This window comes from Vicia villosa, unplaced genomic scaffold (assembly GCF_029867415.1).
Source record: "Vicia villosa cultivar HV-30 ecotype Madison, WI unplaced genomic scaffold, Vvil1.0 ctg.000415F_1_1, whole genome shotgun sequence".
NCBI lineage: Eukaryota > Viridiplantae > Streptophyta > Magnoliopsida > Fabales > Fabaceae > Vicia > Vicia villosa.
The window spans coordinates 819,729-891,817 of NW_026705190.1; the positions used below are offsets into that span (position 1 = coordinate 819,729).

General features: G+C 38.1%; 1 protein-coding gene across 1 annotated transcript; it reads left to right on the forward strand.

Annotated features, from left to right (window-relative positions):
- Window positions 1-30,404: 30,404 nt before the first annotated feature.
- Window positions 30,405-57,683, forward strand: LOC131627928 (uncharacterized). The gene is made up of 2 exons (XM_058898788.1): window positions 30,405-31,736; window positions 41,336-57,683. The coding sequence occupies exon 2, from the start codon at window positions 41,405-41,407 to the stop codon at window positions 42,851-42,853; it is 1,449 nt and encodes a 482-aa protein (XP_058754771.1). The 5' UTR covers window positions 30,405-31,736; window positions 41,336-41,404; the 3' UTR covers window positions 42,854-57,683.
- The last annotated feature ends 14,406 nt before the right edge of the window (window positions 57,684-72,089 follow it).

Consider the following 72,089-nt stretch of genomic DNA (forward strand, 5'->3'; position numbering starts at 1 on the left):
AACGCCAAAACACAATTAAACATCCAGAAACCATCTATGTGTCACGACAAACATGTATATATGATTCAAACATGAAAAAGATGCATGGATTTATGTAATCGAAACAATTTACGAATAGACTAAGAACGACTTACAGTGGAGTGTTCTTGAGGTATTGAGGCAAGGGAACGATCCAAACACCTTCAGTGATCTTTGAGGAACGTTTTGGAATAGCTAGAACACCTTGAATTGGCCTGGAATTCAGAATTGTGGTTTGAGATTTTCTTGAACTTTTGTACTCGGATTTGGTTCTTTGGAGGCAGCCAATTCGTCTGTTAGGGGTCTGCAATTGTTTGCTACTTATATGTGATGGATTAGGGCAACAGAAATTGAATCAAATCCCCTTCAATCTTTGATTTGCATATTGAGAAAATTTGATTGAAATTTTCTTCTTTTTCTTTCCAATTTTGGCTCAATTTCAATCTTCAATGAATCAATCTCTTTTGAACGAAATTTTATTGAATATATGATTTAATTGGTGATTGGAATTGGTTAAAAATAGAATCAAATCAAATTTTTGCAATTATATGATTTAATTTTATTTTTAATTTCCTTTAATATGAATAAAAATTCATAATAAATCACCTAATTCAAGTAAATTCGTGGAAATTTATTTATGGGCTCTCAATGTCATAAGGAACAAGTTTGGATTTAAAAAAAGTAGGCCCATTAGCAAAAATATTTGAGTTTCTTCACATTTTTTCTTTCTAAAATAGCCTAACTTTGACAAGGTCTATCTCCTTCAAGTTTTGGGGTATGGAGGTGTTCTAAGACTTTTTAGAAGCCTTAGAGAGTCTTCTAACCAATGTCTTTGGTCCCATATCAAAATTCTTTTCCATTCTCATTTTATGACCTTTTGAAAAACATGTCTTTTTGTTGACTTTTGAAAAGGACTTGTAATGTATGAGGCCATAATTCTTAAACCATTGACCTGTGAGCTTTGATTCCTGGACCATTGGATAGAGGAATGAATTCTCTTCAAAATAAGCTTTGGTGGGAATTTTTCTGATGAAGTATGAATATTTGGTGAATTTTCAAAGTTTGGTTGACTTTTTTAGTTCATGCCCAAAATAGTAACTCTTGACTTTTGACTTCTCTGATCTTTCCTTGCATCATCATGATCAACCCTTGATCAAATGATGATTTTAGGGTTATGAGGATGTTGTTGACCAAATATCTTGAGTTTTGACTATATATTGACTTGAAATGACTGTTTTGCCCTTGAGAGTCGACTGTTGACCTAATCAGGATTTGAGGGACTAAATTTGCTCTGTTTGACTTGAAATTTTATATGGAGATACTTTGGGATGTTAGTGACCCCATGGAACCACCTTGAGCCATTGATTCAATGATTTTCCATCGAATTAATCAAACCCTAGTTCAGAACTTTTGTATAGGAGAGTGTGTTTTGGAGCTTTGTCTTTTGTTCTGATTTTATGTGTGAAAAATAACATGGGCAAATTTTGGGGTATGACAGCTGCCCCTGTTCAATTATCTTAAACCTGAAGATGTAGAGTGGTCTGTATGCCAGTCGGTATCTGAAGGTGGAAGATGATTGAACACTAGAATACCAAGAAATTTGCCCTATATGAAGCAGGGACTTTTGTCGGGGATGGGCTTGTAGATGCCATCTGGTAGTTGTTGGAGTATGGATTGTTGCAAAATTTCTGCTTTTGTTGTCTTCCCTTTTTTGAATGTTGAGGAACCGTCAAAGGTATCGACTCAAATCTGTGTTGGGTTATTTAAGGAACCGTCAAAGGTATCGACTTAAATTTGAAACATATCATTGAGGCACCGTCAAAGGTATCGACTCAGATATGTAGATAGATTGTATAAGGATCCGTCAAAGGCGTCGACTTATATCTGAAGTGTGTCGTTAAGGAACCGTCAAAGGTGTCGACTTAACTCTTGATGTGGGTTGTTAAGGAACCGTCAAAGGTGTCGACTTAACTTTGAAGCATATCATTGAGGCACCGTCAAAGGTATCGACTCAGATATGCAGATAGATTGTATAAGGATCCGTCAAAGGCGTCGACTTATATCTGAAGTGTGTCGTTAAGGAACCGTCAAAGGTGTCGACTTAACTCTTGATGTGGGTTGTTAAGGAACCGTCAAAGGTGTCGACTTAACTTTGAAGCATATCATTGAGGCACCGTCAAAGGTATCGACTCAGATATGCAGATAGATTGTATAAGGAACCGTCAAAGGTGTCGACTTATATATGAAGTGTGTCGTTAAGGAACCGTCAAAGGTGTCGACTTAACTCCTGATGTATTAAGGAACCGTCAAAGGTGTCGACTTAATACTTGAGAATAGATTGTTAAGGAACCGTCAAAGGTGTCGACTTAACTCTTGTAAATGGAGATAGTGGTATCCTGAAAAGTAGAGGTTAGTTTTCTTTATGCCATGTCATGATGCATGCAATGTGTTTGTGTGACGGGATTCTCAAAATAAATGAGGACCTCGTATGTTATGTATGCAATTGTCGCGCTGTTTTATGTATTATGTATGAACGTGTATGCAATTGTATGAATATGTTTATGACATGTGATATGTGAATATGATTCATGTTGTCTTGATTGAGAAAATAAATCTCTGTATCTTTGAAGATGTTCAGCTGGAGATTTATGATTTCTGCTTGGGGGATGATCAGTAACTTGATATTCCCTGATTGGGATACAGAGAAAATAGGGATGTAAACCGTGTTGGGGAGCCATGCCTTTATTGTGGGAAGATATCTTCTTAGTGATTGCTCTGTGGGGATATGTCAATTGATTTGCGGGAGGACTTTTGATTACCTCGGACATTGTCTCTTTGCCTTTCCTACTAATAGACTATTAGATATTTTATGAAAAAGGAGAAAATGATAATCACATTCATATGCATATGTTCATTCAAAATTATCATTGGACGTTTGCGTATTCGAAAAGTAAAAAAGAAGAAAATGAATTTGGAAGAAAGAAGTAAATTGTATTGAGAAGAGCCATAAATAGGCAAGATAAAACATATTGTGTGTTTCTGAAAAGGTACAAAAGACAAAGGAAAAGTAGCTATGTAAAAATAATCCTATTGAGTTTCCACTCTGCTATTGCTATTATGTCTTCGAGCATCTCATCCCATGCTTGTTGGAGAAAGATGACTAAGTTGATTGTTGTCGTAGACGCATCTGATTGATGGATGATGTGAACGGGACATAGTCGTACGCTTGATCCTTAACTTTTGCCTAGACCGCCCTTTCAGGTTTTCAGTCTAGCAGGATACCCTTTTTTGCCCAAGTCGCCCTTTCGGGTTTTCAACTAGACGGGTGTACATATTTTTTATATATATATCCCTAATTTTTGCCCAAACCCTTTTGGTTTGCCGGGATGCCCTTACTTTTGCCTAGGCACGTCGACCTAGCGGGTCATGTTTATGCGTAGTATTTTTTGACTATGTCTGCGTTCACAGGTTGTGGGAAGTCCTCTCCATCCATAGTAGTGAGTATCATTGCTCCTCCAGAGAAGATTTTCTTGATGACGAATGGTCCTTCGTAGGTGGGAGTCCACTTGCCCCTAGGATCACCTTGTGGCAGAATGATTCTCTTTATGACCAAGTCACCAACTTGATAAACTTGTTGTTTAACTCTCTTGTTAAATGCCTTGATCATACGTTTCTGATACAGTTGTCCATGACAAACAGCCGCGAGCCTCTTTTCGTCAATCAAGTTTATCTGATCTAGTCGAGTCTGGATCCATTCATTTTCATCTAGCTCTGCTTCTTTCATGATCCTTAATGACGGTATCTGAACTTCAATTGGTAATACAGCTTCCATACCATAGACTAACGAGAACGGGGTTGCCCCAGTTGATGTACGTGTGGAGGTACGGTAACCATGAAGAGCAAATGGTAACATTTCATGCCAATCCTTGTAAGTCACAGTCATTTTCTGCACAATCTTCTTGATGTTTTTGTTAGCGGCCTCCACAGCGCCATTCATCTTTGGTCTATAAGGTGAAGAATTGTGATGTTTGATATTGAATTGTGTGCAGAGCTCAGTGATCATCTTATTGTTCATATTGGTACCATTATCAGTGATGATTCTTTCGGGAATGCCATACCGACAGATGAGATTGTGTTTAATGAATCGAGCCACCACATTTTTGGTTACGGAGGCAAATGAAGCAGCTTCTACCCATTTAGTGAAATAGTCGATGGCTACCAGAATGAAACGATGTCCATTGGAAGCAGTAGGCTTAATTTCTCCAATCATATCAATGCCCCACATTGCAAAAGGCCAAGGAGCAGTTAGTACGTTCAGAGGAACAGGAGGCACATGTACTTTGTCGGCGTATATCTGGCACTTGTGACAAGTTCTTGAATGGTGGTGACAGTCAGTTTCCATTGTAGACCAGTAGTAACCTGCTCTTAGAATCTTCTTAGCCATAGTATGTCCACTAGAGTGGGTCCCAAAAGTACCATCGTGCATGTCTTCCATGATCTTTTCAGCTTCCTTCTTGTTCACACAACGAAGCAGGGTTGAATCATGGTTGCGCTTGTATAAAGTCCCATTGCTCAGAAAGAACTTGGATGCGAATCTTCTTAGGAACTTTTTGTCATTAATGGATGCCCCTTCAGGGTATTCTTGAGTCTCGAGGTACCTTTTTACTTCGTAAAACCATGGTTTCTCTTCAGCCTCGTCGTCAACTATCTCATAACAATATGCGGGTTCGTCATGTCTTTCAATGATAACTATGGGAGCCTCATTATCCCATCTGACTTTGAACATGGACGACATAGTAGCTAACGCATCTGCCAGTTGATTCTCTTCTCGGGGAATATGTTCGAAAGTAAACTCTTCAAAATATGGAATTAGAGATAGTACAAACTCTTTATAGGGTATGAGATTAGGATGTTTTGTATCCCATTCCCCTCTGATTTGACTGATTACTAGGGCTGAATCCCCATACACTTCCAAGAATTTGATCCTTAAATCGATAGCAGCTCTGAGCCCCAAGATACACGCTTCATACTCAGCCATATTGTTGGTGCAGTCGAAACATAATCTTGCGGTGAATGGGGTGTGTCCACCAGCAGGAGAGACAATTATGGCGCCAATGCCATTACCAAGTGCGTTTGAAGCTCCATCGAAAACCATAGTCCATCGGGATCCTGGTTCAGGTCCTTCATCCGGGCCAGGTTGTTCATAGTCGGTAACAAGCATCACATCTTCATCTGGAAATTCGAAATTCATCGACTGGTAGTCATCTACCGCTTGTTGTGCCAAATGATCTGCTACCACACTCCCTTTGATCGCTTTCTGTGTTGTGTATTGGATGTCATATTCTGTTAGTATCATTTGCCATCTTGCTATTCGTCCAGAGAGAGCAGGTTTCTCGAATACGTACTTGATGGGATCCATTCGGGAAATCAACAAGGTGGTATGGTTCAACATATACTGTCTCAGTCGGCGAGCAGCCCAAGCCAAAGCACAGCAAGTTTTCTCGAGCAGTGAGTATCTTGTTTCACAGTCGGTAAACTTTTTGCTAAGGTAGTATATTGCATGCTCTTTTCGACCAGACTCGTCATGTTGCCCCAGTACGCACCCCATTGAGTTGTCTAACACTGTTAAGTACATAATTAGAGGTCTTCCTTCTGCAGGTGGTATCATGATCGGAGGTTCTTGTAGGTACTTCTTTATTTTGTCAAAGGCCTCTTGACATTGGTCATTCCATTTTACTACTTGATCTTTCTTCAGTAACTTGAAGATTGGCTCACAAGTAGCGGTCAGATGGGAGATAAATCTAGCAATGTAATTTAGTCGACCCAGGAATCCTCTAACTTCTTTCTCGTTTCGCGGAGCGGGCATTTCTTGTATGGCTTTTACCTTTGCAGGATCAACTTCGATACCTTTGCTACTAACAACAAAACCCAACAGCTTGCCAGACCTTACGCCAAAGGTGCACTTGTTTGGATTCAATCTCAACTTGTACTTCTTCAACCTATCAAACAACTTCTGTAAATGGACCAGATGTTCTTCTTCAGTGTTGGACTTTGCAATCATATCATCAACATAGACCTTTATTTCTTTGTGGATCATGTCGTGGAATAAGGCTATCATTGCACGTTGGTAGGTTGCCCCAGCATTCTTCAACCCAAATGGCATAACTTTGTAACAGAAAGTGCCCCAAGGCGTAGTGAATGTTGTCTTCTCCATATCTTCGGGTGCCATCTTAATCTGATTGTAGCCTGAGAAACCATCCATAAAAGAAAAAACCTTGCATTGTGCAGTACTATCAACCAGGATGTCAATATGTGGTAACGGGAAATCATCTTTAGGACTTGCTCGATTCAAATCTCTATAGTCTACACACATTCTGACTTTTCCATCTTTCTTCGGTACGGGCACTATATTGGCGATCCATGGAGGATAACTCACTACCTTTAGGAACCCAGCATTGAATTGTTTCTCGACCTCTTCTTTGATTTTCTGAGCCATGTCTGGTCTGCTTCTTCGCAACTTCTGTTTAACTGGAGGACTATTCTCTTTGATAGGTAAACGATGAACCACAATATCAGTATCGAGCCCAGGCATGTCTTCGTATGACCAAGCGAAGATCTCAACATTGTCTCGTAACATCTGAATCAACCTTTGCTTGACAGCATCCTCTAATTCAGCTCCTATCTTGATTTCTTTCTTTTCTTCATCGGTACCTATGTTCACAACTTCAATTGGCTCTTCGTGCGGCTGTATAGTCTTTTCTTCTTGCTCTAGTAAACGGGCAAGTTCTCTAGGCACTTCACAACCTTCCTCACCTTCATCCTCAGCTTGATAGATCGGATTTTCAAAGTCATATTTAGCAATAGCAGAATCGTTATCAACAGGATCCAGAGTGAATGTGGATCTGCAGTGCATTACGTGGGTGTGTGTGAGAACGCATAGCTATAAAAAGTAAATAAAAGAAAAATAGAGGCAAACACACAATTCGAATACGAAACGTCCAATGTTTTATTGAATGAAAATATGCTTATGAAATGACAAGCCCTAACAAATGGACCATTGTGCCTCGGGCAGGACACATGGCTTTAGAGTTTATTGTCTTTATTGAAGTACAAGAATTAAAATTGGAGAATAAAAGAAAAGCAGGAAATAAACTAAGAATGGCAATTACTCCTGACTATAGGAGATAGAAACAATGTCCTCGGCCTTCCAGTTGTCTAGCCCTTTGTCTGATGTAGGGGAGATCCACTTGTCCAGGTTGTGATTATCTTCGTCTTCTTCAATGGCATTAACTCCCTTGCTGATGAAGTGATGTTTCAAGTCTTCTGAACGAGGAGGTGGTGTTCCCTTCTGATCCTTAGCAGTGCAGCCTAAACCCCATTTGTTGGATTTATACGGAATGTCAGGTAATTGCCCCCAGATAGTGCAACCACCTTCTTCTACCACAGCCCTAGCGTCTTTCAGGGAAGCCATTGTAGGAATATCTCCAGTAATTTTAGGAGGAGTGTAGACATGTTTAGTCTCTGGGACCGGTTCAAGCTTCCATTCATGTGCTATGCGGGGTGATTCAAATGTCTCTCCAGTGAACTCAAGATACTTGGTCTCATCTACGAAACTTACCAAATATTCATCTTCACCATGCACAGTGACAATCTTGCCTTCCATTGGGTATCGCAACTTCTGATGGAGAGTTGAAGTCACGGCATTTGCTTTATGTATCCAGGGACGCCCAAGTAGGCAGGAATAGGCGGGACGAATATCCATCACGTAGAACACAGTATTAAAAGTTTGGGCGCCTACTCTGATGGGGAGCTCAACTTCGCCATACACAGTACTCATAGTGCCATCATAAGCTTTGACTATCACATTACTAGATTTCAGCTCAATTCCATCGACCTTGAGTCTGTCCAACACCACCTTGGGTAACACATTCAGAGACGAGCCATCATCAACTAGTACATGAGCCAGGGTAGTACCACCACATTCAATGGAGATATGCAGTGCCTTGTTATGATTCCTTCCACTAGGACTTAGATCAGCATCAGAAAACCCAAGGTAGTTATCAGTTGTCAAGTTTGCAATACAGTTCTCGAGTTGAGTGACAGAAATCTCTTGTGGCACATGGGCAGCCTCTAGAAATTTCATCATAGCCTTGGCATGGGTCTTTGAACAACTCAGGAGCGACAGCATAGAGATCTTGGAAGGAGTATGCCCCATTTGTTCAACAATATCATAATCACTCTTGCGGATGTATTTCAGGAACTCATTTGTTTCTTCAGATGGCGCATTCCTAGTGACAGTTTCAGGTTCAGGCAGCGGTCCTTTACCATGAGCGTCAGCATTCGGGGTGATAGTAATGGTAGGTGAAGTAACATTTGGGGAAATCTCTGGAGAAAATACCCTTCCGCTTCTCGTCACCTTACTAGTTCCAGCAATGTTTCCTATACCAGGGTTGACATCTTCAGAAACTTTATCATATTCAAGCTCTTGCTTGACTCCTTGAACAAAAACCTCAGCACCATAATTCCAAGGGATAGCCTTATCGGAAGAATATGGTATTGGACCAGGTTGGGTGATAACAATCGGAGCTACACGGGGTTCAGCAGAAATCTTGAGAGGGGCCTTGGTAGGGATCTTTAGTGGTACTTTAGAGATCACAGATACATCTTCGAACTTCAAACCACGGGAGAAGCCCTCACACAACTCTTCAACAGTGGGAGTCTTCTCAAATCTGATAGTGCCACGATCCATCCAGCCTTGGATGCCTCTTTTCAGGTTCTCACAACCCTCGGGTATGAGTGCACAGTAATAACAGTCAGGGTCGCAACCTGGAAATAAACCAGCTCGCAACAACTTTCTCTTGATATCGGGTGAGGGTGAGGGTGAGGGTGCATGGCATCTCGTGCGTCTTAATCCACCAGATCCATCTGCTTCCCTTTTGAAAACGCGCGCGCATGGCCACCAATGGGAGAGCGACGCGTCATCGTCTTCTTCCTTGAAATCTCTGAAACAGACCTTTTACAGCGCATATTGCTCAAAGCGCTGTGAAATTTCTAGCCTTTTGTACCTGAAAATAACGAATACGGCCAAACGGCCACAAAAATTTGGCGCGAGGCCATAGACAGATTCGCCTCAACCTCGCGAATCCGATAGTACCCGTCCTAAGGTCTGATTTTGCATGGTTAAAGGAACCCCAATTTAAAGGACATAAACCCTAACATGGCATCTCCTTCGTCTCAACGCCAAAACACAATTAAACATCCAGAAACCATCTATGTGTCACGACAAACATGTATATATGATTCAAACATGAAAAAGATGCATGGATTTATGTAATCGAAACAATTTACGAATAGACTAAGAACGACTTACAGTGGAGTGTTCTTGAGGTATTGAGGCAAGGGAACGATCCAAACACCTTCAGTGATCTTTGAGGAACGTTTTGGAATAGCTAGAACACCTTGAATTGGCCTGGAATTCAGAATTGTGGTTTGAGATTTTCTTGAACTTTTGTACTCGGATTTGGTTCTTTGGAGGCAGCCAATTCGTCTGTTAGGGGTCTGCAATTGTTTGCTACTTATATGTGATGGATTAGGGCAACAGAAATTGAATCAAATCCCCTTCAATCTTTGATTTGCATATTGAGAAAATTTGATTGAAATTTTCTTCTTTTTCTTTCCAATTTTGGCTCAATTTCAATCTTCAATGAATCAATCTCTTTTGAACGAAATTTTATTGAATATATGATTTAATTGGTGATTGGAATTGGTTAAAAATAGAATCAAATCAAATTTTTGCAATTATATGATTTAATTTTATTTTTAATTTCCTTTAATATGAATAAAAATTCATAATAAATCACCTAATTCAAGTAAATTCGTGGAAATTTATTTATGGGCTCTCAATGTCATAAGGAACAAGTTTGGATTTAAAAAAAGTAGGCCCATTAGCAAAAATATTTGAGTTTCTTCACATTTTTTCTTTCTAAAATAGCCTAACTTTGACAAGGTCTATCTCCTTCAAGTTTTGGGGTATGGAGGTGTTCTAAGACTTTTTAGAAGCCTTAGAGAGTCTTCTAACCAATGTCTTTGGTCCCATATCAAAATTCTTTTCCATTCTCATTTTATGACCTTTTGAAAAACATGTCTTTTTGTTGACTTTTGAAAAGGACCTGTAATGTATGAGGCCATAATTCTTAAACCATTGACCTGTGAGCTTTGATTCCTGGACCATTGGATAGAGGAATGAATTCTCTTCAAAATAAGCTTTGGTGGGAATTTTTCTGATGAAGTATGAATATTTGGTGAATTTTCAAAGTTTGGTTGACTTTTTTAGTTCATGCCCAAAATAGTAACTCTTGACTTTTGACTTCTCTGATCTTTCCTTGCATCATCATGATCAACCCTTGATCCAATGATGATTTTAGGGTTATGAGGATGTTGTTGACCAAATATCTTGAGTTTTGACTATATATTGACTTGAAATGACTGTTTTGCCCTTGAGAGTCGACTGTTGACCTAATCAGGATTTGAGGGACTAAATTTGCTCTGTTTGACTTGAAATTTTATATGGAGATACTTTGGGATGTTAGTGACCCCATGGAACCACCTTGATCCATTGATTCAATGATTTTCCATCGAATTAATCAAACCCTAGTTCAGAACTTTTGTATAGGAGAGTGTGTTTTGGAGCTTTGTCTTTTGTTCTGATTTTATGTGTGAAAAATAACATGGGCAAATTTTGGGGTATGACACTGACCCTTTCCAGGGGTTTTGACTCTTTTGGGGAAATTATCTCCTAAGAGAATGAATCTTTATTTATTTGACATTGACTTTGGAAGCTAACCCTTTCCAGGGATTTTATTGAAATGATGGATTGATTTTAATTGACTTTGGAGGCTAACCCTTTCCAGGGGTTTTATTGAAAATGAAAGAATGTGTGGAAGCTAACCCTTTCCAGGGAATTTGTTGAAATGAATGGCAGAAAGATTATCTAATGGAGACTTCTTGTTTAAAGCCCAAGATGAAGGCTGACACATGCTGAGGAGAAGTAAACATGGATCCTAGACTCTGCTAAGGAAGATTGATGAAGATAAGGGTGACAGAGACTGTCCATGTCTCTCATTCCAAAAATGTACTCAATGTAGAATTGAGACAAACTTAGCTTGTTTAAAGTCTGGTTTAAATTGGAAGAAACTCACCAGGGTAGGCTAAAAGGTGACTAAAGACCTGTTCCTATGTTTATAAGAAACCTGATGGGTCCTTGTATACAAGCTCAAGAGGAAGCTGGAAATGCTTTTAAGAAGCCTGTGGGTCCTTGTACAAAGCCCAAGAGGAGGCTAATCGAGGGTCCTTGTTATAGCACAAGAGAAAGCTATGTAGTTTTGAACTTATTTTGGCTCTAAGCAAATGGGTAAGAGGTTTCACCGGGAATAATTCCTCTTTGGGTGGATGTGTCCTATTATTTAGATTCTAAGGTTTTTACCAAGATGTTTCACCGGGAATAATTCATCTTGGGGGTTTGAACTACAGATCTCTAATTAGGAAAGAGCCTTCACCGGGAAGACATTCTCAATCCTAGGTCATATTCCTATAATATATATATAGTTTAACTGTCCTAAGGTTTATACTCAAACGTAGTTCTAAACTAATATATATGCACAATTTATATTTGACAGTAATTTAAATAAAGACTGTAAATTGAAAGCTTGTAAAGCCTAACCTGGATGGAGTGGAGGCCATTGAAGAAGTATGTACAGAGCCTCAACAGTAATTTTATTGTTTTGTTGATAACAGTTGAATATTTATTATAAACAGTTAATGGTTTTTGAAAACAGAAGAAGTGAAGATGGACAAAGGTCACATAGGTATCTGAAGAGTTTCACCGGGAATAATGCCCTTCAAATACCAGAAGAATGTTTTGAAAACAGAAAGAAGATTTTGAAAATACAGTTTTGAAAACAAGCTAAGAAGAGAAGGTTTTTGGGACTTACACTCTATTAGAGGCCCAGTACTTTACAGTACTGGTTATGAGAGCAATTTGAAAATGATTTTTAATGATACAAGGTTTTGTTATTTGAAAACCCTAATCATTTGATTTATTCAGAGATTGAAAACAGTTTTGAAAATTGACAAAAGTCAACTTAATTAAGGTAAAAATAAAGATCTTTACCTAATTAAGACCTAAACAATTAGGGTTTTATCATAAAATTATTTACAAAGTGATTAGGTTAAAATAAAGTGACAATATATATTTAAAGTATTTAAGAAAACACTTAAAAACATACTATTTTAAACCTAATAAAAATATATGAAATAAATAATATTTTTATGATTTTTTTTATTATTCACAAAATAGATATATTAAATGACAAGTGTGTGAAAAATGAAGTGAAAATAAATTAATTTGATAGGTTAAATAATTGGTTAAAGTTGTGAAGAAATTAAATGGGAAAAAGTGGTAAAAAATAGGGTTTTGTCACCAACCAGGTTTGAACCCACGCCCTTTGTATTACCAGCCCAAAACAACACCACTGAGCCAACGCGCGCTTGGTGTCATATGCATGGTTCCATTGCAATTCATATATTACTCAAATGCATAGAAGTGAAAAAAGAAATAAAATCAAAAGGTCTGGGGCGAGGGGGATTCGAACCCCAGACCTTGGGCACGCGCAACACACAAACACTCTTTACCACTGGGCTATCACATTTTAGTCGTTAATGAAACAGGTATCAATCAAAATAAAATAAACTTAGACCTGAGTTTGGAAATTGCGCGCCACCACCATCTTCGTCTTCAACCTCAAGCTCTCAAATTTCAAATTTATGAACTTGCTCTTTTCTCAACCATTTGCAAAGATGTAAAGACCAAACTTGCTCTAAATTCACTCACGATTCTAAATATGTAACTATCATAAATTTATATCAACTATATCTAACTAATTTACCAGAAATCGTGAAGAACCCTAAATTTTGAAAATCAAATTAAATGACTATACTGAAAGATAAATGAATGATGATAGAGGGTTTTTAATCCTCTGATGATGATGAACAAGATAGAATCGAGCTTTATCACAAAGAGTGCTTAAATTAAAGAGGTGAGGTTCAGAAACTTACCTCTGAAAATGGAGGTCGTGAGGATGATAGAGAGCACCTGGGCTTGAATGAATGATCTCAATAGCTTCCCTGAGACTCAATGATGCTAACTGAATGCTTATTGGAGCTTGAATCCTCCTGAATTGCTCTATGGACCTCCCTCGATTTCAGCTTCAAGTGAACATGGAGGGTGATGATTTTGGAGTTACAGATGAGCTGTAGCCACCTGGTTAGCTTCACTATGACCTGAGGAGTGTGCCTGGATGATTGGCTTGGCTTGAAACCTCCTGAATTGTTCTGTGGTCCTCCAACTGCAAGTGCTCCAAATGAGAGGTGGAGATGATGATTCTCCACGCCCAGCAGTGTTCCAGAGGTTTGGATCACCTCCAAATGCCTCCCTCAATGTGTTTGAATACTTATTTTCAAAGAGAGAGCTTTGGTTTGAAGAATCCGAGTCTTCTTGCCAAAGGACCTTTGAAAAAACTAAGTATGAAGAAAGAAAAGAGAAAGCAAGAATTTTGTTGCTTTGGTGTGTTTTTTGAATGAGAATGAGGCCTCTATTTATAGGCAATTGGTTCAGTATAGTTGCAGAAGAGTGAGCTTGCTTAATGAAAGAAGTTTGGTTTCTTAAGCATGAAGGAAGTTTGCAAATATCTCTTATGCAATGATGAGAATTTTGATTCCATTTGATCAATCCCTTAGCCCTCGATTTTGCTTGATCTTAGGGGACAATTCTTAGCCAGAAATGAGCTCTAATTGGTTGGTGAGAAGATTCCTTGGGTGATTCATCAATTTGCCATAAATTCACAAATGTAATCATTACATAATCACATGTTCTTGTTTTTAGAATCTTCTTCAATCCTTATGGCATGGTGAAAATGAATGCATGGCATTGTTTCAGATATGTTATGGGTCGTGTAGCATCCATAATTGAGGTCATGTGCACAAAATTTCAAAGTTTAAAAATGATGCATGACCTATAATTTTACTTCATGAGGCCAACTTTGAACAAGCATAACTCTTAGCTCAAATTGAATTTGGAGAAGGTTGAGCACAATTTGGAAAGCCCTAAACATCTACTTCAAATCATTAGTTTATGTCTTCTTCAGAATCATTTGGGAAATTTGTGAAAAATGAGCCCAAAGTTGGATGAAAACTAGGTTAAAACACTTAGAAAATTTTCTAAGTGTTTATGACCTAAAACTTCAAAATTTTCAAAACCCTTAAATGGTTGATCTTTTGAAAAAAGTTATTATGTGAGATGTTGTTTTATTTTGCAAGATCTACAACTTTCATGTTGGAAGTTTTTTGAGTTGTGTAGGTGAAATTTTGAGTTCTCACCATGCCTTAAAAAACCCTAATTCCCGACTTTTTGCTCCTTGATGAATTTCTTTGAATTTCTTTGGTCAAATGACTTTGACATCCATATATTGATGATATTGATCTTTGAAAGTCATTTTTTGACCAAAAACCTTAAAAGTCAATGATGATCCCACACAGTTGACTTTTCCTGACAAAGTGAATTTTTGGGCTTTTGTGTAGAAACAAGATCTTTTCCTCAAATGAATGATGTAAATGGATTATATTGAGGTAGTAGAGATTATTGAATCATGTCTTGAGTTTTGGATCCATGCCCTGATTAAAAGTCAACTATCTTGGTGAATTAGGTCAAAAACCCTAATTGTCGACCAGAGGACAATGATGAGTGTAGACTTTGAATTGAGGTGTAATGTCCAGTGGATCTTGTCATAAGAGTTATTTGAAGATGATTGATGTCTTTGAATGGTCCCTTAGGGCTTTTTAGGGTTTCCCAAAGGTGATCCCTGATTTTAGTCCTTGATAGGCTCCAAACCCTAGTCTGTTGATCTGAGTAATCCTGTACTTAGATGACTGGGTGTCTTAATCAATCATAGGTGAAATAATGAGGCTTTTGAGTCTTATGATTGTATTAGAGACTAATCCCTCTATTGATTGATCCTTTGCCTGAGTTTTCTTGCCTTTGAACACCCTCGATTGAATGTCAGACTGCTCTGGGTACTTACTTTGACTTGATGAAAATTCTGAAGATATGTCATCTCAGGGGGGTCAAAAATTAGGGTATGACACCATGTAGATTGAAAAGGTATGTTTTGGGGTCTTGTTTCGAGGGCAGATAGGCAGGTAAACCCGAAAGACCAGACCTTGAGGGTAGCTCCCGACAAAAGGTTGGCAGGTAAACCCGGAAGACCTATTCTGGAGGAAACATGTACCTAATATCCGAACATGTGATATGTTCTCAGAATATCTAATCGGATGGTCAGTGGACATTCAATCGTGGTGCTACGAGTTGACATGCTTTCCTGTACTGGATAGTGAGGAAACCTTAGGATCTAACATGGATCTGTAGTTGATGTATGTACCCTGTAGAGCCGAGAGAACCCATAAGATAGGGGAACTCACTGAGATTTAGTAATCTCACCCCATTCATCTTATTATTTTTTCAGGTACCGTGCAAGATCGAGTTTTGCTAGATGCTTGGATCAAGAGCTTTTGACCGGATGCCGTGAAGACTGTACCTGATCTTTTCTTCCGCTGTGTATTATTATCATTGTGTAGACATATCAATTGTATCCATCTTCAAGATGATTTTGAAATGTATACATCTTATTTTATTATTCCTAACTTTTGTATGTACTCAGTACCAGTTATTTGTATTCTGAATGTTCCAATAGTTTACTACTACCTCTGGTCATATTTATAAGAAAAAGTTTGTTTTTTAGATTCATTCAATAACTAATGTATCTGGTCTATATATGTGTCATACCCCAATTTTTGACCTAAGATACCACCTCATATCATTGCATATGCATCATTTGCATCTCTAACAAGATTGCATAGCTTGTGTTTGCTACTTGTGACTCAGCAGGGTTTAATCAAGAAATCACTCATCAGTACAAGTAACAATCAATTAGGGTTTTGTTCTCCCTTCATCTCAAATGAATCATCTTCATAACCAATCAACATTTGGTCCTCAGAAATTCATTTCAACAAGCTCAACAGCTTTGAATCGACTGAATTAGGGTTTTTGACTGAAGACAGCACACTCCTGACTTTTGCTCAGAATTTGACCTAATGGCTTGGGACATGATATCAAGACCTCAAGTGCATCATTTTGACCTAATCCATTGGCTCATAACATCTCATACACAAAGATTGATCAGACAAATCCTCAGATCAGGGTTTTGAACTATCAGGGACTAAAATCAGGGATCACATTTGGGAAACCCTAAAAATCCCCAGGAAGTCAATCAAATGTTTCAATCATCTTCAAATAATCCCTATGACAATATCCAATGGAAATTACATCTCAATTCAAGATCCACAGTCATCAATTTCATCAGGTCGACAATTAGGGTTTTTGACCTAATTCACTGAACAACTGACTTTTTAATCAGGACATGGTGCCACAACTCAAACCATGGCTCAATATCCTCTAATGCTTCAATATGATCCATTCATACCATTCATATGGTGAGGATAGCCTGTTTCATTTGAAATCTCCATAAACGCGATTCGTCTGAAAAAGTCAACTCAACAAGATCACCATTGACTTTTGGGGAATTTTGGTCAACCATGACTTTTGAAGTTAAAAATCATCAATATATGATATATGAAGTCATTTGATCAAGAAAAATCAAGAAAATCAATCAAGAATCAAAAAGTCAAAGTTTGACTTTTCATACTTAGAAAAATTTCTAAGTGTTTTTCAATGGTTTTTTCCAAACTTTGGAAGGGAATAACTCAAAATTTCACCTACAAACTGAAAAAAACTTCCAACATGAAAGTTGTAGATTTTGATCCAATAAACAACTTTGACACATATAAATGTTTTCCAAAAGATCAACCATTTAAGAGATATGGAGCTTCAAAGTTGGCATCTTATGAAAATTTCACTTAAAACTTCATTTTCTTCAAAGTTCATGGATCTTTTTCACCCATTTCCTTAAAGGTCTTGAAGAAACTTTCAACTAGGCTTTTGAAGTGTGTAACATGAGCTTTCCAAAATGTCTAAGAGCATGAAAAAATATGAAGCATAGCTATGGTTTTGAATTTTGACATTAGAGGTCATTAAGCATGAAATTTCAAGCCATTTTCACTAAGTTTCTATACTATATGGCCAATGATCCAAGTGATGACACACCAATGCAATAATTGATAGATATTTTCTGGTTTGAGATCAGAATGGAAAGAGATAAGAAGCTTAGAAAAATAACCATGGTTTAGTTACTTTAACCATTTGCATTTAATGTGAAGATTCCACTTTATCTCCAAATGCCAAATCACCAAACTTTGAAGCAAGTTGCAAAGCTCTGCATTCAGAACTCTTGACCTATAAATAGAGGTTCAAATCACTCTTCAAATCACACCAAAACCTCATAATCATAGGTTTTCTCTCTTCTTTCTTGATTTGCAAGTTTCATAAGTTTCAAAGAGGAAGAATTGCAATTTCCATCTCTTGCAATTTCTGAGCAAAGTGAGGGTTCTAACATCTCATAAACATCAAATGTGATGTGTTTGAACCATCCATACACCCCAAAAACACCAAGAACTCAGAATCACTACCTCACTTCTCAAATATGCATAACTTAAGCCTTATCATGCCAATTTTCATTCAAGCTCAATTCTGTCCAATCTAACCATCCAAACACCATCCATGTACCATATATGAACTATTCCAATCATCATCCCTGACCTGTAACTCCAAAATCACCAAGCTTGATCCTCACTTGAGCCCTACTGCAGATCGAGCATCACCAACTGGTCCAGAGGTTTTCAGTTCATTCCAATCATCCAAACATGTTCCATAAGGTCCACTGAAGCTGTCCAGATCAAGAAACAACATCTGGAACCTCTCATTTGCAGAATTCGATTCCCAGTTTGGCCGTTTTTGAAGGTAAGCCTCATGAACTCCAAACTCATACATACATGCATCATAAATGAAAAATTGAATTGCTATCTTGTTTCTGCACTATCACTGATCAATAGCCCTCAATCAATTTCACAATTCATCAATCCTACACGATTCCATGTTCAAATTCAGAATTAGGGTTCTTGGTGTTCATCACAAAATTGATCACCTTAGAGCAAATATAAATGAATTATGAGGGCACCATCATGTTTCTCGTCCAAAACCGAGCAAGATAGACTATCTACTTGATCAAAACAATCCAGTTTTAGAGAAATTCAAAATCAAAATAGGGATGTGTTCTTGGCGCCATTTTTTGTTCAAAGATTTCAAACACTCGTTTTTGAATATAATTAAATGAGCGTGTATCATAAACAAGCTGCGCGCGCAGCTCAGTTGGTTGTTGTTTTGAGTAGTGAACCTCAGGGCGTGGGTTCAAGTCCTAGTGGAGACGAAACCATTTTTTTTGCAACCTATTTTCTTTCATTTCTTCACAATTTCATTAATCATTTTAACCAATCAAAATTAATTATTTTTACTTCATTTTTTACACACTTATTATTTTATATATGTATTTTATGAATATCAAAAAAAATCACAAAAATATATTTGTTTAATACATTTTTAATTAAGTTTAAAATAACATATTTTAAGTGTTTTTTAATACTTTTAAATATTGTTTTTCACTTGATTTCTCAAACTTAATCACTTGTAAATATTTTTTGAGCAAACCCTAATCATCTAAGTGTCAATTGAAGACAATCTTTTTGTTTATCTTGATTAAATTAACTTCTTTCAAAATTCAAATCGTTTTAAATAAGCGATCGCGATTCTTTTCAAAAACGATAAACCATTTTCTTTTGATTTTCAAAGAAAACTATTGATTAAATCTTTTTAATTGATCAATTGATTTTCAAAACCATCCACCCTGTTTTATGAAAATAAAACAGGGGCCTCTCGAATATTAGAGAGTATAAGACCCACTCCTTTTATACAGTTTTTCTTTGTACAGAAAACTCTTTCAAAACAATACTTTTCAAACTGTTTTCAAAACAACAAACGACGCGTCTGTAAATAAAACGATCAACCATGTTTTGAAAATATACCACGGGCCTCCATGTAGGTATAAGTCCCAAGCCCCTTTTGTACATACCCATTCCAGTACATGAAATTAGGTATTTCATTGTACGCCTTTTGTACATATCTCAATCAATGCGTTTTTAAACTTTGAATAACAAACCAAAAATGAAGGTTTCTTTAAATCTTCCCAAAAATATACCATGGGCCTCCACATAGGTATAAGTCCCGAGCCCTTGTAAATACCTGTTTACATAGCTTTGAATAAACTCAAGTGGACCTCTCCCCGAGTATGAGTCCCGAGCCCTGTGTATACAAATGGATCATGCTTACAGGTATATTTCCTTCATAAACTCCATTATATACACACACTTTGTAACTGTTCATATTTGTTCATGTACTTGTGCATATTTGTTCGTACTTGTTCATATGTGTGTTTGTGTTATATATACTTGTTCAACTTAGTACAACACTAGGTTCCCCATAGCCTCCTATTGGGCTTCGTGCAAAGAATCTCCACTAGTTTAGGTTAGGACATAGAGTATGGTTTCCCGGTGAAATCGCTCTAAGAGCTCAAACCAACTATACCATGCCTCCCCTTGGGCTTTGTACAAACGAGTGACCCTCCCATAGCCTCCTCTTGGGCTTACAATGCAAGGACCCTGGATTGTCCATCCCATAGCCTCCTCTTGGGCTTACAATGCAAGGACCCTCGGATAGCCTCCTCTTGGGCTTCGTACAAGGACCCACGGGCTTCTTATAAGCATCCCCCAATATCCAAATCAAAATACCCTAGGAGATTAGACATTTTTCATCTCTATACTAGGAGTATCTCTTTTATATCATCACAAACAATCAATCAATCAATCAATCAAACTTTTTTGCCACAAGGCTGGCTAATCAATCAAACTGTTTTACCACCGTACTGGATGATTAATCAAAGTTTTTGTCACAAGGCTGACTTCATTGAAACTTTTGCCACAAGGCTGGCTGATTAATCAAAGTTTTTGTCACAAGGCTGACTTCATTGAAACTTTTGCCACAAGGCTGGTTAAACAAACAAAAACATCTTTATCATTCTAAGCACCCTAAGTGGCATGGCCCCGGGCTTATAATGAAAAGATTTTCAAACAAAAACAAACAGATGTATGTGATGATATAGATTAGATACATCTAGCGTTTAGACGACATTTGTCTATTTTCCTTTGCTTCCACTAGCATAAGTGGGAACTACGATTGCTCTGACTTTCTCAACATCCCTTTGAGAATACGTAGGCACAAGGTCGATCCTTGGCGAGAAAAACAAAACAAAAAAAACCATTCAAACCTTAGCACCCGTAGACCCCGAGCTACAGATGCTCTGATTCCCTCTAGGGGATATGTATGCAGAGGATCGCGATGATCTTTGCGAGCATAATCAAACAAACACCTTAGGTCCCACCTCTTTCTCACAAGAACCTCTACCACAACAAGAATGGAATAAACAAAACAAAGAAACCTATAGAGTACTATAGATACGTTGGGTGCTAATACCTTCCCTTCGTATAACCAACCCTCTTACCCGGAATCTCTCCCCCACTTTTTAGGTTATTGCAGCTTTTTTCCTTTTCCTACTTTGGAAACAATAAAAAGTTTGGTCGGTACAAAAGAAAAATCATTTTTTTGAGCACTCGAGCCCAAAGAAGGCATCAGGTGTCTCATCCACAAAAAAGAGGAACAAAACGATTTTTCGCCCGCGACAATATGTTCTCTAGATACATTAGTTATTCAATGTATCTTAAAAAAAATTCTTATTAATAGGATCGGAGGTAGTATTAACCTAAATAACATATTCCGATTACATTTTCTATATAACTCTCTCCACTCGGATTTTCTTACAAATTCTTTCACTACCTTACCACTATCAAAATTTTGTAGCACAATCCTCACACTCTTAATCACTGGATATCATTAAAGAATTTAATAGCATAAGCCTCACACTCTTAGAAGACCAATCAATTGAGGTTTGACATTAAAGTATTTGTAAATATCATTACCATTAATCAGCCACAATCCAAAATGATAAGCATAATTATCATCCATGTTATACAAAATCAGAAAGCATTGAAATAACAAAAGCGACTTTAGAATGATTTTCTTTACATAAACTGAATTCAAAAAGTTAATTACGAAACAATCAAAAAACGAGGGAAAGAAAAATACCCCTGGCTCATTTCGGAGAAAGGTTAAAGTGAAAATTGAAAAAGAAAAATATAAATACCTGTGAGATATTGGATCGAACTCTAGTATGGTCGAAGGGTAGCTTCTTGGTTCGACAGGATTAAGCATGAAGTCGAAGGTTGTTCACATGCTTGTGTCGATGATGCTATGGTTGTTAGCATGTTAGATTAGGTTTTAGTGTTTAAACCCTAATTTGTTAAGTTAGCTTGTTTATTAAGTTGGCTTGTATAATGGACTTTGTGGAAAAGCCCATTAGTTAGTATGTTAGGTTTTATTATAAATAGCATACTAGTCTCTCATCATTGCATACAGCAAATCCTAATTTAGGGTGAGAGAGGTTATTTGTTATTCTTGTAAACTTGTAATCTTGTTTTCTAAGAGAAAGTAAAAGAATATCAATTATAACCAATTCTTGTGTTATTCATCTTCCTTGTTCTTTATTCATCCTTTGTTTTATACTTTGTTCTTGGCATTGAATTCACAACAAATTAATGCGGTGAGTGTGGAGAAGATTTCTTCAACAAAGTATGAGATTGAAAAGTTCACCGAAGTGAACGATTTCGGTCTGCGGCGCTTGAAGATGAAAGGCCTACTAGTTCAGCAGGGTTGCTTGGAAGCGTTGAAGGGAGAGGCAGCCATGAATGTTGCATTAACGGCAGCGGAGAAGACGACTATGATCGAGAAAGCACACAGTGCAATTTTGTTGAGCCTTGGTGATATGGTTCTTTGACAGGTAACAAAGGAGACGACGGCATCAGGGTTATGGGCGAAACTTGAAAGTTTTTATATGACCAAATCGCTGGTAAATCGACTCTACCTGAAGCAAGCTTTGTATTCATTCAAGATGATTGAAGACAAAGTGCTAGCTGAGCAGTTAGATATGTTCAACAAGCTGATTCTTGATCTTGAAAATATTGATGTGAAGATCGATGATGAAGATCAAGTGCTGTTACTATTGTGCGCTTTGCCTCGATCACATGCTCACTTCAAAGAAACTCTCTTGTATGGAAGGGAGTCCCTGACCTTTGAAGAAGTTCAATCAGCTCTTTATTCTAAGGACTTGAACGAACGAAATGAGCATAAATCTTTGACTGTTGGTGAAAGTTTGGCCGTTAAGGGAAAATTCTTGCGGAAGGACGGCAAGTTTGACAAAAAGAAGGGAAAAAGCCAATCGAAGTCTTACAGCGGCGAAGCATCTGGAATTCGATGCTATCATTGCAAGAAGGAGGGCCACACAAAAAAGGTGTGCCCTGAACGCCTGAAAGATCATGGAGGTAAAGATAATGGAAATGCACCCATTGTTCAAGATGATTTCGAATCATCTGATGTCCTTAGCAATGACTCTAAGAAGGAGTGGATTATGGATTCGGGTTGCACTTGGCACATGACTCCAAACAATGACTTGTTTGAGGAATTATGTGATCAAGATGGTGGAATAGTACTGCTGGGAAACAACAAAGCTTGCAAGATTGCAGGTGTTGGATCTGTGAGATTCAAGCTCCATGATGAGTCAATAAGGTTGTTGACTGAAGTCAGGTATGTGCCTGATTTGAAGAGAAATCTGCTTTCTCTTGGTGAATTCGACAAGAAAGGATATGTTTTCAAGGAGATAAAAGCATTCTAAGAGTCATGAAGGGGTCGGAGGAAGTCTTGAGAGGCGTGAAGAAACAAGGTTTGTATACCCTTGAGGCTGAAGTTGTAAGTGGTTCGACAAATGTTGCATCCACGAAACCATTGTCGAAGACAAAAATCTGGCACATGAGATTGAGTCATCTCAGTGAAAGGGGTCTGGTTGAATTAGGGAAACAAAATTTGCTTGGTGGAGACAAAGTCAAAAAGCTGAAGTTTTGTGAACCCTGTGTACATGGAAAATCTTGCAGAGTGAAGTTCAACAAAGGCAAACAAAGAACACATGGATCCCTTGATTACATCCATGCTGATCTTTGGGGGCCTGCAAGGTGTCCATCACATTTAGGAGCAAGATATTTTCTATCTATAGTTGATGATTATTCCAGGAAGTTATGTGTATTCATCAAGAAGACTAAGGATGAAACTTTTGATAATTTCAAAAGTTGGAAGACTCTGGTCGAAAATCATACTGGCTGGAAGGTCAAGAGGTTGAGAACCGATAATGGCCTTGAATTTTTCAATGAGGAGTTTGACAGTTTTTGTGCTGCCTCTGGTATTGCAAGGCATAAAACTACTGCAGGTACTCCACAACAAAATGGTTTGGCTGAAAGGTTTAATCGAACTATTTTAGAGAGATTCAGATGCATGTTGACTAATGCTGGATTAAAGAAGGTGTTTTGGGCTGAGGCTGTTTCGACAGCAACATATTTGATAAACCGATGTCCTTCGACAACGTTAGATGTGAAGACACCTGAAGAAGTTTGGTCGGGACATCCATCAAATCTCGACAAACTGAGAGTATTTGGCTGCGTGGCCTATGCTCACATTAGGCAAGACAAGGTCGAACCTAGAGCTCTTAAATGCATGTTCATGGGATACCCTAAAGGAGTCAAAGCTTATAGGCTATGATGCCTAGAGCCAGGTCATAGGAGGTGTATCACTAGTTGAGATGTAGTTTTCAATGAAGCTGAGATGGCTTTCAAGAAAACTGGTGATGATGATGGTCGAAGTGCAGAAGAGTTGGAACAGGTAGAGATTTCTGTTGAGGTGGAGCAAGTTGATACTGAATTGCATATTCCAAATGAAGTCGAAGAAGAAGCAGAAGATGTTGAGGAAGTTGAGGAAACTGTCGATGACTACCTATTGTCGAGAGATAGGTCGAGAAGAGTCATCAAGCCACCTCAGAGACTTGGGTATGCAGATCCTATAAGGAAGTTATGAGGAGTCAAAATAAGACTGAATGGTTGAAGGCCATGAATGATGAGATGAAATCTCTTCATGATAATCACACTTGAAAACTGATCAAGAAACCTGCTAGGGCAAGGTTAGTCCGCTGTAAATGGATTTTCAAAGTTAAGGAAGGAATTGAAGGAGTGACGTCGAAAAGATACAAGGCAAGGTTAGTTGCAAGGGGTTTCACTCAGAAAGAAGGTGTCAACTTCAATGATGTGTTTTCTCCTGTTGTGAAGCATAGGTCCATTCAAATGTTGCTTGCCATGGTGGCACAGTTCGACCTAGAACTGGAACAGATGGATGTGAAGACTGCTTTCTTGTATGGTGATATAGATGAAATGATCTTGATGAGACAACCTGAAGGGTATGTCGAAAAGGGGGAGGAAGATTATGTGTGCAAGCTAAAGAGATCTTTATATGGGCTGAAACAATCTTCTCGACAGTGGAATAAGAAATTCAACAAGTTCATGGCACGCATAAGTTTCATTAGAAGTCAGTTCGACCACTGTGTTTACTTCAGATTTCGACCTGGTAATTCATTTGTTATTTTGTTACTTTATGTCGATGATATTCTCATAGCAAGCAACAATGTTGAAGATGTAAAGAGGGTGAAGGTTGAACTCAATAAGGAGTTCAATATGAAGGATTTGGGAGCTGCTTCCAAGATTCTTGGAATTGACATTCGAAGAGATAAAAAGAAGTTGAAGTTATGCTTATCTCAAGAAGCATATCTACGAAAGATTCTCGAAAGGTTTGGTATGTCGAATTCGAAGCCAGTTGTGACTCCAAAAAACCCTTAATTCAAGCTGAGTATTGATCAGTGTCCCAGTACTGATGTCGGAAGAGTCTATATGAACAACATCCCATATTCTAATATAGTTGGTTCTTTGATGTATGATATGGTCTGTACTAGACCCGACATAGCATATGCAGTAAGTCTTGTAAGCAGGTACATGACGAATCCTGGAAAGGCTCACTGGCAAGCATTGAAGTGGATTTTAAGGTACATAAATGGGTCTCTGAATTGGGTCCTAATTTTTGGTGGAGCCTTAGGTGAAGAAAGTAAAGCAGTAATCGAAGGATATGTCGAGTCTGATTATGCAGGTTGTATGGATTATAGAAAGTCTATTTTTGGATATGTTTTCACCATGTTTGGCACAATAATTAGTTGGAAAGCAACACTTCAGAAGGTTGTTGCTCTATCAACCACTGAAGCGGAGTATATTGCCCTAACTGAAGCTGTGAAAGAAGCATTGTGGCTTGAAGGTTTTACTAAGGAGCTGAAACTTCAAGGTAAAGGTATCACTGTTAAATGTGATAGTCAAAGTGCAATACACCTGTCGAAGAATTCAGCCTATCATGAGCGAACTAAGCACATTGATGTGAGGCGGCATTTCATCAGAGGAGTAATCGAGCGTGGAGAAGTCCAAGTGCTGAAGGTTTCGACTGAGGACAATGCTGCTGATATGATCACAAAGACATTGCCAAGTTGCAAGTTTTTCCACTGTATGCAGTTGATAAAGCTGCATGAAGAAAGCTAGTTTGTTCCCTTGACATTGTAGAGTTAGGTCCAAGGTGGAGATTTGTGAGATATTGGATCGAACTCTAGTATGGTCGAAGAGTAGCTTCTTGGTTCGACAGGATTAAGCATGAAGTCGAAGGTTGTTCACATGCTTGTGTCGAAGATGCAAGGGTTGTTAGCATGTTAAAGTAGGTTTTAGTGTTTAAATCCTAATTTGTTAAGTTAGCTTGTTTATAAAGTTGGCTTGTATAATGGACTTTGTGGAAAAAGCCCATTAGTTAGTATGTTATGTTTTATTATAAATAGCATACTAGTCTCTCATCATTGCACACAACAAATCCTAATTTAGGGTGAGAGAGGTTATTTGTTATTCTTGTAAACTTGTAATCTTGTTTTCTAAGAGAAAGTAAAAGAATAGCAGTTATAACCCATTCTTGTGTTTTCTTCTTCCTTGTTCTTTATTCATCCCTTGTTTTATTCTTTGTTCTTGGCATTGAATTCACAATAATACCAAAACAAATCCACATCAAATTCCAATCTAATGATATTAGTAGTTCCATCATACAGATAAAATTTCATAGTTTAAACTTGAATTTAAAAGCAATCAAAATCGAATAAACTTACCATATCCCATAGTTATGAATATGGCTTTTCACCGCTTGCAAAGCTTCCATCCATAGCTACGATCTTTATGTGACTCCGTTCTCAAGTGGAGTCTCTTCATTCTCGTAAACACTGAAAACCACTTATCATCTGATTTACTCTCGTGAATTGTTGAAACGTAACGCATGAAAAATCACATATTATGAAAATCAAAATCAAATTCAAGATTTAGATAATTGTGAATACTGATTCAAACAAATTTGAATTCTTTGGGTCACTAAAAAGAGAATTCTTTCAGTCAAGTAAGATTCACCAATCCAGCTCATTTTTATGGTGACCTGAAGGCTTGAATCTTTCAAAAAGTGTTCGATAAAAATTGAAAAATCCTAACAATAGTCAACACAAATAAAATGGAAAATAATAGTAACCCTTTTAGATATGAACTCTCCAGACGAAAGTGGACTAATTGTAACAAATCGACTAAATCAGAGATTGAACATACCTGATAAACTTCTTTAATGGGTACGGTAAAAAAATCGGTGGTATTCACATGTCGGCGATTTGAACAACTCGATGAGACAAAATCGGTGGTAAATCCCTTTTCAAATAAACTCAATGGTGCGGCGCTTAAACCTCCACAAACAGAGTGAACACCATCTATAGAAATAAAAAAGAAGAGAGATACACAACAACCACCACTGTGTATCTCGCTGACAACCATCACATCCTTTGCAAACATAAGGTTCTTTGTCATCCATCATCACCAGAGAGTATTTTTTATTGGATATAGTGAGATGGATATGGGGTAGTTTTAACCATGGTAATCAAAATCGGACTGGATCGGCCGGTTCAACTGGTTGGACCGGAAACCAGAAAATTGGTGGTTTAGGCAGTTTTTAGGGTCGGACCGGATTTTGGTTTTCATTTATAAATATATGATAAAAAATTTGTTTTAAATTAAAATAGTGCATGATTTAATTTTCTTTTTCCTTCTCCAAATCACTGCAGTACACATTATCGTAACAAAATTAAAATAAAACTATTTTAAATTCTTTTGTTATTTTCTATTCATTTGATGAATGAAAGTAGATTTTGTATAGTAATATTTAATAGCTAAATGCGATAAAATACAATTCAATGCATTGGAAATGACTAGACAATGTCGTGAACAAATAATTGATAAAGTTATTAGATTATTAATTATTATTATTATTATTATTATTATTATTATTATTATTATAATATTAAAATGAAAGGGCTATAAATTTTTTAAAAAACTCCTAAGTATTAATTATAGAGAAATGATCAATAAATTTTTTGCTATTTAAAAAAATATAATTTTTTTTGGGTATTATTATTCTTATATATAATAAAAAAAATTATTTATATATAACTGGTTCAACCTAGGTTCAATCTCGGTCAAACCTTAAAATCTTGAACCCATAGGTACACCGATTCGACCTCCGATCTGATTTTGATTATCTTTGTTTGAATTATTTGAATTTGAAACATCAAAATTGAAAAACAAAATTGAAATATTAATTAAAATTGAAAACACAAACTGAATAAAAAAATTAGTTTTATTAACGAAGAAAACATTTAAGGAGATCACAAAATGAATAATTGACGAATTAAACATCAGAATCATAAGTCCATTTTAAACCCTAAATTCCTACCCGTTGTAGATTGACACAACTGTATATTCCTTGCCCCACTATTTGTCAACTTTGCAAAGGTGGTGTGGAGGATGAGTGGTATGTATTTTTTGGGTGTCCCCAAACGACACATTGTTGGACTTCACATCACTCTCGTGCTCAATTCTAGTGCACGAGAGTGATGTGAAGTCGGTACTTCATGACATTTTTCGGATGGAGGATAAGAGGGTTGCAGGTAGAGTGGCGGTTATGTTATAGATGTTGAGGAATAATAGGAATAATTGGATATGGAATAATGAGAAGAAAGGTGCAATCCAATTGGGTATGCAGGGGTACCATGTTTGGAAGGACAGGGCTAGAGCTTAGAATATCCAAGAGTCAAGCACTATGAAAGATCACCATCATATCTCCTAGCAGCCCCCCTCCGCCCCCCCATTCTGGGAAGGTGTAAAGCACCCTTTGTATCCATGGTTATCCATGGGCTCTTAATTGCAAAACTCCAAATGGGGAACAAGTTAACCACAATTAATAGAATAAATAAGGCAAGGCAAATGATATAAGGCAAACAAAAGTTTTGATTGTTTAAAAACAATTATTGATAAAATTATGGAAAAAATCGAGTTTTCGATTAAAAATAAATAATTGACAAAATATGACATTATTTAGTTACTATGAATTTTGTAGAAAAATAATTAATAAAAAAACAAGAGAAGAAACTAAAATAAAAAAAGAATTATGTAATTAAACTAAAAAAAGAAATTTAAAAAAAAGAAACCAAGCTAAAGAAAACAATAAAAACAAATAAATAAATAAATAAATAAATTAAAAGACTTAGCACTGATCCAGTGTGGTTGGTTGGTGAGTGTCCATGGTGAGATGCGCTGCTTTCAGCCTTCAGATCTGGATTGAGGAAGATCCGGTGGTGGAGATGCGAGGGAGTATTGTGTGGTCGAGTGTGAAGGCATAGCGCTGAATCATGAGTCACACAATTTGTTAAAAATAAAATGTCGTGGCCAAGTCTCAAACTCAGGGCCTCAAAGGTGCATTCCTCTTGCTTTTGCCAATTGTGCTGTGTATTGTTAGTCAATAAAGTAACACACACAATAAATTATATATGAAAAACAAACTTTAATGGACCAGTCAACCAAAGTGTCACTGTGGGGCCCTCTAGCGCTATCAACATCCAATGAGAAAAAGAGAGCGGAAGTTTGAACGTTTGACCAACCAAACACCATGTGCCACGCAAGGAAAGAGAGGAAGTGTTGTTGTTGACCAGCGAATGGGAGAGGCCCATCGTGCCACGCAGCGGTCCATCTTTCAACGTTACTATTCATCTTCTCATTCCTCAGTGCCTGCGGAATTTCCTGCGGAATTCCCTATGAATCTTCCTGCGGATTTTCCTTCAATTTCCTGCAAAAATTAAAACGCACAAAATAAGACGTATGAATGTTAACAAAGGCCATGGTTCGACTATAAATGACATTCTGAGCGTGATGGTGGCCCTGGTTTGACTTGAAAGTCCTTGCAAATAGGAAAACGAAAGCCATTATCGTTTATGCCCTATCCATGGCATCACCTCATTCCTACGTAAAAGCTTTGATACAAGAGCTCAAATATTTCCTAAATCATGTCAGAAACTCAGGCAAATAGTTAGTTCATATTAAAACGCAGTCATAATGAAGATTATAAAAAACCAATTATGGATGAAGATGGTGATTATGATGCGCTCGTTCTGAGTACTGCAAGACGTGTAATTTGATCATTACTTACTCTTTACTACCTCAAGAGGAAGTTAGAACGATCCTTTTGGACTGAAAGTGGATGTGGAAGGATTTCTTCTTGTGCCCTAGTGTCATACCCCGAAATTTGCCCATCTCATTTCATCTGAAGGATACAAAAGATTATAGGTCCTCCAAAAAGTCAACAAGAAATACCTTTTAGGTCAAAACTCATAACTTGAGCATGGAAGATCTAATCGAGGTGAAACTAAAAGGAGGTTTTAAAAGACTCATCATGCTTTCTAAAGTGTCCTGGAACATGGTTATATGGCAAAAATTGGAGAGAGATACAAGGCGTACAAGTTGGGTGATTTGGAGAAAATACACAAAAGTCAACTTGAGGAAAATCACTTATTTTGACCAATGGGCCTAGATTTGAGTTTCCATATATGATCATGAGTTCAACAAAAGCCCGTAAATTTGTTCTCATATTTTTGTACCATTTATTTAATTTATTTGAATTTTATTCATTTAAAATACAAAATAAATTGAGTAAAAGTCACAAAATAATAAAATAAGTTTATGGAATCTATTTTCTAATCACCCAAAGGCCCAAAGAATATATGTGAGCCCAAGAGTCATGAGAGAAAAAAAGAGAAGAAATATTTCTTAAATTAGGAAAGATTGGATGCAAATCTTTTTTGGAATGGCTTCTCACGAAATAACTTGCAAAATACCAACCCTAAGAGGAGGTATATATTCTAAATGAATAGGGAACAACAGGGGGAGGCCGAATTCTAACCAAGTAACCCTTATTCCAATTTACAAAAAAAAACAATCCACGTACAGTACACATTGGCCTCACCTATTCTCTACCTCTTTTGGCATAAACAGTCTCCAAATAGCACTTACTTTTCGTTCACACAGGAACCAAGTATCACACCTGCATATTCTCAACCCACCCTTATTCATATTTTCTATTTTTCTTTTCACTAACAATTTTGAATCCATTTGTATATACTTTACCATGGAAAGTCTAACATCAGTTATGTATATGATATGATTCACTAACAAAAGTCAATTTGCGCGTGAGTTTGTTATTTTTCAGGGGGGAAGTAGAACAACATCAGCAAAGTACTCAAAGAGTCAGGATCTTAATCGAATTAAAAAAAGAAGCCAACAAATTAAACACAAAACAAGTTTCAAGTCAGCCATACAATTGACATGAAAAAAAATCACTTGCAATCCTCTATTTGTTTTTTTGGTTTTCAGGTATGTTGTTGTTTTACACAGAGAAACAACGAAGCACAAAAAAATTCCACACATCTTCACCTTCAGATCCGCGCAAAGCTCCCAGCCGCGACCACCGGAATCGTTGCAGATCCGGCAACAACCGCCTCCTCCGATCGGCGGCATCACCGCCGCGATCCAAGCCTCTAACGCGTCTCCCCCGATCGCGCAGTCGCACGCAGATTCGCGGACATCGCCACACAAATTACTCACCATCGTTGAGAGTTTTGCCGTCGAATTTCATATCTCCCCTTCGCCATTGATTCCTTCTTGATTCATCATGTATGCTGGGTTGTGGATTCAATTTGCAGAAAAATGGATGAAGTATGAGGAAGAGAGAGGCGAGAAACAGCATACTCCTTCTCTTTCCATTTGTATGGTGGAGCGCGTGCCAAGGGGGCCCAATGGTTTACTAATAATATGACTGTTTGTTTTTATATTTATTATTAGCAGCGCCTCTCTGTATCACCACGGAGAGCTGGCAGAAGTGGTTGAGACATATTGTTGGTAATCAGAAGGTCCTGGGTTCGATCCCCAGGTCATGCATATTTTCTTATATTTTCTTAACTTGTCTTGCTGTGACTAGCCTTTGAATCCGGCGCTGCACACCTCTTGAGGATTACCATGCATCTCCTATCCTGGCCATCCGATCAAGCCAACACAAGATCCAACGCAGTAGAACAAAGGGAGTATACTATGGATCTACAGAGCAGTGATACAGGATCCCGCCCCAGGTTCCCTTATTTTCTTATATATATATATATATATTATTTACATGTTTTTTACTCTCTTAGTATATTAAGGTGTATATAAATGTATATAAATTGAAATTTAGTGAATTAGGTTAGGATAAAATTAGGATTAGGCTTTTAGGATTTATCTCCCGATTATTTTAATTACTCGATTTAATTATTTTAATTAACTTTAAGTATTAATTTAATTATTAAATCAATAAAACCTAGAAAGGTTATATGCATTAGGGTTTGCCAAATCCCGTTGCCCATTTGGCAAGAAAACATTAACATTAATTCTCTCCTCGACCCGACTAAATCTATTAGTCGCATTAGACGAGAGATAAAAATATATAAAACTTAAAATACATTTTAATTTGCTGCCCGCGACGATCAATCTATCGATCTGAGTAATCAGCAATGCCTCACAATTCGTTAGCTACACTGACCAAATCCATTGGTCACCGCATCTAACGGTTCCATATCAAATCAGGGTTGTACGCCTAAATCTCAAAATACACTAAACCACGACACTACGAACTTTCGTCCTTTTCAATCAGGCAATTCAAAATGCCTTTCAAATCACAACTTCAAAGCCACGATAGGCCATTCAAAAAGCCTTTAAATAATTTCAAACCACAGATTCTAATTCAAAGGCGTACAACCCTGTGCCCGAACTACGTTGACTCTGATTCTCCCTAAGGAGATACGTAGGCACTTGGATAACCAAGGCGAGTCCCCCTTCCCTAAAATCTCAAGTTTTCCCCTATTCACTTCCTTAGCTATAAACCTTAATAATTTTAGCCATTAACCTTTACTTTGAACATAAAACCTTAGGAAAGGGTTGAGGGTGCCTAACACCTTCCCTCGACCTGATTATAATAACTTACCTAGATTTCTTAACTGCGTAGGGTTTCCTATTCGCCCTTCAGAATAGGTGGCGACTCTAAAAGTCTATTTTTAGGGCAGGTTGCTACAGCTAGCGACTCTGCTGGGGAAACACTTAATGATGAATTATTATGCTCCTAAGGCTTGAGAGGGTTTAGGTTTGTAGTCAATGGTTTAGGTTTTGGCGAATTTTAGGGTTTGGCAAATTTTGCCATTTTTAGGGTTTCAGATTATGGTTTATGGTTTATTGTAAATATTTAAATTTTATTTATTTATTTATTTACTTGCTATTTCATTTATTCAGCAATTTCATTAAATATTTGTTCATGTGAATATTTGTGTTTTATCATATTCTGCGGGATATATAAATTGCTGTTAAACCTAAGCGTGGGAATTATAATTAAGACCAGAGGGGAACTACATCGCCTACGAGTCTTGTTATAATTCCACTCAGAGTGGGTTGAATATCCGGAAAGGTCTGATACGAGGCTCGACCTTGTTGAGGGCTGGACTTGGTATTTAGCTGATCTCTCTGGGAACCTACCCCTAAAACTCGAACCTCATGGATAAATGAGTTGTTCTAAAATCCAAAGAGACAAAAGGTCTCGGTGTCTACGAACGACCCCATGAGACATTCTAGAACATACCAATGGGAAGGGTAGACACCCTAAGCCGTTATGTCGAACCTATGAACCTAGGGCTTATGTGCTTACATGCTTATCATATATGTGCAATTTATATATTGCGAATGCCTTGCATTTTAAATTTTGCAGGTACTCCTACGCGTTCCCTGGCCTGCAGGGACTCTATTTCCAAGTCCATGTCCGTCCCACGAAGGACATCTACATTTATGCACGTTGATTGGCCTCCCGATGGCCATGAGACCTAGTGACTGTCATGAACAGTCACTCCGCACCCGTGTAATACGGTGAACTGACTTTTTATCGATCGAAATGTCGCGGTTAAGCATGAGTCGCCACCGACTTTTATTTTATCCAAACAAATTCAGAAAGGCTAAAAGAAACAGAAAAAAACCTTTTGAAGAAATCTAAGTTCGGGGGGTAATTTATGCAAAGGGAAGGTGTAAGGCACCCTTTGCATCCATGGTTTTCCATGGGCTCTTAATTGCTTTGCTGGCTCGTTTTCAGAAAATGTAGATGAAAGAGGAAAAATGGACTTTAGCTCGTAAATGAGCGTAGCCAATTTTTTTGAAGAATTTTGAGAAAGAATATAGAAAATAGAGCATGGCAAGGCAATTAGGGGCAATTACCTTAAACTCAGATGATAGGTCTCTTTTTAGCCTTTCAGAATGAAAGGGTCTATCCGTGCCATAAGAGGGCAGGAAGCCTTTCGTTTGGAGGTAGAAGGGTCATCGAAATATCCTTCGCCATGAGACTGACCCATGCCATAGAGAGGCAGGTAGTCTAAAGGGAAGGACCAGAATAGCCTTTCGTAGGCAGCCAGAAGATACCTCAGCCTTTTCCGTAGGCAACTTTCGAGGGTCGAGGTCATGTTAGTGTATCGAAGGCAGCATCATTAGGGACCATGACCTTTAATCGAGGCAACATGGCTGAGGTATCCTCGTATTCGAGGGACTGGCTATTCTGCAAAAAATACAAGGCAACAGGAACAGGCAACAAGGCAACAGAGAGGTTACCCCAAAAGTGTGTGTGGGTGCACCAATCATGTGATTATATTCAAATATATTATCTTGTAATTAGTGACTCTAATCCAGTTTAAATTTGCACTCCCTAAATTACTAACCACGCAGTATATAAACAATTATGGGAAGGGGAAAATGAAACCAGCGGAGGAGAGGGGAATTGTAACCAGCGGGATAAAAACATAAAATAAAATAGGGTTTAGGGTTACCAACAACGTAGCTTTGGCATTTGACAAACCCTGAAAAGGAAAAAGAAGAGACAGAAAACAGAGAGTGAGCGCATTATCGGTTCGAAGGCGAACTTTATTAACCATAAAAAGGAATACTGAAATTAATAAAATAAATGAATGAAAGGTACTTAGCTTGGCATTTGCCCTGACAGGGTTGGGGGGCAAGGGTTTGCCTGAAGCATCGACTCTGACCATTAGGAGAAAAAAGAAACGACAAGGCGTGAGTGTACAGATAGTTCATTGATATTTAATAACAAACCCTAATTGTAAAAATAGGGAAGATAAACAAAAAGAATAAAAGGAATAAGGGTTGAATCGGGACTTAGCTTTTAGTCTTGATCTGGCGCGTAATCGGGAAGAACCCTGTCGATAACCCTAAAAAGGCAAGGCGCAAAAGAAAGAAAAAAATTTCAGTGTATTAGAATGTTCATCACAAACCCTAAGGGCATGGTTTAAATAGGAAAATATAAACGATTTAACTAATTATTGGTCTCGCGACCTAATTAATTAAATCGGGACAATAAAATTGAATTGAGTGTAAAATTATTTTTTTATGAATTTCTATGAATTAAATATGAATTTTTTGAAAATATACAAGTAAATGTAATTTTAATAAAAGATAATAAATAAATATATTAAAAATAATTCAAACAATATAAATATATTAAAGCAAATAAATAAATCAAGATCAAATATTATTATTAGTAAAAAAAAAAGTTTTTTGAAAACAATATATAGTTTTTATAAAAAAAAAACAAATAGAAAACATACATATATACATGAATATATAAATAATTAAAAAAGGGAAGTTTGTAATAATTGAATATAAAAAAAAAAGAAAAAGAACTTAGCTATGATCAGGTGTTGCTGGCTGAGGGCGCGCAGGATGGAGCTTCACTTCCAGGACGTACGATCTGGCGCTTGATTGATCTGAGGGTCTGGATGGGAGGATGTATGATGTGCGTGCGTTTGCTGGTAACACCGGATCCGTGTACAAACAAGTCAGAAAATATGAAAAATATTAGTGGCACTCCCAAGACTTGAACTCGAGTTTTGCGGGATGAGAGAACTGGGAACACACTCTTCACCACTCCGCCATTAAGATTCGCTGATAATTATCATCAATCCATTGCTATATATTTGAAACAAGATACGCATTAAAATTAAAGACAGAGCTGAACCGCCCCTCTTTCTTTTCTTCTTCGCTGAATTCCTCTTCTTCATACGTGAAACTTCTCCCCTGCAAAAAATCAAAATTCAACAGATCCAATCCTAAATCTAGACTAAGGATATAGGTTGACTAAAAATCTTCCGCTGAATCCAATGATTCCATCAATTTTGGCTAACTCTTTCTCTAACTATGAATCCCCATTTGAAGAACTCGAAGCCCTATTAATGGTGAAACTTCATACCTGCACTCAAACTTCAATCAAATGGTCCAGAAAGCATAGAAGCAAGGTCATGAACATAAATACATAGCCAAATTCAATAAAACATGCATATATGATTGTCATACCCCAAATTTGTCCTACCCTTTTACTTTCATCTGGCTTAGGCTTTTCATTCATGTACATACTTCCCATTAGGTCATCTAACACTCATGCATTCATTTAAATCAATAACATTGACATGGGATCAAGGATATTGAAAAGTCATGATCCTATGATCGAGGATATCACAATTGGGGCTGACTTGTATTGGAATTGTATTAAATTGATGATTGTATCTCCTTATGGTTATACCTACGAAGTAGTCAAGACTTGGTACAAAGGACTGTATTTGAATCAAGATGCTAATGTGTAGTGATTCTAGCCTGATTAGGGTTTTGTCGGGTTGCTTGTGTTACAATTCATCCTGACTCAATTATTGTTTGTTTGGGCCTCTCATTAAAGCGCTGAAGAAAAATCATTACCAAATATGCAGTTGATTAAAGGTTGACTTTATGGGGACCAAATCATGCTAATTAATTCTTGACTGAAAGTTACTTCAATCTTTTGACTGATTTTCAACTGATGTTGTGGTTCATCCAAATGGGCAATTAAAGATGAAGTGAAAAGCTTTGGAAATTTGAATTCAACAAGCGGAGGAAAAAAGTGCTTTATTGCTTCAAAGACAAATCATAATTACAAGTCAATACAAATATCAAATTTCATACAGTTCATTACAAGACACCACTTAAAAGAGAAATTGAATTACAACAAAAATTGCACAATTGACTTTGTGGGTCAACACTTGATTTTCAGTCAAGCTGTCAACGGTTGACCAGACATTATCTCCACCTTATGACTTGTCAGACTCGTGTTTCCATCAATTCTTCAAGCTTGCCTTAACACCACAAGCATCCAAATGTGCATCAGTTTAAACCATGGAGTAACATTTTAAATTCACACTCCTCAATTCACAAATCATTCCCGCTGCCCATATCATTCAACATACTGTTTCAAGAACCATCCCACAGAGCCAATTGTGTCTGAGCCAAAAAACAACCTGCAACACACATAAAAACCATTCAGCATACTGTATCCAGTTTCAGCATAGTTCAGAAAACCCACAATCAATTCACATCAGTTTAAACCATTCGAAAACCTGCCACAATCCATATGTGATCAGCCCCATACATGATGCATCATTCAAAAGAGATCCTGAACCAGTATATACATCCAAAATCATTCAAAACAGCCCCTGCACAATTAAACAAACTCCAAACCTGCAACATTCATATTAATTCAGCATTCATCATTTCAAGTGTACACATCACCTATTAACTAACAACCTAACTGCTTCCTAACCACTTGTTTACTAACAGCAGAAAACAGAATTGAATAAACCAAAACCAACAGCCAAATACATTCCAAAATAACCCTGCATACAATACATTTAACCATATAATAACCAATCACACATCCAAAACAGAATCGCACTCGACTAACAAACCAGTTCCCAATCACAAGCAGTCACAATTCCTAACTAGCTGTATCTCCCCCAACTGAATTCACTAACCAAATTACCAACATTCATAACAGAATCCCGACAGAAAACTAACTCAGCCCTTCAAAACTAATCCCTAACTGTCATATAACCAACTTATAACTGTCAATAACAGAACTAACCAACATCCAAACCACCCTCTAACCGTTTCCTAACCAACCAGTAACAGACTCATAACAAACTTTTCTTAACTACCAAAACAGAAAATAGAAGATGGAGAAAAATAACTCACCTATATAACTGAATTCATCATCATCTTCAGCTTCTCTCTGGATTTTTCTGCTTCATTCATCACCATCTTCACCTCATCACCTTCATTCATCTTCATCACCTTCTCTCTCTTTCACCTCTCAATCATACATCAATCATCTTCAACCTCCTCCACTTCGTCTCTTTCTTCAACCTTCTCCATACCTTAATTCGACCAAGTTCTGCAGAAAAGTTCACAAGATAGAATCAAATTCACATACAGTAAGAAGAGTTCCAAAAGAAAATCATCGCAGCTACAAGAAATTCATCGCACCCTCGTCACAGTGGCCTCGGCTTCAACGCATCAACTCAATTCACTCTATAATCAACTCTGCAACCTTCAACTCCCTTCATACTTCAATTCTGAAACTCACCAAGAAACCTTCACAAACTCTTCAACCTTCAACTCTCATCATACTTCAATTCTGAAAATCATTACCAAGAAACTATCATCAACAAACACCACTGCATCACAACCTTTGATCTCCGCCACGTTCAACATCACCAACTACCAATCTCGCATCAATCGGCAACTGCATCACCGAAGCGGCGTTCGAACATCAGAACGCGACCATTCACGGCGTCGCAACCTCCCTGCGTCAAAGGCAACAACCACAACGTTATAGAATCAGAGAAACCACGCGAGATCGAGAAAGAGCTAGATCGCACCGGAGAAGAAAATGAGACAAGGGTGTCGAGTTCGAATCGGATAAGAAAATTGAGGCGAACGGAGAGAACGAAGGGCCTCCACCGCGACGGCGTGGTGTTGATCGGAGAAGGTTGAAGAGAGCCACCGCCGCCGTTGAGTTCGTGGGAGAAGGGAAGACGAGTCGAGAGAAGCTCAGAGGTCACAAGCAATCTTACCCTAATTCCCAATTCTATTCTATGTGCTTTTTTTTGTTTTTTATTTTTATTTTTTTTTTAATTCATTTTTTCTTTTGATAAATTCTGAAATGTTAATTAACCTAGAAACCTGGATCAACAAATCAACGGGCCATACGAATTGCTGTTGTATACCCCCCCTGTAGCTCATAACGCCCGTTTTTTGGTCATGCTGAAAAATGAACAACAAAAAAAATCTCTGGGCCTCCTCTGTTTGGGCCAGGCACCTACTTTCAGACCACACTCCATAATCCAGCATAAACCCCCTGACTCCATTGTTTTTCTTATTAGAATTTAGAGTTTTTTTGACATAGTTTTGATCTAATTTTTAGGTAATAAAATCCTAATTTTGTTAGATTTAGGTCTTTTCACATAGTTTCTTCCTGTTATTTTTAGGTGATAAAAAAAAATTGACATAGAAAACTTCATAAAAAGAATTACTAGTTCAGGCTTATAAAATTTAGTTTTTAGTACGATTTAGACTTGAATTAGAAATTCCTTAACATAAAAAGCTCATAAAAATAGTAGCATTTTCAGGTTAATTTTGCACTAACGCTTGAATCATTTTCTTTATGATATTGTACCATTTCCATGTTATTTTTTGTGTAATTGTTGTGTGATTTTGTTACTTGTTTTGCGCCATATTTTTGGCCTATTTTGTTAACACCATTTTAATACTCCTTTTAGAATTTAGTCACCATGTTAACATTAGGATTTAGACTTGTATAGACAACATAGATTAGGAAATAGGCTAGTTCCCTTTCATTCTCTTTTTCTTTTCAACTTTTAAAATACTTAATAAACCCGACAAAGATCATACTGTCACACTTATGATATATGGTGGGAAAGAAATGATTGGGGTGTAGGCCCCGATGTACGTTCTTCCCCACGTAGTAGAAAAGAAATGATTGGGGTGTAGGCCCCGATGTACGTTCTTTTCTACTAAACGGAAAAGAAATGATTGGAATGTAGATTTCGATGTATTTCTTATCCGTCATTTAGAGAATCGATTGTGGTGTAGACCTCGATGTGCATTCTCTAAATATTCAAAGAACAAACAAAATCCTTTTGGTATGATCTAAGTCACAAATAATTTCCCCTTTAAAAAACACCAACCAAAAACACTTAAAACACTAATAAATGGTCAGATTTAACACAAAGTAAGGAAGTGATGCGAGACCTTGTAGTGGGTTCTCGTCATCATGGAATTACCCTAAAAGATACAAACCAATTCTCTCTCTCTCTTCCCTCTTTTCTTAAGGGCATTGTTATCTCCGCTCCATTGCATCCTAGGCTGTCCCCTTATGCAAGAGCGCGAGCGTTAACTCCGCCCAACTAAAAAACACAAAAACAAACAGAAAATCGTGAGCCGAACTACGGTCGCTCTGATTCCTTGAAAGGGATACGTAGGCATTGGGTCGCGGGGCCTAAGCGAGCACACTTGTAAATAATTCCTTCTTTTCCCCGTATTTCTTTTGCATTCATTCATATTTAGGTTTAGACATAGATACACCCTTTAGATAGAAACAAACATAGGTGGATACCATCGAGTACGATGGGCGCGAGGGGTGCTAATACCTTCCCCTCGCGTAACCGACTCCCGTACCTTGATTCTCTGGTCGCGAGACCTTGTTCCTTCCTTTGCTAGGTTTTCTGATATTCCTTTCCCTTATGGGATAAATATATTGGTGGCGACTCTGTTCATTTTTCGCGAGCGTGCGACAGCTGGCGACTCTGCTGGGGATGTTGCTAGACCTGTTGCTGGTCCATCCTTAGTGAGTCGATCCTAGCCTGCGTTTGTTTGTTTATTTACTGGGTGTGCTATGTTTTGTCTATACGTGCATTTATTTATTTTATGTATTTATTTTATGTTTCACATATCCTGTTTACTTTCCTGCTTGCATATCATGTTTATTTTCCGCATGCATCTGGACTGGATTGGGATCCCCTTCGGGACCATATATTTTCACTGTTTGCAGGTTGGGTGGGATTGTTTCTATGAGGTAAAAGGCCCAATACCCAGGCCAGAGTTGACACATAGGACACCTAGGATAGAGTGGATAGTCATGACGCCGATGAGATGTCAGGTCTTGTCTAGTGCGATCATGAGACCCACGCCCAGTCGAGGTCCAAATGGGGTATCATTGTTGGCATGTAGATGCAACAACATTGGTGCCTCAGGAGGACTGATAACGCTGGTTGCCATTTTGACCTACCCTGACCTAGACTACACCTGTGAGTGGGGAGGGATATACATGACAGGTACCGTTGGTGACCATTCTGTTATGATGGTGACTATTGTTCCTATGGTTCCATGATACAAGGCCGAACCTTTGATCTCATGACATCTAATTTATATCAGTTATTCAGAGGATTGTACAGTGGTTACTAAGATTATGTGGACCGTTGACCCCATGCTGTTGCATCGCATAACATCATTTCTTTATCCACTTCATTTATGGGGGATCCTAAAGTCTATTTCCAGAAAAGGAGAAAAAGAAAAAAGGAAATAGAAAAATAAAAAAAAAAAAGAAAGAAAAGATATTCTATACACAAAAGGAGAAGCTTTGATTCCAAAAAAAAAGAAAGATGAAAGTGTGAGAAAAGACTTTAGGATCTCTCATAAATGAAACATTGCATTCATATCATATTGCATGTCATGGTTCCGTATCAGAAGCTAATCGGGGTCCCTTTCAATCCAGATTTCTGCTTCATCAACGCCTTTGACTTCCCTACATCCGTAGCATACAAGGATTAATCAGAAGAGAATCATGGACCATCTCGAACAGAATCAGGTTGAACTTCGTAAGGACTTGGATACTATGGGGGAGAGGATGACCCAACTCTTTGAGACTCTCCATGCTGTTGTTCAAGGACAAGAAGAGCTAAGACAAAGTGTTGCTAAGTTGGCTAATGGTACTCCTACTACTGTTGCTAATGGGGGATCAAAATCTGTGCCCGTGGAAATTCCAAACAAGGAGGATTCACATCATGAGAACGATTCTGAACTCGAAGCTTTCAAGTTCCCGATTGAAGAAAATGAGAGAAAGTTCCATCTCTTGGAAGAAAGATTGAAGGCTTTAGAAGGTCGAGGCTCCTCTGGTTTAAATGCTATTGATTTGTGCTTAGTTCCTGATATCAAGATTCCTGCTAAGTTCAAAGTCCCCAGTTTTGAGAAATACAAGGGTATCACTTGTCCGATGAGTCACATCAAGGCATTCTGCAACAAGATGGCACCGTATGCAGAAAATGATAAGCTTCTAATGCACTTCTTTCAGGATAGCCTAAGTGGGGCATCCCTTGAATGGTATACCCGACTTGAACGAACCCACGTCCGCACATGGGATGAATTGGCAGAGACTTTTCTCAAGCATTACAAGTACAACAGTGACATGGCTCCTACTAGAATACAACTCCAAAGTTTAACTCAGAAGGTTGATGAGTCTTTTAAAGAGTATGCCCAAAGATGGAGAGAACTAGCTTCCAGAGTCCAACCTCCTCTTTTGGAACGAGAGCTTGTAGACATGTTCATGAATACTTTGAAAGATCCATATCTCAATATGATGGTTGGATGTGCTTCCTCCGAATTCTCAAGTTTGGTTGTCGTAGGGGAACGAATTGAAAACGCCTTAAAGATGGGTAAAATCCAAGATATGGACAATGCTTCTGAATTCACTGAAGAAGAGAAAAGTGAAGCAAACGCAATCTCCGAGATTGAAGAAGAGGGAGTCCCTGCTTATCCTCAGGTTCAGGTTCCTAACTATCAGATGCTCCCAGTTTCTCCTAGTCAGTATATTCCACAAGTCTTTGCCGCCACTATCAACCAACAACCCCAGATGGTCCAACGACAACCAATTCAGTATTTGCCACAAAAGCAATGTGTTCCACATCAACAAGGTCATCCGAATCAACGCCAACCTAGAAGTAATTTGGAACGAAGAAATGCTCCGTTGGACCAGATTCCTATGACATATAGCAAACTTCTTCCATATCTAGTTCAAAGCTCATTGATGGTCCCCAAATCTCTCAAGCCTCCACCACAGCCGTTCCCACCTGGGTATGACCCTAATGTGCAATGTGGATATCATGCTGGATCAGTAGGGCACTCAACTGAGGACTGCAACGCTTTCAAAGCCAAAGTGCAACAGTTGATTGATGGGAGGCATATAACCCTTCAGGAAGGAAACATGTGGGTGAATGGAATTCCTTTGCTCGAATGAATGCCTAGATTTAAGAAAGTCTCCAGAATCAACAAATTCTTTCCTCACAACATATAGCTTTTCTAAGTTTGATGCCCATGCAAGGTTCCTACATGTTTAATGGTGGATATTTCTCTAGCATCTATGCTTGGGGCTCCCGCACGAGGGATAAGCAAGACGTACTCTTATCTTGAGCATTGCATTACTCGCATTGCTCGAATCCCTAAAGTAAAGTAACACAAAATTTACAACTCTTGGGTGACTTTGTTGGAGTTTTCTTTTGAAGCAATCTGAAGTGTTTGGAAGGAACTGCGGAAGGTATCCAAGATCAATAAGTCCAAACGGAGTCAAGCCTCCTCTATTATGGCAATCATCAATTCATTTCTGCATTTTCATTTGTAATTTTCCTTGTTTTGTTAAATGTTTCTTCCATGTAAAACCTGTTTGTTTTTAATGAAAATAAAAATACATTGCATATGCTAGTTTCGAATCAATCCATTCGTGTTCACTCATATCTTTCTGTCTATCGATATCAAACTCTTGATTAAGCAAAAATAGCAAAAGGAGAATGATGAAAAATATAATAAATGCAAAAATCTTTAATTGTGCGCTTTTGAATAAAACCCCGCTGAGGATGTACAGGCATTGTTTCAAATCCCCAAACACTGGAGATATAAGGGAGTGCAACTCTCGTTAACCCCTTTGAGCCTTGAAGTAGGAGTTTCTTTTTCATACAAAAAAAAACCCCTCACATTTAACCCAGGGGCAGGGTAGCGTTCAATTAACCTGATCGAGCAATCAAAATTCATCAGGAGTGTGCATCCAAGGACACAACAATGGTTGTCTTTAAAAAGGTTGAGGAAAGTGAATACCACAATGATAATCCCTCATCAATCAAAGAATGAGGCAGTCACAATTACCTCCAACAAATCAGAGATTCAGGATCACACGACTTGTTCAAAAAAAGAAGTGAATAAAAAAAATATAGCCCGCTAAGTCACCAACTTGAAAACAAGTGACTTAGGCAAAAATTAGGGCATCCCGCTGGACTCCAAAATAAAATTCAAAAGAATTTGTCCAGGCAAAAGTTAGGGAAACAAAAAGGAAAAGTAAAGCAGAAGCAAAAAACGAGGATTACAAAACAAAGATCCTCATCAAAAGAACAAAGTCGTGTGATCAGGCACCAAAAAAGAAAGTGAGTGACTGCCATGTCCGAGAAGACTTCATTGATTCCTCAATCATCTCAAACTCCTCTTGAAGGATGGGCGCTCGTATCAGGTTAAGTTGAACTTAGGACTGGAGAACATCACGAAGAATGGGTGGGTTAGGTTAGACTTTGAGCCTTAAAATCCTTTCTTTCTGAAACCGTGAACCAGACCACGTTACAACCCTTAAAAAGACCTAATTGAAGCATGGTTTATTTCAAAAAGCAAGTTGTGTAAAACTGACTCCTAGATGTTTGCTTACCATTTATGTTGATATCGATATGACAAATAATTCAAACACTGAATGTCACAACTTTGTTTTAATAACTTTGATTTCGAAGCTAGCATAAGCATTGCATTAATATTAGCATCTTCAAAACAAATATCTTTTACTTGTGAATAGACATTTGACATCAAGGAAGATCCAACAATGAACAACTGCAGAAAAAGTTGATCGATTCCATGAGTCGTTCACTTCAAAAGGCTGATCACTCCGAGGGGCAAGTTGTGTGAAGACTCTGTCAACTGAGGCATCCATTCACCGTTGGTCAATCTGGGGCAATCAAGTCGAGGAATCCCTCTTGAGTTCAACCAATCTGGGGCAGTTACGTCGAGATTCGACAAATCTCTCCAAGGATCCCTTGGGGCAAATTCCTTCGTAGTTCACGAAGCTTGGGGCACAATCTTCTTAGTTTTTACTGTCTCTCCCCAATCATAGGAGTTTATTTCTCCTGGAACTTTGGTCTCTCCTCAAACACATGAGTTTATTTCTCATGGAAGTTGTTCCCCTCCCCCAACATAGTCTCCTTGTCTGAATTTCTCTTCCTCAACATGGTGAATCGAGGGAATCTCCTCAAGCTCACCATCCCCAAGCAATTCAAGGTGTAGGGAAAGTCAAATGAAGTCACTTCCTCCCCAACAAAGCTACATTCCAACCCTCGGTGCAGTTACCAATGATCTTTTGGTACTGCAGGATTTCCAACACCGATTCGTATTGGCATCTCAAGACAACAAGCAACGGACCCCAATGATCTTGCTCCTCTATCTCACCAAGGCCTGTTATTTGGCACTTTGCATACAAAATCCATTGCATATAGCATTGCATCATTAAAAGCGTAGCATATCCATCAAAGTGGAGCATTACGCCATAGAAAAATTCAAACATGCATCAATGCATAAGCCAGATAATCTGAATCAATACTCAGGCAGACAGCAATACATCCCCACAAAGAATGTTGTCTTCACAAATTTCCCAAGTACCATCCTTGATGAATTCCTCATAAAGCCTTACCCTTCAAAACCCAGTTCCCGCCCTGGTGGTCATTCTTCCAAAGCCAGTTCCCGTCCTGGTAATCATTTTCAAAATCCAGTTCACGTCCTGGTAATCATTTTCAAATCCAGTTCTCGTCCTGGTAATCATTTCCCAAAATCCAGTTCCCGTCCTGGTAATCATTTTCAAAATCCAGTTCACGTCCTGGTAATCACTTTCAAAATCCAGCTCCCGTCCTGGTAATCACTTTCAAAATCCAGTTCCCGTCCTGGTAATCATTCTTCAAAACCTAGTTCCCGCCCTGGTGGTCATTCTTCCAAAGCCAGTTCCCGTCCTGGTAATCATTCTTCAAAGCCCAATTCCCGCATTGGCAAACCTTTTTCAAAGCCCAATTCCCGCCTTGGCAAACCTTTTTCAAAGCCCAATTCCCGCCTTGGCAAACTTTTCTTTCAAAGCCCAATTCTCGCCTTGGCAAACTTTTCTTTCAAAGTCCAATTCTCGCCTTGGCAAACACTTTTCAAAGTCCAGTCCTCGCCCTGGCAAATCATTTCTTTCATTTTCAGTCCTCGTCTGATATCCTAGGTGAAGTCAGTTCCCGCCTGACAACCACCATTCATCCCTAATTTCTTACTATAAAACCAATTCCCAATCCCCAGCAAGTCATTATTCTCTTTCCCCATTCAACCATTACTCACTGTAAATATTTCCACCAGAAAAATCTTTCTCTCCCCAGCAGATATCAAAACAAAAATAGAATAAAGATAACACTTACACCGTCTTTTCAGGACAAATTTCTGGTCTTGGTATTTAATCTTCTTCTACCTCGAATGTTTGAAAGGCTATCGCCAATCTCACATTCAGGTACAAGACGATTAAATAGGGGCAGCTGTCATACCCCAAATTTGTCCTACCCTTTTACTTTCATCTGGCTTAGGCTTTTCATTCATGTACATACTTCCCATTAGGTCATCTAACACTCATGCATTCATTTAAATCAATAACATTGACATGGGATCAAGGATATTGAAAAGTCATGATCCTATGATCGAGGATATCACAATTGGGGCTGACTTGTATTGGAATTGTATTAAATTGATGATTGTATCTCCTTATGGTTATACCTACGAAGTAGTCAAGACTTGGTACAAAGGACTGTATTTGAATCAAGATGCTAATGTGTAGTGATTCTAGCCTGATTAGGGTTTTGTCGGGTTGCTTGTGTTACAATTCATCCTGACTCAATTATTGTTTGTTTGGGCCTCTCATTAAAGCGCTGAAGAAAAATCATTACCAAATATGCAGTTGATTAAAGGTTGACTTTATGGGGACCAAATCATGCTAATTAATTCTTGACTGAAAGTTACTTCAATCTTTTGACTGATTTTCAACTGATGTTGTGGTTCATCCAAATGGGCAATTAAAGATGAAGTGAAAAGCTTTGGAAATTTGAATTCAACAAGCGGAGGAAAAAAGTGCTTTATTGCTTCAAAGACAAATCATAATTACAAGTCAATACAAATATCAAATTTCATACAGTTCATTACAAGACACCACTTAAAAGAGAAATTGAATTACAACAAAAATTGCACAATTGACTTTGTGGGTCAACACTTGATTTTCAGTCAAGCTGTCAACGGTTGACCAGACATTATCTCCACCTTATGACTTGTCAGACTCGTGTTTCCATCAATTCTTCAAGCTTGCCTTAACACCACAAGCATCCAAATGTGCATCAGTTTAAACCATGGAGTAACATTTTAAATTCACACTCCTCAATTCACAAATCATTCCCGCTGCCCATATCATTCAACATACTGTTTCAAGAACCATCCCACAGAGCCAATTGTGTCTGAGCCAAAAAACAACCTGCAACACACATAAAAACCATTCAGCATACTGTATCCAGTTTCAGCATAGTTCAGAAAACCCACAATCAATTCACATCAGTTTAAACCATTCGAAAACCTGCCACAATCCATATGTGATCAGCCCCATACATGATGCATCATTCAAAAGAGATCCTGAACCAGTATATACATCCAAAATCATTCAAAACAGCCCCTGCACAATTAAACAAACTCCAAACCTGCAACATTCATATTAATTCAGCATTCATCATTTCAAGTGTACACATCACCTATTAACTAACAACCTAACTGCTTCCTAACCACTTGTTTACTAACAGCAGAAAACAGAATTGAATAAACCAAAACCAACAGCCAAATACATTCCAAAATAACCCTGCATACAATACATTTAACCATATAATAACCAATCACACATCCAAAACAGAATCGCACTCGACTAACAAACCAGTTCCCAATCACAAGCAGTCACAATTCCTAACTAGCTGTATCTCCCCCAACTGAATTCACTAACCAAATTACCAACATTCATAACAGAATCCCGACAGAAAACTAACTCAGCCCTTCAAAACTAATCCCTAACTGTCATATAACCAACTTATAACTGTCAATAACAGAACTAACCAACATCCAAACCACCCTCTAACCGTTTCCTAACCAACCAGTAACAGACTCATAACAAACTTTTCTTAACTACCAAAACAGAAAATAGAAGATGGAGAAAAATAACTCACCTATATAACTGAATTCATCATCATCTTCAGCTTCTCTCTGGATTTTTCTGCTTCATTCATCACCATCTTCACCTCATCACCTTCATTCATCTTCATCACCTTCTCTCTCTTTCACCTCTCAATCATACATCAATCATCTTCAACCTCCTCCACTTCGTCTCTTTCTTCAACCTTCTCCATACCTTAATTCGACCAAGTTCTGCAGAAAAGTTCACAAGATAGAATCAAATTCACATACAGTAAGAAGAGTTCCAAAAGAAAATCATCGCAGCTACAAGAAATTCATCGCACCCTCGTCACAGTGGCCTCGGCTTCAACGCATCAACTCAATTCACTCTATAATCAACTCTGCAACCTTCAACTCCCTTCATACTTCAATTCTGAAACTCACCAAGAAACCTTCACAAACTCTTCAACCTTCAACTCTCATCATACTTCAATTCTGAAAATCATTACCAAGAAACTATCATCAACAAACACCACTGCATCACAACCTTTGATCTCCGCCACGTTCAACATCACCAACTACCAATCTCGCATCAATCGGCAACTGCATCACCGAAGCGGCGTTCGAACATCAGAATGCGACCATTCACGGCGTCGCAACCTCCCTGCGTCAAAGGCAACAACCACAACGTTATAGAATCAGAGAAACCACGCGAGATCGAGAAAGAGCTAGATCGCACCGGAGAAGAAAATGAGACAAGGGTGTCGAGTTCGAATCGGATAAGAAAATTGAGGCGAACGGAGAGAACGAAGGGCCTCCACCGCGACGGCGTGGTGTTGATCGGAGAAGGTTGAAGAGAGCCACCGTCGCCGTTGAGTTCGTGGGAGAAGGGAAGACGAGTCGAGAGAAGCTCAGAGGTCACAAGCAATCTTACCCTAATTCCCAATTCTATTCTATGTGCTTTTTTTTGTTTTTTATTTTTATTTTTTTTTTAATTCATTTTTTCTTTTGATAAATTCTGAAATGTTAATTAACCTAGAAACCTGGATCAACAAATCAACGGGCCATACGAATTGCTGTTGTATACCCCCCCTGTAGCTCATAACGCCCGTTTTTTGGTCATGCTGAAAAATGAACAACAAAAAAAATCTCTGGGCCTCCTCTGTTTGGGCCAGGCACCTACTTTCAGACCACACTCCATAATCCAGCATAAACCCCCTGACTCCATTGTTTTTCTTATTAGAATTTAGAGTTTTTTTGACATAGTTTTGATCTAATTTTTAGGTAATAAAATCCTAATTTTGTTAGATTTAGGTCTTTTCACATAGTTTCTTCCTGTTATTTTTAGGTGATAAAAAAAAATTGACATAGAAAACTTCATAAAAAGAATTACTAGTTCAGGCTTATAAAATTTAGTTTTTAGTACGATTTAGACTTGAATTAGAAATTCCTTAACATAAAAAGCTCATAAAAATAGTAGCATTTTCAGGTTAATTTTGCACTAACGCTTGAATCATTTTCTTTATGATATTGTACCATTTCCATGTTATTTTTTGTGTAATTGTTGTGTGATTTTGTTACTTGTTTTGCGCCATATTTTTGGCCTATTTTGTTAACACCATTTTAATACTCCTTTTAGAATTTAGTCACCATGTTAACATTAGGATTTAGACTTGTATAGACAACATAGATTAGGAAATAGGCTAGTTCCCTTTCATTCTCTTTTTCTTTTCAACTTTTAAAATACTTAATAAACCCGACAAAGATCATACTGTCACACTTATGATATATGGTGGGAAAGAAATGATTGGGGTGTAGGCCCCGATGTACGTTCTTCCCCACGTAGTAGAAAAGAAATGATTGGGGTGTAGGCCCCGATGTACGTTCTTTTCTACTAAACGGAAAAGAAATGATTGGAATGTAGATTTCGATGTATTTCTTATCCGTCATTTAGAGAATCGATTGTGGTGTAGACCTCGATGTGCATTCTCTAAATATTCAAAGAACAAACAAAATCCTTTTGGTATGATCTAAGTCACAAATAATTTCCCCTTTAAAAAACACCAACCAAAAACACTTAAAACACTAATAAATGGTCAGATTTAACACAAAGTAAGGAAGTGATGCGAGACCTTGTAGTGGGTTCTCGTCATCATGGAATTACCCTAAAAGATACAAACCAATTCTCTCTCTCTCTTCCCTCTTTTCTTAAGGGCATTGTTATCTCCGCTCCATTGCATCCTAGGCTGTCCCCTTATGCAAGAGCGCGAGCGTTAACTCCGCCCAACTAAAAAACACAAAAACAAACAGAAAATCGTGAGCCGAACTACGGTCGCTCTGATTCCTTGAAAGGGATACGTAGGCATTGGGTCGCGGGGCCTAAGCGAGCACACTTGTAAATAATTCCTTCTTTTCCCCGTATTTCTTTTGCATTCATTCATATTTAGGTTTAGACATAGATACACCCTTTAGATAGAAACAAACATAGGTGGATACCATCGAGTACGATGGGCGCGAGGGGTGCTAATACCTTCCCCTCGCGTAACCGACTCCCGTACCTTGATTCTCTGGTCGCGAGACCTTGTTCCTTCCTTTGCTAGGTTTTCTGATATTCCTTTCCCTTATGGGATAAATATATTGGTGGCGACTCTGTTCATTTTTCGCGAGCGTGCGACAATGATCGGAATCAAAAATTGAAAAAAAGCTTGAAACCGTGAACATTGACGTTACGGTTCTGAATGCTTGGACGTGCTGCAGATGGTCGAGATCGATCAGGACACTTCGGGAGATCGGAGAATACGTACGGTTTTGCTTGAATTCCCTTGCAACCTTGACTGCGACCTCCTCTTGTTTCACGAAATTTGCAGAGCCAAAAATAGGACTTGTCCGCCGCCGAAAAAAAAAAAAGAAGAAGCCCCTACTCTTCTGCATCCTTTTGACTTTTATAATGTAAGGGTAGGTTTTACGTTGCACTCAAATTTGGAAGGGAATTAATCTTGATTTCGTAACGGAGATATGGTGTAATGGGAGATTGGTCCTTGATTTGCATTTGGTCTTAATCCTGCTCTGGTTCAGATTTGTTGTTTTAGGAAAATATTGATATAAGGCCTTTAAATGATTTCATCTGATTTTGCATCTGTTTGTATCTTTGGATTTGGAGATTTGAACCAACAAAGGATTCTATCATGAATGAATTTGAGATTTGGCTTTTGAATAATTTGACTCCCTTATAATTTTGTGATGCTGAACCGTATAGTAACTCCTTTTGCTTTTTCTTTCTCTTAACGAATAATAACCTGACAATCTATAATAAAATCTACTAAAATAAAAATCAGTTCCTAATATAATGAAAACTAACAAAAATTCTACTTCCTAAAATTTTTTATGTTTAAATAATACGATGATAATAATAAAAACCATAGAAATCTACCTAGTATGAAATAATAGCAAAACTAATTTCTAAAAATTAAAATAATTTAAACTATATATAAAAAAAAGTATAATAATAACAATAAAAACTAATTAGTAAAAATAAAATGACAAAATAATAAGGGAAAAAATGTCAAAATAATGAAGGTGGTGGGATTTGAACTCAAGTCCTCCCATACCTACATTCCTTGCCCTTATCCTGCTATCCATTGGGTCGGCGCATTTATTTGAAATGACATTTGCAAATATATGATGGTAAATTTTGGGGTATGACAACCCGCATCTATGCATTCCCTAACCTGTGGAGAGTTTCCTTTTATATCTTTGTATTTTACAACTACGTGTCCTTCCCACGAGGGACATCTTAGTTTACGCACGTCAATTGGCCTCTCGATGGCCATGCGATCTGGTGACTATCTTGAACGGTCACCCCGTGCTTACATCTACGCGTTCCCTAGCCTGTAGGGATTATATTTCTAAAAACGCATCCTTCATACGAAGGACATCTTTGTTAGCATACGTCAATTGGCCTCTCGATGGCCATGCGATTCAGTGTCTGTATTGAACGGTCACCCCGTGCTTGCTCTTACGAACTCCCTAGCCTGTAGGGATTTTTCTTTTACATCCATGTGTTTTCACAACGACGCGTCCTTCCCCGAAGGACAACTTCATTAGCATGCGTTCGATTGGCCTCTCGATGGCTATGAGATCTAGTGACTGTCTTGAACGGTCACTCCATGCTTGTTTCCGCCACCCTCTAACTTGTAGGGTTTGGATTTCCATCTATACATGTTTCATCCCTAGCCTGTAGGGATTTCACTTCATCCGATATCGTCCTTATATAGGTTGTGTTCCGCATAGAGAACCTTCCCACCAAGGACAACTTCATTGGTACACGTTGATTGGCCTCTCGATGGCCATGAGACTTGGTGACTGTCTTGAACGGTCACTAGTCGCTACCTTCTACATACTCCCGAACCTAAGGGATTTCCATTGGCATGTCATAACGTCTATCTTGCAAGGATTTCACTAGGGTCAAATGTCATCCCTAAATCCACATACGCTATCCTTAAGGATTATATGTCACACATCTGCATTGCATACACGGAGTTATAATACAAGGAGTCTTTCGCATACGCATGCATTTGCATTTTCATGCATCCATACATTTACATTGACATTTACATTTGCATTCATATCTTCGCCCGCACCCACACTTACCGTGCTAGCCGATTTCCCGAGACTCGTGGAAAAAAACTAAAGAGGAGAAAGAAGGAGGATAAACAATTAAGAATGATCTTAAGGAAAAGAGGACGCCTTTCACCATGCCAGCCACATGCCCACGCCTTGTCGTAACAGGATTGTGAATGCAACAAAGGTTATTATCGAGCAAGGATTAGTTCAACAACGAAGTTCCCTCATAGATACACTCAAGGGGTATCTAATCATAAGGGGGTTCATCTACGAACATAGCAAACTTACAAGGACGCTCTACGATAACCTGGGGGCAAGGATTAATCCAACTGGGGCAATACCCTGAACAAAAATGCGTGACTACGATGGAGGGAATGCGACATATGCTAACTCCATACCAAGGGGTAAAAAGGCCATAGGTTTTTCTATCAATCTACAAACTTTGAAGGCTGCAAATGGTGTGGTGATATCCTTAGAAAAAAAGGCAAAATAGGTTCAGTCAAAGGAAACTCATGAAGTTCCGATACGACGAAAACCCACCGCTTACAATTATTTCCGACAGGTTTGACGTGCCCAAGGAAACTGCGTGCTTACAAGATCAATGGATTTACAAAGGAGATTGTCCCTAGGACTAATAGGTGTTTATCATGTAAAAATTTCAACCCCTACGATCGCTAAGTGTCACTCAGGATAAAAGTTGTACCTTCGGGTTAGCAATTCTAATGGGATGACCACGCAGGTTTTGGAGTCAATTCATTCACTCACTGCTATGAGTTTCCACTCACGCACTTCTGTGCCATTCTCAATTTCACGGTTAGGATTTATTAACAAACTTAAGGGAGAATGACGAATACAAATAACTAAGTCCAGCTAAACATATGCTTTCAAGGTAAGACCAAGCCGAGGATGTAAGGGCATTGTTTCAATTCCCAAACAGTGGAGATATAAGGATGTTAATCCCTCGTCACCACCTCGAGCCAGGAGTTGGAGCTTGTTTCTACTTTTTAAATAAACCTTGATTTTAACCAGGGGCAGGGTAGATTTCAATTAATTCAATGGTGTATTTTGGTTGTCAAGAGAATCAGTCAATCCAAGCAAGGATTCAAGCAAAAGGTCAAGCAAGGGTTCAAGCATATCTTCTTCCTCGCATTCATCCAAAAAATTAAGGAAGAAATGGAGATTACATTCACAACATCTCCTCCCTCAATACATCAATCAAGATCGAGGACGTATCAAAGTTGGAGCTTACAAATCAAAGTCAACATGGCAGTCACAACATCCAATATCCAAGGATCAAATCTCAAAAGGAGTATTAAAAAAAAAGGGAGGAAAGCGCCCACTAAGTCGAAATGGAAAATTCCATGAATGAAAACAAAAAAAACGACTTAGGCAAAAATTAGGGCATCCCGATGGATCAAATTCAAGGGAATTGGTTCATGCAAAAATAAGGGATAAAGACAAAGGCGAAATACAAAGGATAGTCTTGTGGCTTCTAAACCATCGAAGCTTCACATCAATGCTTGGATATTTACAAGTGTTTGGATCTCTACTAAGGCTTCTGCTAAACATTAAGACTGAAACGATTCTCTTACACACAAAGCACATCCATTGGATTAGGCGAATTTTTAGGATCTGGAGAACATCAAGGAGAATGGGGTGGGATAAATAAAATTTTGAGCCTTATATCCATTGTTTCTTAAAACATGAACCAGGCCAAGTTACAACATTTAAAAGTCCTAATTGAGGCAAGGTTAACCACGAAAGCATATTAAGCAGGATTTTGTTATACTGACTCCTAAAGTTTGTTAAATCTAGTTTTAACCACTACGCTTCTTCAAGCATTCATTTCTGAATCATCCAGTCCTAATTCATAACGGACTTCGATTTTAAAACTTGCATACGCATCGCATTGGATTTACTTCTCAAAAGGGTACAACGCCGTCTACGAATATACATGTTATACCCCAAAATTTCCCGCATCTTTTTTCAAGAAAACTCCAATCTAAAAATTAAGAGTCTCATATAATCATGGATTTTTATTTCAGTAAATATCCTGACATGTGAAATACTTAGTTTTTAGAATTTTACAGTATTTTGGCTTACAGTTGAATTTATTCTTACGCAAACGCCAAGTACTGTTCATTACTTCACACATGCTATTTATTTATTTACAGATAAATAGTACTGACACAATTGGTACAGAGTTAAATCTTTTGCAGGCGCAGAATCAGGAAACTCAGACTGTACTGGTAACAAGTAGATTATTATTATCTTTTGTTTCCTACTAATTTTTGTACTATATTCCATTATTTTCAAAATCTTTTCAAATCTCTTTTTCAAAAATCAAATCCTAACTTTATTCTATACATCTCTCTTTTTCCCAACACTATCATACACTTTCTTTCAAATCTTACTTCCACTCAAATTTTCCTTTTGTACGGAATCACTTCATTCCCCAACGTCTATATCCTTCTTTCCATTCTATAAATACCTCTCATTTTTCCATAAAATCTCACATCAAATTCTAAATCATCTCTCAAATTTCTACTTCATATCCATTCTTTCTTCTTCCCCGACAAAATGGCGAAGTGGTGGGAAACGTGTTTTCTTATGGTTATCACCATTGCTACGGTGATCATGTCTTTCTTCTATCTACATAGCCCTGAACACTGTGGACCTGGGATGCTTGCATTCCCAATCATCTACATGTTATTGTTTGTAGCATGGGTTATCAATCGTCATTCTTAAAGTTTGTCGTATCTCTTATTTTCTTAATGTACCGTTTACCCGTCGTACTGTTCAATATAGTATGTAATATTTGTACTGTCAGTATTAAATGTTGTACTATTTGTCATAATATTGCTTAATTATTAAGATAATATTTTGTGTGTTTTATGCCAGTCAAATATTCATTTTTCTGTGCATTAAATGATTTTCAGGGTTATTATCGATAATTTTGCTCGCGTACAGTAAATATTAGTTATTTATTATGTCTGTGTTTTTTAACAAATCATGTAAATAAACTTTTATCTTTCACATAAAACAAAAATAACAAAAAGAAAATTAACTTTGACTGTTGATTTTTCACTCTAACTGCTACATTAATACCCGAACAGTCAGTTGACAGTCAAACTGCTGACAGTACAATTCTCAGTGTGTTGTACCATCAATCAAATCAAACTTTTGCAATTTCAAAATTCCAAGATTTTTGTCCTAGAAGTCTTCTGAATATCACATGATTAGCAGAGACTCAACACTGGACAAAAATCAGGTACGCTTAACTGTCTCCTACACAAACAGTCCCTAACTAGGGTTTCTTGTTTTTACAGGAGAAACAAGTTTTTGAGACCTCAAATGGATTTCATGGACATCCATATATCTCAAAGTACCATCATACAAATTTTCAGACTTCAATTCACTCAGACGCACCGTCAGCAGCTCAAACAGTCAACAGACGACCCGTTTGACCAAAAAAGTCAACAGACAGTCAAAAATGAAATTTTTTGTCAACATCCATATTTTGTCAAAGGATTCATCATTTGATCATTGGATGATCATAATTCATCAAGGAAAGATCAAAAATCAACAAAACCCTAAGATTCAAAATTAGGGTTTTCTCCTAAAAAGTCAACTGAACTTTGACTGGTCATAACTCTCTCATCCTTCATCCAAAAAATTCAAACCAAAGCTCATTTTGAAGGAAATTCAATTATCTTTCAAATGCAATTGATCCCATGGTCATTACATTCACCATTTGAAAAATATGAACAAAGACATTACAGGTCATTTTCAAAGTCAACAAAAAGACACTTTTTTCAAAAAGGACACACAAGGAGCATCAAAAATCATTTTGACATGAGACCAAAGACATTGGTTAGAGGAGTCTTTGAGGTTTCCAAAAAGTGCAAGATCTCCTTCATATGACAAAAATTGAGGGATTTACACCTTGTTGAAGTTGGCTAAATTTTAGGAAAATGCATAAAACCAACATTGCTCAAAAATGTATTTTTTCCAAATGGGGCCAAGTTTTCATGATCCAAACATCATTCCCATGATGTAAAGGGCCTCCCACGACCAAGACTAAGCCCACATCATTTTTGTTCCATTTTTTATTTAATTTTATCCATTTTAAGATTAAATGAAAATGAAAAATGGAAGGATAATGCATGGCTTAATTTCTAAGCATGACTCATCAAAGGAATCATTCAAACTCTGCCCCAAGCCAAGTACAACAGAAGGAGAGTGGAAAATCAAGCCATAGTAGCTTAAATGCAAAGCTACACATGTGGAAAAAGTCAAGAATTCAACAAAGACATAAATGCTTCTTAGCTTATTTTCTAAGCACTTCAATGCTTATATAAGGGCTATCATACTTCAGTAAGAGAAGAGAACGAATTTAGAAGCTCCCATAGGCATACATCACTCTTGTAACAACTTGTAAAAATTCAAAGAAACTTGGAATTCGAATTTTAAGTTCAAGTCATTTTCAATACAAACTAAGCATTCAAACATCATCCTTGAACATCACTAAACATAACCAGATCAATTGCAAGCCTTGAAACTCACTAAATCAAGCACTACAGGTCACGATTTATTCAAACATAAATCAGTTCGTATTTGATCATACACGCATGCTTAGCAAGATGTAGACATATATTTGAACTTAGTTTGATGTGTAGATCATTTCTGGAAGTTTAATTGAGTTTTGGATGCTTGTATAAGAGGTTACCATTTTTAGGGTTCTTAGATCCTATTTAGGGATTTTTGTTACAAGCAAAATTAGAAGAAACTAAGGCCATATTTGAATTCAGGGGAGAAAACCCAATCGAAAGAGCCTATCGCGAAAAATTTCTGTTTTGGTTTACCCCTATTCGCTATTTTTGCAGATTTAGGGCTCATCAATTACAGCGCTTTTGCACAAAAGCGCTGTTAAAAGTGGTGTCTGGAGGTTGAAGACGAAGACGTGTCCTCACCTCATTGGTTCACACGCGCGCGTTTTTTTAAATTTAATTTTTCTAATCCAGTGTGCTGCAGGTATATCACGTGTCACACGCCTTCAGGCCTTCCACCATCAGATCCATCCATCTGCCAATCCAACGCTTCAAAACACGCACCCCCATCATGGACTTCATTTAATAATTACACTAGATTATTGTTTATATATATTTCTATTTTTATTTTAATTTCTTTGCAAAATTAATTAAAAATAGTTTTAAAAATCCAAAAAATACCCAAAAAATATTTTTAAGTTTCTAAAATAATATTTTATTTTCTGATATAAAAATATTTTATTTTTCTTCATAATTTCAATATTTTGTATAATTAATTAGTATATATTTATATATTTGCTTTTTAATTACTTCAACCAAAAAAAAAAATCATAAAAAAAATTGTTCCTTATATTAAATATTGTTTATATATTATAAACTAATTTTGTACATATTTTGAATAATTTTCTCTTCAAGTTTTAATTATTTGTGTAATTATTTATATAATTATGTAATAATTAACTTAATGAATTTCAAATCAAACTTCAAAAATTCCAAAAAAATTAGTTTTGTTTTAAAATTAATTAAAAAGCATTTTGAACATATTTTGAACTTAATTTTTTAGGTTTGAAATTTAATTTCATCTTTTTTCCTCATTTTATTTTAATTAATCATGCATTAATTATAATTAAAATCAATCATAAAAAATCCAAAAACATTTCTTTATTTTCTTGCAATTTAAATTCCTAGATAAATGTATAGGTTGTCAAATTCATGTAAATAGCGTAGTTTACATTTCCCGCACAATCGATGTAATAGCGTAGATTTACTTTCCGCATTTTACATTTCCGCATTTTAAATTCCAGCACATATAAACTGCGTGTATGCCAAAGATAAAATTGAACCGTTAGATCACTAACTTCAAAGATAAAATATCTGAATTCAAACACAATCACACTTGCACCTCTTAAGATAATCCCTTCTCTTTCTTTTTAAAATCAAAGTCAAATTCTACTGTTTCGAGTACAAAATCGAACCTTTTGTTTATATCCGGTGAAAGGATATATTTTTAAAGGAAATAGGATAAAGACCTTATAACTCAGGGTAGACCTCCTAATTTGCTTGCTCAAATCAAAACAAACAAATCTCTCATATATCATTGTTTTTCAAAACAAAACTTTTCAAAAAGACAATACTTTGTATACATCCAAACAAGGATCATTACGAAGTTAACGTTCTTTTTCCAAAACATCTTTTGAAAGATAAAAACATTTTGTATACATCCACACAAGGATCATTACAAAGTCAATTTACAAAGGTATCTCAAACCACATACGAGCATTTTAAAGCAATTGAAAAGTGATCGAAAACAAGTGAGCTAAGCAAACTAAAGAGCCCATGGATAACCATGGATACAAAGGGTGCTAACACCTTCCCTTTGTATAACCTACCCCCTTACCCAGAATTTCTTAAAGGTCTTTTTTTTGTTTCTTTTATAAACCTTTCCTTAATTGGATAAAATAAAAGGTCGGTGGCGACTCTCTGATTTTTCAAATACAAAAGCAGAAACAAATAAAAAGAGTCAGTTCACGTATCTCTCCGCGAGAGGTATGGCCGAAAACGGAGGCCCACAGAACTGGCGACTCTGCTTGGGGACATACTTTCTAAAAACAAAATGTTTTCAAAAGGGGCTACCTTTAGAGAATAGATCACTTCGATTATTTCAATTGATTGACTTGATTGCTCTATTTTTCAAAGGTTTGTTTGGGTATTTTGCTTGTGTGAAAGATTCTAACCCGAATCTCGAGATACCTTAAGTATATGACAATAGACCAAGGAAACTGTACGGCATGTACCGATACGGTTGATCTGGTAGTCATCGTTAGTGCGATACTTTGGTTTATACTGATGTCCCTTGAAAACGATCAAGGAGTAAATTAGGCTTCCGAAATGTCATTAAACACTAATTTGTCTTAGAACCTTTTAGTTGAACTTGACTTGTGGCCTATTAAGTGGCTAGCTTTGAAATTGATCGAAGTTAGTTATCCTCGAGGAATATTTTGATCGGCCGCTCGAGCGCCGTATTAAGATGTTACCTCCAAGGATCATAGAACCCGAATACTATTCTAGGACAGGTTTTAACCAACTCAACTTCAGTGGGGAGGGTATCACCTATCAGCTCCATGCAAGCCTTTAAACCTAAGGCTTTTGTTTGATTTGTTTGTGTGTGCCACATGTTTGACATCATAAGCATCATAAGCATATCATTTTCTCACTAAACACTTCAAGGATCAAAGAGTTTACCTTTGTTTATTTACAGGTAATGGCTCCCACCACCAGAGATTACATTCGAATCAACATCTCAACGGTACCATCTGAACTAAAAGACTTAGTATCAGAATTCCCCAGGAATGTTCAATTCACTGAAAGGCATGGTCACCTACTCCATTTGGTTACCTCAAGATTTGAAGAAGACATGATACAGGTCTTATTCCAATTCTTTGATCCCGAACATCATTGTTTTACATTTCCTGATTACTAGTTGGTACCCACTTTGGAAGAATTTTCTGAACTAATTGGATTACCTGTTCGAAATCAATTACCTTTCACTGGTTTAGAAATGAGTCCAAAACCTGAGGTCATTGCTGCTGCTTTACATTTGCGAAAGTCAGAAATCGAGTCCAATTGGGAAACAAAGAGTGGAGTTAAGGGTTTGCTTGCTAAGTTCTTAATGGAAAAGGCTCGATTACTACTAGAAAACAAAAGTTATCCAACTTTTGAGGAGGTTGTGGCTCTTTTGATCTATGGGTTGGTTTTATTCCCTGATCCCGACCAGTTCATAAGTGTACACATTATCAACCTTTTCCTAACCCGTAACCCGGTACCAACCTTATTGGGAGACATTCTACATTCTCTACACACTCGTACCATGAAGAAACGAGGAACTCTTATGTGCTGTATACCACTACTGGCTAGGTGGTTTACATTTCATCTTCCCCGATCAGTGTTAAGAAATGAACAAAGAATGCAATGGTCTCGCAGGATTATGTCTTTGTCTCATTCAGATATCCGGTGGAACAACTTCTTTCAAAGAGACATTACTATCATCGATCATTGTGGAGAGTACCCTAATGTGCCACTACTTGGCATCAAAGGGGGCATCACTTACAATCCCTCTTTAGCTTTACGCCAATTCGGATATGCAAGGAGCAACGGTCCTCATGACATGATTATCCGTGGAATTGTGTTTGATTACGAGAATGATTCCCATAGACACCGACGAAGGTTTATACATGCATGGGGAAGTGTCTATAGAATAGATAGCAAAACTTTGGGGCAATGGAATTCTATTCCTATGGAACCTTACCTCAGATGGGTGCGTACTCATGCTCAGAAACTCATCATGCCATATCCCGCTATTCTACCCGTGACTATTGAGCCAGAAGTCGAAGGAGACGAACCTCAAGTTATTCTACACCCGGATATGCCAACTGACCTAGAAGAGTTGCAAAAATCTTGGGTTCAACTAAAAGAGGAAAGAGATACCTTCAAAACACACTGTCAAGACTATGAGAGAAGGATATTGGAGCTCACCGGACAACTCCAAGAAGAACAGCAGATCAACACATTCCTGGGTGCAAAGAGAAAGCGTCCATGGGAGACCTGAGGGATCATTCATTTCTTTTATTTCTGTTTTGTAAGCCCAGATGAGGCAAAGCAAAAAAAGGAAAAGCAAAAAAAAAAAGAAATAAATTGTTTAACTAATGTTTGTTTCTCCTTTGTTTTAACAAATCTAAACTCTAAGATCCTTGAAAACATTGCACACACATTTCATTCATATACATTGCATATACATTGCATTCATATACATTGCATCCATTCATACACATTGCATAACAGGTTCACATGACGGATTTCTCATCTTCTCGCTGTTTATTTCAGTCAGAAGAGATGGAATCTGAGACAAGCATCAAGAATCTCGAAGCACAGAACGCCCAAGTTCAAGTGGCAATTCTGGAGCTGGCAAAGGGGCAACAAGAACTGAAAGCCCTGATGATCAAGAAGAAAAAGAAGCCCAAAGGATCTGTAGGCTTGAGCCAACTGAAAAGAATGATCAGAATCCCAGCCAAAAGGTTCAAAAAACCACCGATCCCTGAAATAGTCAGTGATGGTGAACAAGGAGACAATCACAGCAACCAGGGTTCTGCTAAACCCTCTCTCTCTTCCAATGAAGAAAATGATCATTCTGGAGACGAACCGGATGATGACAAGTACCAGCAGCTGGAAGAGCGTATGAAAGCTATGAAGATACAAAAAATACCTGGCTTAGATTTCAATGATCTGGGACTCGTCTCAGATGTTGTTATCCCTCCAAAATTCAAAGTTCCTATCTTTGCAAAATATGATGGAGTTTCTTGCCCAAAACTACATCTGAGATCCTATGTGAGGAAGATAATACCTCACACGACAGATAACAAATTGTGGATTCACTTCTTCCAAGAAAGTCTGTCGGGTACCCAACTCGAATGGTACTACCAACTGGAAAGTACAAAGGTCCATACTTGGGAAGAATTAGCTGCTGCTTTTTACAAACAGTACTAATACAATGCTGATCTTGCACCAACCCGTACTCAACTAAGAGGCATGTCCATGGCACCAAAAGAGAGTTTCAAAGGATATGCGCAAAAGTGGAGAGATATGACTGGAAGGGTTCAACCACCCTTATCTGATCGCGAGCTAGTCGACATGTTCATGGGCACTTTAACTGGCCCTTTCTATAGTCATTTGCTGGGAAGCTCATCATCAGGTTTCACTGACCTGATATTGACCGGAGAACGTGTCGAAAGTGGCATTCAAAATGGAAAAATTCAAATAGGCTCCTCCTCTGGTACTACAAAAAGGCCCATCAGTGGGAGAAATGAGGTCAATACAATGCAAATTCAGAAAGGTCGCAAGAATGAGCATCACCAATCTGTGGGGGCAGTTCTGATCTCCACATCTGCGCCTCAAAAAGATCAACAGCCAAAATATACGCGTCGACCAGATGCACCAAGAAGAAATTTCACCAGAATCAACATGCCAATCTCTCAGGCATTGCAGCATTTGCTAAAAGCAGATCTGATCACATTAAAAGATCCTCCAAAGAATGTCAACACTTCCTCTATGAGTTATCGCCCCGATGCAACATGTGCGTATCACTCAAACTGTCCAGGACATGACGCAGATCACTGCTGGGCCCTGAAAAATAAAATACAAGACATGATAGATGCTGGGGAAATTGAGTTCGATCCTCCAGAAACTCCAAATATCATCACAGCACCTATGCCAAAGCATGACAAAACTGTTAACGCTATCTTGGACACTGTTTACATCTATGATGTGAACGAATTGTCAACTCCACTCTGTGAAGTCAAAGGAAAACTAACCCAAGCTGGTTACTTTCCAGGGTGTGACCCCGATTGCTTTTATTGCTCATACCTGCCCAATGGTTGTGAAAATCTGAGAATGAGAATTCAAAAGTGGATGGATCGCCGTATCATTATGTTTGAAAGGCTCCCTTCTATGGACGTGTTATGCGAAGTCTTTGCAAATGGGATGAAAATAGAAGATGTCTCAGTGATCTCCAGCTTACCATTCAAAATCTCTGCCAAGGCTCCGTTCAAAATTTCTGCTACACTCAAAGTGGCATCAGTAGTCATTGCTAGTCCAACTCCATTTCCATACTCCTCAGACAAAGCTGTCCCGTGGGGTTACGATACTAATGTTTATGTCCATGGAGTTAAACAGAATACCTCGACTGAAGAGGCCACGAAGTTAACTGCTCCAACTGTGGATAATATTGTGGGTACCAGCAAGATCATGAGAAGTGGAAGAATCTTTTCACCAGAAATTTCTCCAAATATTGCTGCTGGTCCAGTCCAGGTCCCAGTTCCTAATCAAAACGCTCGAGGCAAAAAGCCACAAGTTGAACGAGTTCAAACACCGGTGGAGATCACTGCTGAGGATCCATCAAGGCAAGAAATGGAGGAAATATTGAAAATCATCTGCAAGAGTGATTACAATATTGTTGAGCAACTGGGGCACACTGCTTCAAAAATCTCAATGCTATCTCTGCTAAAATATTCAGAAGCTCATGCCAAAGCTTTGATGAAGTTCCTGAAAGCTGCGCATGTGCCTCAAGAGATCTCAGTCGACCAATTTGAGAATTGTGTTGCCAATTTAACCGTGAACAATGGCCTCGATTTCTCTGATATTGATCTAACCCCTGCTGGAGAGAATCACAACAAAGCCCTACATATCTCCATTGAATGTAATGGCACCACTCTATCTCATGTGCTGGTAGATAACGGTTCTTCTTTGAACGTGTTACCAAAAGCAGTACTAGAAAAGCTTGACTTCGAAGGAATTGTGTTACAACCAAGCGATGTTGTGGTAAGAGCCTTTGACGGGTCAACAAGAACGGTATACGGAAAAGTGAATCTCCCAATCAGAGTGGGCTCTCAGATCTTTGATTCTATCTTTTACGTAATGGAAATTCACCCAGCATATTCCTGTTTACTTGGACGCCTTTGGATACATGGGGCAAACGCTGTAACTTCTACCCTGCATCAGAAGTTGAAATATCCAGTAAAAGGAAAGATTGTCACAGTCTATGGCGAAGAGGAATATGTGGTTAGTCACCTAAGCAATTCCAAATATTTTGAGTTGGATGACGAATTCATCGAAACTCCCTGCCAATCTTTTGAGATGGTCTCTCCAGATGTCTCTACCACCAAGCATATTCCTGCTATTCCAACTACAACTATGGTTTCTCTCAAAGATGCCAAAGCTGTGATCAAAAAAGGTGATTGCACAGTATGGGGACAGCTCCTCGATATACCTTACAAGTCTGACAAGCTAGGCCTGGGCTATGATAGTGGAAATCAAAAGAATGATCAAAATCCTCGTTCTGGAGGATTAATGTCACACTTCGTCAGCCAAGAGGTAAACGCCATTGAAGATGAAGGAATGTTCTTGAACCATATCATTCAGCCATATCCAGATGAAATTCCACCCATTTCAATGGGAATGTGGGATGCTGTGGGAGAACCAAATGGCGGGTATAATTATCAATATACCGCACCTCAGAATTCTTATATTGCTATGGAAGACATTACCCCAACTGGATGGGGTGATCAATTTGAAAATGACAAAAGTTTCACAAGTCCCATCGCTGAGCAATATCAAAATCCACCCAAAGAAGTATGGGATACGCTAGGAGAGCCCAGTGGCAAATATGACTATATGGTGAAATATTCCGCTCCTCCGAGCTCACAAATTGCTATGGAGGACATTGTCCCAACTGGATGGGATGAAAATTATGACGACAATTTCACTCTTGAAGAAGCCAGGAAAACACCAAATAACGAGGGTTACTTTCTGTCAGAATACACCCCTCACCAGGATACACAAGTCTCTATTCAAAACATCATCCCGACTGCATGGGACGACCTTATCGAGCATCTCGCTCAGCCAACAGTGATATCTCAGCCTGGGCTCTCGTATCCAGCAGAGTATATCCCTTATCCCGAAAGATCACCGGCTCATTTCCCCACTAATGAAATCAATGTTGTGGAAGATGAAGAAGACAACTGCAACTGGAACAGCTGGATACTTCCTGCTCACAACAAAGGATTGAACAACTGGAAAGCTGAGGATGTGATCTCTTTTGACCAGGAGTAAATGCCATTCCCTGTTTTCTTTGTGTATAATGTGCAAAGATAAAAGTGGTTCCTGTACTATCGAACCATGAGCTTGAAAGCCGTGTGCCTTGCCTGAAGCACACCGGTCCTTTTATGAGGGCTTATCATATCATGATCATGTGCATTCAATAAAATCATGGGACGCTTGCATATTTAAATTTTGTGATCCTTTTTCTTTCTTTCTTTGCTTTCAAATAGCTATGTTTTTTCACACACACTCACATAAATAAAATGCAGATTCACATACACTTTGGATCCAGTCAATAACGATTCTGCTATTGCCCGTCATGACTTTGAAAATCCGATTTACCAAACTGAGGACGAAAGTGAGGAAGATTGTGAAGTACCAAGAGAACTTGCAAGGCTGCTAGAACAAGAAGACAAGGCCATACAGCCTCATGAGGAACCAATTGAGGTCATCAATTTGGGCAGCAACGAAGAAAAGAAAGAAGTCAAAATAGGGGCTGATTTAGAACACAGCGTCAAGCAAAGATTGATTCAAATGCTGCAAGACTACGTCGAGATATTCGCCTGGTCCTATGAAGATATGCCAGGCCTTGACACGGACATTGTGGTTCATCGCCTGCCAATCAAAGAAGGTAGCACTCCAGTCAAACAGAAACTGCGGAGGAGTAGACCTGATATGTCAAAAAAGATCAAAGACGAGGTTGAAAAGCAATTCAATGCCGGATTCCTGAAAGTTGTAAGTTATCCTCCTTGGATAGCTAACATCGTACCTGTACCTAAAAAAGACGGGAAAGTCAGAATGTGCGTAGACTACAGAGATCTGAACCGGGCAAGCCCCAAAGATGATTTCCCTTTACCACACATCGATATACTGGTTGACAATACCGCACAATGCAAGGTATTCTCCTTTATGGACGGATTCTCAGGGTACAATCAAATCAAGATGGCACCCGAAGACATGGAAAAAACAACCTTCACAACACCCTGGGGAACCTTTTGTTACAGAGTAAAGCCCTTTGGTTTAAAGAACGCAGGAGCAACCTATCAACGTGCAATGGTAGCTCTGTTCCATGACATGATTCATCAAGAGATAGAGGTGTATGTCGATGATATGATTGCAAAATCCAACACCGAGGAAGAACATCTGGGTCATTTACACAAAATGTTTGACAGACTCAAGAAATACAGGTTGCGACTGGACCCAAATAAGTGTACCTTTGGAGTGAGATCCGGCAAACTCTTAGGTTTCATCGTCAGCAGCAAAGGTATTGAGGTTGATCCTGCCAAGTTCAAAGCCATTCGAGAAATGCCTATACCTCGTACCGAGAAACAAGTCAGAGGATTCTTGGGACGTCTGAATTACATCGCCCGATTTATTGCCCACATGACTACTACTTGTGTGCCGATCTTCAAACTGTTGAAGAAAGATCAAGTGGAAAGGTGGAATGACAAATTCCAGTTAGCCTTTGACAAAATCAAAGAGTATCTCCAAAAACCGCCAATCTTGCTACCACCTGTGGAAGGAAGACCCCTGATAATGTACCTAACTGTATTAGAAGATTCAATGGGGTGTGTACTTGGGCAACATGACGAGTCCGGCCGAAAGGAGCATGCAATCTACTATCTTAGCAAAAAGTTTACCGATTGTGAAACAAGATACTCACTACTCGAAAAAACTTGTTGTGCCTTAGCATGGGCGGCCCGCCGACTAAGACAGTATATGCTAAATCACACCACTTTCCTAATCTCCAAAATGGATCCTATCAAGTACGTGTTCGAAAAACCTGCTCTCTCTGGAAGAATAGCAAGATGGCAAATGATCTTAACAGAATATGACATTCAATACACTTCACAAAAAGCAATCAAAGGAAGTGTGGTAGCTGATCATCTGACTCATCAGGCAGTGGATGATTATCAAGCATTGAATTTTGACTTCCCAGATGAAGACATTATGCTAGTCAATGACTACAAACAACCAGGACCAGAAGAAGGACCTGAGCCAGGATCCAGATGGACTATGGTTTTTGATGGAGCTTCTAACGCACTTGGTAATGGCATTGGAGCTGTGATCATTTCTCCTGCAGGAGGTTATACACCATTCACTGCCAGATTATGCTTCAACTGCACTAACAATATAGCCGAATACGAAGCATGTATTCTGGGTCTTAAAGCTACAATTGATTTAAGAATCAAGTTCCTGGAAGTCTACGGAGACTCGGCTTTGGTAATCTACCAAGTCAAAGGGGAATGGGACACGAAGCACCCAAATTTAATTCCTTACAAAGAATATGTGCTGAGTTTGATTCCTTATTTCGAAGAAATCACTTTCGAACACATCCCACGCGAGGAAAATCAACTAGCTGATGCCTTAGCTACCATGTCATCCATGTTCAAAGTCAGGTGGAACAATGAGGCGCCGATGATCACCATTTACAGACAAGATGAACCTTCCTATTGCAATGAGATCGATGCCGAAGGAACAGAAGAAAAACCATGGTTCCATGAAGTAAAAAGATATTTCGAAGCTCAGGAATACCCTGAAGGGGCATCCATTAACGACAGAAAGTTTCTAAGGAGATTTGCTGCCAAATTCTTTCTAAGTAATGGAACCCTATACAAACGCAACCATGACTCGACTTTACTTCGTTGCGTAAACAAGAAGGAAGCAGAACAGATCATGGAAGACATACACGATGGTGCCTTCGGTACTCATTCAAGTGGACATACAATGGCTAAAAAGATCCTAAGAGCAGGTTATTACTGGTCTACCATGGAAACAGACTGCCATCATCACTCCCGAACCTGTCACAAATGCCAGATATATGCTGACAAAGTACATGTACCTCCAGTTCCATTAAACGCCCTGACGGCTCCTTGGCCTTTTGCAATGTGGGGTATTGATATGATTGGAGAAATCAAACCTACTGCCTCCAACGGACATCGATTTATCCTGGTCGCTATTGACTACTTCACAAAGTGGGTAGAAGCAGCTTCATTTGCTTCTGTCACCAAGAATGTTGTGGCCCGGTTCATCAAATACAATCTCATTTGTCGGTATGGCATCCCTGAAAGGATCATCACAGACAATGGCACAAATCTAAACAACAGAATGATTACTGAACTTTGCACGCAGTTCAAGATCAAACATCATAATTCCTCTCCATATCGACCAAAGATGAACGGCGCGGTGGAAGCTGCCAATAAAAACATCAAGAAAATCATACAAAAAATGAAAGTAACCTACAAAGACTGGCATGAGATGTTACCTTTTGCTCTTCATGGTTATCGCACATCTGCGCGTACTTCAACAGGGGCAACTCCATTCTCCTTAGTCTATGGTATGGAGGCAGTTCTTCCAATTGAAATCCAGATTCCTTCCCTAAGGATTATGAAAGAAGCCGATCTAAACGAAGACGATTGGATTCAAACACGGTTGGACCAGATAAACTTGATTGATGAGAAGAGGCTTGTAGCTATTTGTCATGGTCAGCTATACCAAAAGTTTATGATCAAAGCCTTCAACAAAAAAGTCAAAAGTCAAGCATACCAAACTGGTGGCTTGGTTGTCAAACGCATCATCTTACCACAAGGTGATCCCAGAGGCAAATGGACTCCCACCTATGAGGGACCATTCGTAATCAAGAAAATATTCTCCGGCGGTGCCATGTTGCTTACCACCATGGATGGCGAGGATTTCCCACACCCTGTGAATGCGGACATAGTCAAAAAGTACTTCGCTTAAAGAAAAGCTCGCTAAGTTGAAAACCTGAAAGGGCAACTTAGGCAAAAAATTAGCGTCTCGGTGGATTGAAAACCCGAAAGGGCGATCCAGGCAAAAGTTAAAAACCAAAAAAAAACAATTATCCCGGTAGGCTGAAAACCTGAAAGGGCAGCCTAGGAAAAAGTTAGGGAATATAAGTGTACAACTATGTTCCGCTCAGCTGCCTACTCACCGTCAAGATTCAACACATCAAAGACACCGATCAGTCCAATCACTTTCTTCCAACAAGTGAGGGATGAGATGCTCGAAGACAGATTGGCAATAGCAGAATTGAAACTTGACTAGATTGTTTTCACATAGCTATTTATCTTTATAAATATTTTCCAAAGCTTTATGACAATTTCCTACTTCTAGGATTGTTGTCTCCCTGTGCTAACCAGCCTATCATGGCTCTTTTTCAAAAAAAATCAATGCAGCTTAGGCTCAAAATCAACATTTTCACTTTTTCTGTTTTGAATACGTAAACGTCCCAATGATAATTTTGAATGAACAGGTGCATTTGAATATGATTGATGTTTACCAGGAAAAACAGGAATAGCATTCAGGTAATGTCCCAATCATCTGGACATCATCAGAAGAGAAATCCCCGAGAGAAATACATTTCTCAGCAGATTCCTCAAAAAGATTTCTAAACGAAGTGATTCAAGAAATCTTATCCCCCAGCAGGGATGTTCCAGATTACTATCTCCAGAAGGTGTGATCTCCACACCCGGACTTGGTCAGATAGTGCATCGGAGGATTATGCATCTTCCTCACTCCCACTTAAAAGTACATCAAAATCAGAACTTCCAATTACCTTTCATCCCCAAGCGGTAATCGAAGATCCTTCAACAGAGCACCATGGTTCTCAAAGAAGGTCCCCAGCCGAGGGTATTCAAACAAGACGACAAAAGATCATTAATGATCACAATACATTCATGTCCAGATGACTAGTGGGAATTTATTTTCCCAACTAGAAAGCTTGACACGCATCATATTCATACATCATACATCATGCTTCATACATCATACATCATGCATCATACATCATACATCATACGCATATTCATACACAACATCACATGCATATTTCTCCTTTAGCTCGGGAATATCTTACATTACATGCATCATAAACATTGCATATCACTAACTTGATTTTTCAGGCAGACGGATATCTTCAACAAAGATGTTCTCAATCACATGCAGTGTTCACCTGAATTCCATGAACGGTTCTCTCAGATATAATCAAGCCGAAGATTCATTCTGAAGAGATTTCTCCTTTCAAATCACTTATCAACTCAAAAACAAGTAACACAGATCAAAGTCGATACCTCAGACGGTTCCAGAACGATCTATCATAGAAGATCTAAAGCTGATACCTCAGACGGTTCCAAAACGATCTACCATCGCAGATCTAAAGCTGATACCTCAGACGGTTCCAGACGATCTACCATCGCAGATCTAAAGCTGATACCTCAGACGGTTCCAGAACGATCTGCCATCGAAGATCTAAAGCTGATACCTCAGACGGTTCCAGAACAATCTACCATCGAAGATCTAAAGCTGATACCTCAGACGGATCCACAATGATCAACTTCCAAAATCTAAATTGGAAAAACTTTGGACAAGTTCCGTAACAATCATCCTCCAAGACTTAAAGCGGTAACCTTGGAAGGTTCCGAAACAGTCAACGCAAAGACTTTCAAATCCTTCATCAAGATATAATCAATGGATTCATTCTGATGAACAAACCATCAACACATTTGCCAGGTGGCATCTGAAAGCCCATCTCAGGTAATGTTTCAATCTGCCAACAACATTTCTCAGACAACATTCAAATGCAACTTCCAACATCTCTTCCGATCAAGGTAAGTGCAAATTTTCAGGGCATCTAAATATTCAATCATCTTCTACCTTCGGATTTCAAACAATCTCTTCAGGTTTAAGAAGATTGAATAGGGGCAACTGTTATACCCCAAAATTTGCCCGCATCTTTTTTCAAGAAAACTCCAATCTAAAAATTAAGAGTCTCATATAATCATGGATTTTTATTTCAGTAAATATCCTGACATGTGAAATACTTAGTTTTTAGAATTTTACAGTATTTTGGCTTACAGTTTAATTTATTCTTACGCAAACGCCAAGTACTGTTCATTACTTCACACATGCTATTTATTTATTTACAGATAAATAGTACTGACACAATTGGTACAGAGTTAAATCTTTTGCAGGCGCAGAATCAGGAAACTCAGACTGTACTGGTAACAAGTAGATTATTATTATCTTTTGTTTCCCACTAATTTTTGTACTATATTCCATTATTTTCAAAATCTTTTCAAATCTCTTTTTCAAAAACAAATCCTAACTTTATTCTATACATCTCTCTTTTTCCCAACACTATCATACACTTTCTTTCAAATCTTACTTCCACTCAAATTTTCCTTTTGTACGGAATCACTTCATTCCCCAACGTCTATATCCTTCTTTCCATTCTATAAATACCTCTCATTTTTCCATAAAATCTCACATCAAATTCTAAATCATCTCTCAAATTTCTACTTCATATCCATTCTTTCTTCTTCCCCGACAAAATGGCGAAGTGGTGGGAAACGTGTTTTCTTATGGTTATCACCATTGCTACGGTGATCATGTCTTTCTTCTGTCTACATAGCCCTAAACACTGTGGACCTGGGATGCTTGCATTCCCAATCATCTACATGTTATTGTTTGTAGCATGGGTTATCAATCGTCATTCTTAAAGTTTGTCGTATCTCTTATTTTCTTAATGTACCGTTTACCCGTCGTACTGTTCAATATAGTATGTAATATTTGTACTGTCAGTATTAAATGTTGTACTATTTGTCATAATATTGCTTAATTATTAAGATAATATTTTGTGTGTTTTATGCCAGTCAAATATTCATTTTTCTGTGCATTAAATGATTTTCAGGGTTATTATCGATAATTTTGCTCGCGTACAGTAAATATTAGTTATTTATTATGTCTGTGTTTTTTAACAAATCATGTAAATAAACTTTTATCTTTCATATAAAACAAAAATAACAAAAAGAAAATTAACTTTGACTGTTGATTTTTCACTCTAACTGCTACATTAATACCCGAACAGTCAGTTGACAATCAAACTGCTGACAGTAC

What these genes read in the sequence shown, in the direction of transcription:
- LOC131627928 (XM_058898788.1), top strand. Translation starts at nt 41,405, where the DNA reads ATGGACCATCTCGAACAGAATCAGGTTGAACTTCGTAAGGACTTGGAT.